This window comes from Pseudonaja textilis, chromosome 3 (genome assembly GCF_049901715.1).
Source record: "Pseudonaja textilis isolate UNSWEBS1 chromosome 3, rPseTex1.2, whole genome shotgun sequence".
NCBI classification, from domain to species: domain Eukaryota; kingdom Metazoa; phylum Chordata; class Lepidosauria; order Squamata; family Elapidae; genus Pseudonaja; species Pseudonaja textilis.
In genome coordinates this window covers 113,475,322-113,547,410 of record NC_141992.1, presented here as the reverse complement: position 1 = coordinate 113,547,410, position 72,089 = coordinate 113,475,322, and the positions used below count along the sequence as shown (strand labels likewise).

The 72,089-nt window shown below is 37.2% G+C and overlaps 3 protein-coding genes and 1 long non-coding RNA gene across 4 annotated transcripts in view; 3 read left to right on the top strand and 1 right to left on the bottom strand.

Moving 5' to 3' along the window:
* The window catches only part of UBE2QL1 (ubiquitin conjugating enzyme E2 QL1), a 17,493-nt gene extending 11,211 nt beyond the window's left edge, over positions 1 to 6,282 (top strand). The window contains exon 2 of the mRNA XM_026701004.2: positions 4,957 to 6,282. Within this exon, the coding sequence (XP_026556789.1) occupies positions 4,957 to 5,088 (132 nt within the window). The 3' untranslated portion in view covers positions 5,089 to 6,282. The remainder of the gene's footprint in view (positions 1 to 4,956) is intronic.
* Positions 6,283 to 21,973: 15,691 nt separating this feature from the next.
* On the bottom strand, positions 21,974 to 63,688 carry NSUN2 (NOP2/Sun RNA methyltransferase 2). The gene is made up of 19 exons (XM_087930660.1): positions 63,519 to 63,688; positions 62,991 to 63,151; positions 61,817 to 61,921; positions 58,574 to 58,679; positions 57,098 to 57,169; positions 56,076 to 56,160; positions 54,641 to 54,833; positions 53,070 to 53,144; positions 50,870 to 51,000; positions 49,351 to 49,424; positions 48,450 to 48,580; positions 47,377 to 47,473; positions 41,543 to 41,697; positions 29,074 to 29,166; positions 27,783 to 27,918; positions 25,110 to 25,184; positions 23,296 to 23,434; positions 22,692 to 22,731; positions 21,974 to 22,462 (listed from the first exon to the last, which is right to left on the bottom strand). The coding sequence occupies exons 1-19, from the start codon at positions 63,681 to 63,683 to the stop codon at positions 22,069 to 22,071; spliced, it is 2,427 nt and encodes an 808-aa protein (XP_087786786.1). The 5' UTR covers positions 63,684 to 63,688; the 3' UTR covers positions 21,974 to 22,068.
* A 61-nt stretch (positions 63,689 to 63,749) lies between these two features.
* LOC148126293 (uncharacterized) lies at positions 63,750 to 64,937 on the top strand. The gene is made up of 2 exons (XR_015743069.1): positions 63,750 to 63,860; positions 64,617 to 64,937. It is a non-coding gene; the product is annotated as an uncharacterized LOC148126293 (long non-coding RNA).
* A 5,146-nt stretch (positions 64,938 to 70,083) lies between these two features.
* SRD5A1 (steroid 5 alpha-reductase 1) overlaps positions 70,084 to 72,089 on the top strand; it is a 26,027-nt gene continuing 24,021 nt past the window's right edge. The window contains exon 1 of the mRNA XM_087930672.1: positions 70,084 to 71,109. Within this exon, the coding sequence (XP_087786798.1) occupies positions 70,763 to 71,109 (347 nt within the window). The 5' untranslated portion in view covers positions 70,084 to 70,762. The remainder of the gene's footprint in view (positions 71,110 to 72,089) is intronic.

Genomic DNA, 72,089 nt, shown 5'->3' with positions numbered 1-72,089 from the left:
CTTGCATAGAGTAATCCCCTCCCCCCCCCCCATGCGCTGGGCCACCAGGTCAGAAAGGTTGGAGACTGCTGCTTTAGATTTACCCTTTGCTTTTCATGTTTTTGTTAAATACCTACTTTTCTAACCCTGGTTTCTGAATTGATAGCTCAGATTGTTGCAAACAATGGTTTCAATCTCATTTTATCTGTTATCATTTTTTTAATGATAATCTGTCGGCCCTCGTTTATATATGCCTTACCCTATTTTGAACATGTTCGGGTAATGGGGGGTGGGGAAATCAAGTCAATGCTGAAATCAAGTCAGAAATCACCATAGAATTTAAGATTCCCAATTTACTTTAAATATCAGAGGACTCAAAGTCTGACAGGACCAAATAAGCAATTCTGGTTTTATGGAATTCTCCTTTTCAGGTAACTTTTAAATAATTAACATACTGGAAATTTTAATGTTTATTCTTTTTTAATTTAATTATGCATTCAACAGTACTTAAATGTGAATATTTAGCTGTTGTCAGCTATCCCGGAAAATTGCAGGTGGTTTGCTTAATGCATGGGCCTTGATGCAATAACACTGGGAGTTTTAGAGTAGTACAACTCACAACATCCTAGGAATAACCTGCTGAGGGAAGGGAAGTTGGGGGAGAGCAAAGACAAAAACACTTCCACCTTATTATTGCAAATTGGATGCAGTGGGACCATTTCTGCAGGAACTGCCTTGCCATGTGAGTTCTAGGAATAGATTCATAAGGGGGAAGCAGTGAGAGTAAACCAGAGAAATTGCTCCCAGTGAATGCTATAGAAGATATCCTATGGCCTGGAATTTGAGCTCATGAGCAGAATTGCCAAGAGAGTTTCATATTCAAACTAATGAGATTAGAGAAATTGAAAACCAAGATAATAAATGAAGCCAGCTTTCTGGTTCCAGTATATATCTAAGTGTATATGTGTGAGCTGCTCAAGAAGTATCAAGAAGGGACTTTTTCTGAGCTATATGGTCCTTTATTTTCAAGGATTAAATACTGAAGCCCAGGTCTTTTCTTATCCGCATAGTGTTTTGTTATCAAAATCTTACTGCTTCATTATGCCTAAACAGAAATCTAAAAAAATAATAATTTCTTCAGCAGAGAGCAGGGAATTTATAAGACCATAGGTAAAGTTTTCCCCTGTCCAGTTGTGCCCAACTCTAGGGGGCAGTGTTCATCTCTGTTTCTTAGCCAAGGGAGCCAACATTGTCCGGAAGATCCTTTCCGTAGTCATGTGGCCAGCATGATAAGGAACAGTGCACAAAATGCTGTTACTTTCCCATCATAGTGGTACCTATTTATCTATTTGCAGTTGCATGCTTTTGAACTGCTTGATGGGCAGGATATAAAACCATACAGAAAAGCCAACACTTGTCTTTTGTGAAACAAACACTTTTCATGAAGAACTTTATGATACTAAGACCATATAAGCAGTAAAGTCAGTATATTTAAAATTCTCCTGAGCACTGGTGAGCTTTTCCTCCAATCAGCATGCTTTTCATTGCAGATTAATTCGCAGTTTGGTGAGAAAGATACTTTCACAAAGCCAGAATATTTCCAGCCAATCAAATAGGTCATAAGAACAGAGATCAGTTACTCCAGCCACTGCTTTGAAAAACAAAGCCAACTGCAGGTGCCATGAACAAGCAATTATAATAAAGTGATTATTTCCCCCCCACTGAGTATAAATGGCAATTTCAAGGAGGATGACAAGTTCTTTGAAGCATTTGTCACTTTTGATGGGGTTTGTTTGATTTTGTCCTAGTATGAAGTTGGAATTGGATCATTCAGTATTGCTGGTAAACACAGTGTTTTTAGTCTAGGATTATGTATGGCCTGGCATGGTTAAAGCAAGTCATTTCTGTATGGTAAACAATTTTAGGAAGTTCATAGCATTTGTTTATGGGGCAGCCAATTTCTCTCTGAAGGTCCCCAAAGATAGAGAATGTGAAAGCAGTTTTCCATAGTACCATTCCTTTTCTCTCAGATCCCTTCTATATCTAATCAGTTCAGTCCAATTCTACACCCAAGCCATTGTTTGCTTCCTTATTGAGTCTCTCTCTTTTCACCTAGGAGAGGAGATAGGTAGAAGAGGTGTTAATATTCAAACACCAGTCCTCATTCATTTCATTGCACATTCTGAGTCACTTTTCGGCCGTGTCCCCACTTCCATCTACCCACAACACAGACGCTCCTTGACAACAGGAATTTTCACCCACATTTCCATGATGTCATCTCCAGCCCTTTAGGAAACAGCCTTAGTTTATCATAAAATGAACTGTGACTAAACTAGTATTTTCCCCCTTATTCCCAACCTGTCCAACCCCTTAAGCACAACCTTAAGGAGGGTATATCTATGAGGCTTCATTTCCCGATGGAGGTGCTGGGGGAATGTGACTGGGAAGAAACGGTACAGATTCACAATGAGGAACAGCAGTTTCATGCCTTCTGCCAATTGAAGTATGTGTGGATAATAATTTAATAGTTGGAAAAGATCCATAGAGATCCTAGGATACAGAGAAGCAAACAGAAACCAAGTGGTTTCATAAGTTCAGAGTTTCTACAGGCTTCTGTTAAACTAAAACTACAGTGCTGGGGAAGGTCAATTTTGAGTTTGATGGGATTGAGCAGAGGTGAACTGGGTTTGACCCTGGTCATAGCCCAAAAGATGGAGCTGAGAGGAGCAGTCTCCCATTTCGTTTGTTCGATGTATTTTCTCCACTATACTTCCTGTGGGATCTTGCCTCATACAGATAGTACTTTCGTGTGCATGTGTATGTGACATTTCCAATTTGCTGGTTGAATAAACTGGCTGTCAACTTTGTCTTACACTCTTTATTTCTTTGTTTGTTTACTTGTCCCTTCTCTTTGCCTCCTAATTCTGTCCTTTCTGAAATTCATGTCCCTGAACATCTCTCCTTTGTAATAGATTTACTAGCCATGACTGCACCTTAGACCTAAGGATAATATTTTCTAGGGGAATTCTGGATACTGTAGTCCTCTGATGCCCGAGGTCATTATAAAATCCTTGCATTCTAGCAAACAGCAGTTTGAGGTTTCTTTTGAAGTGGCATATAAGACCAAAGTAGCATACATATATTAAATAAAGTTTGCTTTATATAAAGCTTGACTCCTTGACTTCATGGACATGCCCAAGAAGCACTTTTCCATTGCCTTTGTCCAGGATGATTGTTTAACTTCTCAGTCTACAATTTTTATATTCTCTGGAAATCTTCCACCCAAATATTAAAAAGGCCCTACTGCTGTTTCAGAATCCAAACAAGGTTAGCCAGGTGCTGTTTCCTGCTATGACCTATTTAAAATTGTATAGAAAAACAAAATAAGACTTTAGAATGGTATAGTTATCATACTATAATCAATGTTGTTGGGATTTGCTGAGTTCAGTCTAGTGTTTTTAAGATACTCCTCTCTACAGAAAAAAAAAGTTGTGTATTCTGCATCTCATATTTGGGTGTTCTTAATCTTTATATTCAATGTTTCGGTTGATGAACCGAAACATTGAATATAAAGATTAAGAATTATATTCTTAATGTTTCGGTTGATGAACCAAATGGTGGCATCTGTCTGACTTTAGCTGATCAAGAATGCTAAGCAGGTTGGCTTTCATTAGTAGTAGAATAAACCCCATCTGGAAGGTCCAAGAACATTTTTAAAATCCTGAAAAAAGGAGGTTGCAAGCCATTGCCATATCATATGAAGAAAACATGAAGAAAGTTGACCAAGCTTCAGTAAAATAGATTTCGTCCTTCACACTGCAAAAATGATTTTTGCACTGCCCACTTTATTTATTTAAAGGAAGACATTCCAAACTCACAGAAGAGCTCTGCTTCTACTTCCTAATTTACCCCCCCCCCCCAAAAAAAAAAGTTATTTAGCCTAGCTTAGAAATTCAGCTATGGCTTACAAAGCTATCGAGGGATGAAGAAAGTGCAAAGAATAAAGATTGTCTTTTTGATGGTGTTATCATTTCAATTGTGGGTCTTTTGCATAGAATCTTCCATTTCCAAGATAAAACTGTCTGACACTGACCTTTAAAAATGGCCAACATTTTAAGAAGCCAACATTACAGTTTAAGAAATCTTCACACACACTGCCAGCATTTGCACACAGAATTAGAAGATAGTGTATTTTAAAGACTTGTTCCTTTTCCAAATACAATTTTGAAGGAGAAAGAAGGGGATAATGCTTTTATTACCCCTTATTCTTGCTTTTCAAGGGAGGAATAATGTTGAGTGGGTTACTAGCAGATGTAACATGGGTGTTAGGTGGGCAGAAAATAGTGACATTGAAGCAAAGGCCTGGAGATGACTGTTGGGGGTGTGACATCTTTTCTCTAAAGTCTTTCAGGACAGATGGTAGAGCTATGAATTAATGCCTCTTTAGAAATATGGGTGAAATGCTTTTTAAAGTTCCAAATTACTGTGTTGTTTGCTTCGGATTCTTTCCACATAGTATTTGACAATTGTGCAGTAACAACACAAAGCAGTCTACAAAAGGATAGGCAACAGGGTGCATTTCCACTCAATTTCATGTATTTGGATTTCAAAATATGCAAATAAGAAACTGGCATAATACAAAGTAAAATAACAGCCTCTAGCATTCTTTTCTATTTATAATAATAGCTTTCTGGAACACTTAGAAAGTAAACGTGTTAAATAGTTGTACTCCCATGCATTTTCTGACAGTTTCTCCAGGAACGAAAAAAAGAGCAGAAGTGAGCCAGAATCATAGAAAATAAGGGGTGGAACTGCTAGAGGAATTTGTGGCAAAAATAATACACAAATGCAATTTCTGGTAAAGAAAAGTTTTGTAAATGAAAAGCCCCAATAACTAATACATTGTGAAATTATTGCCAATATCTCTGGAATACCAGATTCCTAATTTTCTTCTCTTGTTTATTTTCTTTCATTCAGGGACGCATCTGCAGAAAAGCTGGAAAATCTAAAAAGTCCTTTAGTCGTAAGGAAGCTGAAGCAACTTTTAAGAGCTTGGTGAAGACCCATGAAAAATATGGATGGGTCACTCCTCCCGTGTCTGACGGCTGATACAACTTGCAACCCACTCATCAGACGCTAAACAACACAACTCAACCACAAAAACGAAGTACTTTTTGACATTTTCTCGATGCTGTATACCACATCCATCCTTTTCTACTTCAGCTTCTGTTAAGTATCATGAATGTCATGGAGACATCCAAATTATTTATGAGCAGATCTGTTTACAAAGGAAAGGAAGGGAAATGCTGTAGAAGATTATATTTTGAAACTGGTGAATGATCGATGGATCATCTTACGTCACTTTAGTGCAGATGCTGAGATCACTTGCCCCTGTCAACCATGTTCCCCTTCTTCCATCTGAGCCACATTGTCACCTGCTTTTTCCCATGGCACAGCAGCAGCAACTGGTGGTAGTGGAAATTCCATCCATTGATGCTTAATTCATTTAAATGTGAAATGAAGCCGTTAATATTTAATTAGGGAAACAGTGCATTGAAGATCCATGTTTGCTGTGCTGTTTTTAATCTCTTTTTTCAAGCAGGTCAACTTACCTTGAAGATGTGTTTTCTGTGGAGCTGTGGTCTGCTGTGGCTGAATTTTAGACCTCATTTGTGCTCTGTAACATGACCTTATGTTCATTTTTAAGAAAAGTCAGGATCCAAGCAAAGACACACAGACTAGTAGTTAAAACAAAAAGCACTCCGTTGGTCAAAGTGTGCTAGCTATGTGATATGTGGAGTGCAATTGTTCACCAGTTAAAATCGGTCTGATCTCATGAAGGTCAGGTAGAAATTAGAGGAGCCCATAAGTGGGAGATTGCAAGGAACTGGTGGCCAAACAATTCTCATCTTCCCAGTAGGGTGAGCATATTTTCCTGTTCACTTCTGCAATGGCCAAAAGTAGATTGCGGAAGGCTTAACCTTAAATGCATGGTATTCAGCTTGAAATGATAGACCTGTTACAAAAGCTAAGTCAGATTTTTTTTTTTAATGAGGCATCTTTAGGATTATTTGCATGCCTGAATTTCCTTTTGGCAACATAAAAATCAAGTACATTTGAGTCCCGTGTCAGAAACGTATATAAATGTCCAGCAGGTACTAAGGATTCACATTCCTTCTTATATTAAACTGATTTTTAAAACTTCCTATAGTGTTCTGAGGAATACAAAGGGTGAATCTGAAATGTGGAACCCAAATGGAAAATTGCATTGGACCCATTCTAAATAAAATCAGTTGAACCATTTGATTGTCTTGATATTTAAATCATTCTACTTTAAATCATTACACTACGGTATAACATTGGAAATGTTACAGCTATAATATTCCCTAATGAATAAATTTCAGGCTGAGGCTTTGGTCTGGAAAAAAAACTGTTCATGTTACGCAGATTTTAGTAATAGTATGTAAAAAAAGAAAACTTATGGCTTAACAAGTATGGTGTGGCTTATGGTATGGCTTAATACCATGCTGCTGTTGATGATGCTAATATGAATATTATTTTTTTCTGCTTGAACACCTGATTTTTTTTTTACTGGGAAGAGGCCTATAGCAAAGAAATTTAATTTTTTTTCACTGCTCTAAAAGATACGGAAAGTAATTTGCTGCCTGAAGGGAATTGTATCCTCTTGGCTGGTAGCCAGAAACCAAGACTTAACAAATAAAGGGGGGCAGGGAAACATCTGAAGAAATACTACCTCTCATCGAGCATGGAAATAAACAGCATTGTGTGGTTGTGGAAGCTGGGTGGCATACATACAAAAACCACTGCACATTACGGCATTTAAATTATACACTTTGATGTGAGCAACTTCAAAAGAAAAGAACAGAGTCTGTACATTATTGCACTACTTTATATATCAGGATGGGCAACCTATAGCCTTCTCACAATGGTCCTCTCCAAATCCCTTAAGATTACTCTACCAACATTTGACTTTAATTTGAAGGGGGGAGTATGTTTTTTTATCTGTTTGTGGGATGGCATTATGTTTTGGGATAGGAATCAGAACATGAAACATCTGTGAAATATAACACTCTTAATCTCTACTCTTAAATTCTCGCCGTATCTCCAGATAAAGCAAACTATTACTCTGGAAATGTTCAGCCTCACTTCTTCAAATGATATTCCTGTATTGCATCACCAGAAAATTGTTTCCAGTGATACAATGCATCCCTTGAAAATCCTTAGGTTGCCACCAGACGAAAATCTATTTTGTGGTCTCCAACCCAGAATAATCTTCTACCTCCAAACGTGAATATCTAAAATAGGTCAAATCTTTTCTATTTATTATATATAGAAAATTAGGTATACAAAAACACACAGTATCAACTGCATTCCTCCACTGCACATTAGCTTTTTCATCACCACCACATTGAAGACTGGGTTTGGATTAAATTCTATGGTTTTGGCTTGGTTCCAGCCTTGGATTTTGAGCTGTGAGGAAGCATTTCAAGTTCTTCTGAATACATTCCTGACTTAGGAAGAGAAAAGAAGAGGAAAGTGTATTGCTTCCTCCCCAGCTGATCTTCTTCAGCTGCCCACAACCTCCTCTTGGTGCAGAAGATGAGGAAGGAAGGGAACAGCCTGGTAAGCAGCAGAGTTGCACTGCTAGGATGTGCTTGTTTAACAGGCAGCGCCGCCATCAGTAAGAAGAGCTATGCCAGAGATTTATCCATTAACTCATCTATCTCAGGCCAGCTGCTGCCAAGCAGAGTTACAAAGCAGAAGCCGAATGTCGAAAAACCATCATTTGCCTAACTATATATGAAAAGACCGGGGTGGGGGGTATCAGCATAACCAGTCTACAGGTGGAAGGTGGAAGAGCCACAGTGGGTTGAACCATGTATGGGACAAGAGAACTATGTGCATAGATAGAGGTCAATATAGATTGCATAAAGTTGGACTGGGGTAAGGTTTACGGATATTGATTGACTGATTAAAGCAGTACCATCCCATCTAGTGTCTCTGGACAGGTTTGTAAAGATGCATTTGCATACAGTGAATAAATAATAAACACTGGAATAAACTTAAGCGCACATGGACAAGATCAGGACAGCAAGCTTCTGTATAAAATTTACAGAAAATTTATGAACAGAAAGTTTATGAACACAGCCTCTGGCTATATATGATTGAACTTTTTAATTGTAAGCTTCCTGGAGTCAGGCAGCCTTGAAATGTGATAAATAAATTTGCATTTCATTCAGTTATATTAGAAATCCCACCATGTATAGATATAGAATAAATGCAAAACATAAATATAGGCAAGGTATGTAACTAAGAACTAATATGTGAAGCTTTGTGTCCTACAAAAAAAAAATCATGTACAGAAAGCAGGTTTTTTTTCCCATCCATCCATCCATTCTTCAGTTATGTGCTTGTCTTTCATTAGGCAACTTGTACAGCAAGACATAAGAACAACACCCCTCCTGAAGATGTCTACATCAATTCAGTGGGCAGAGATGTGGCAAGCTAGTAGGTCCTTGCACGTTTCACTTCACTATGTGACCGGACAGATTCACAGAACTAGTGTTACTCATTTGCCATATGCTCCAGTTGGCTCTCTATTCCACTGCATTAGCAATAGCTTGAATTGTTAAAGACACTGGCACTCACCATGATTTTACTTCTTTATCCTAAGTTCCTTGAAGTCAAATCTTACTATAAAAAGCAGTGACTAATCTTGCTTCTGACCCCCATAGAAGTAAGTTTGTAAACAACAAACTTAAAGATTCGAGAGCCATCCCACCCCTAAAAGGACGTAATGATGAAACCATAAAAGCCAACCTCTTTAACACATTCTTTGGCTCAATCTTTAAACAGCAATGGTTCATGCCCAATATTTCATAGTCGAACCGCAGGCAATTAGAACGATCTAATACCTATCAATTTTACAGAAGATAATGTCAAAAAAGCACTACACAATCTAAAACCATCTCTATCTATTGGACCCCATGGACTACGTGCCTACTTCTTAAAAAAGCTTTCCACTGCCATAGTAGAACCTCTAAGCATAATCTTCAAAAAATATTTCAGGACAAGCTCCTTGCCCAACCTATGGTCGCAAGCCACGGTCATCCCCCATCTTCAAAAAGAGAGACCCCAGCCTAGGTTGAAAATTACAGACCAATCTCTTTATGTTGTGTTACCTGCAAAGTCATGGAATTAATTATTAACCAATCCATTATTCTCCACTTAGAAACAAATAGCCTACTCTCTAACAAACAATTTGGTTTCAGAAAAAAGTTATCCTGTAATCAATCTGCAACTCCTACATTAAAAAAACATGGACCACACAACTCGATGAGGGCAAAGCAATAGGCGCAATTTACATAAACTTCTGTAAAGCCTTTGATTCAGTTGTACATGACAAACTACTTCTAAAACTAAAATCTTATGGCATTTCTGGACCCCTGCATCATTGGATCCTGTCAAACAGGCAACAAGTGGTCATATCCTTACCTGTTAACTGCGAAGTCCCCCAAGGCAGCGTTTTAGGACCAACATTCTTTATACTTTACATAAATGACCTTTGTGATCATATTAAAAGCAACTGCATTCACTGATGATGTAAAACTATTCAACACCAACAACAACACTGCTACCCTTCAAAAAGACCTTGACTATGTGTCAGAATGGTCAAACAATTGGCAACTTCAAATCTCAACAAACAAATGCTCTGTCTTACGTATTGGCAAAAAAACCCAGAAAATAAAATACAAACTAAATGGACATGACCTTATAGAAGACCCCCACTCTGTCAAGGACCCTGGAGTACTCATCTCTAATGATCTAAGTGCTAGAGCCCATTGTAACAACACAGCTAAAAAGGCATTAAGAGTTGTAAACCTAGTTCTGCGTAACATTTTCTCTGGTAATATTGTACTATTAACTAGAGCATCCAAACATTTGCTAGACCAATTCTCGAATACAGCTCATCTGTCTGAAATCTGCATTGCATATCGGACATTAATACAATCAAGAGAGTCCAGAGATATTGCACAAGAAGAGTTCTCCACTCCGCTATTCACAACAGAATACCTTATGCCACCAGAGTTGAAATTTTAGGCTTAGACAACTTAGAACTATGCCGCCTTTGGTCTGACCTAAGTGTAGTACATAAAATTATCCATTGCAATGTCCTACCCATCAATAACTACTTCAGCTTCAACCACAACAATACAAGAGTACACAATAGATACAAACTCAAGGAAAAACCGCACCAAACTTGACTGCAGGAAATTCGACTTCAGCAGCAGAGTGGTCAATGCCTGGAATACTCTACTCAGTCTGTGGTTTCTTCCCCAAACCCCAAAAACTTTAACCTCAGACTGTCTACTGTTGACCTCACCCCATTCCTAAGAGGTCTGTAAGGGGCATGCATAAGCGCACCAACATGCCTACCGTCCCTGTCCTAATGATCCCTTTTATTTGTATCCATTTCATGTATTAATAATCATGTTGAGCCATACATGAAGCAAACCGACACCCACTATGAAGATGCAGCAGGACCACGAACTCAAAGCCAAACAGCAAGATCACAACTCACCAGCTCAAATCCCCCAGCAAGTAAGACTAACCTGAGCACAACCAAGCCCCCACCTGAACAGAACACGCCTCCAACCAATCAGAACACGGCTAACCCCCCAACCAATCAGAACACAGCCAAACCCCCTACCAATGAGAACACACCCCCACCCAATCAGAACACAGCCAAGCCCCCACCCAATCAAGTCCCACCCCCACTGGCAGTTAAAAGGAGGAAGCAGCTGCAATCTCACATTACTCTGAGAAGCACAGAGCCGGAGACAGAAGCCTGAAGATGATGAATGAGACTTCATCGAAACGTTGCCTAGATACTTCGAATCTTATGCGGGAGAAAACCCGAACAACCAAAGATCCATAATCATGTTTATATATATAATTATTATCTAATACATGCTTGACAAAATAAATAAATAAAATAAAATAAATAAACAAGTGACCAATTCAGCGTTGGGCCAGGAACAAGAAACTGGCCTTCCTCTCCCCTCTCCCCTGCGGTACTTAGATTTGGGGGAAACCTTTACCTTGGAGCCAATGAGGATTTTTTTTTTTCATTTCTAATTATTGTTGAAGCTGATGGGGAGTCACAGCTGGAGAAGGAGGTGCTCAGCCTGCCAGTTTGCATACTGGCAAAGCTAATTTTGAACTGTTGATTATAAGTGTTGAGCTAAACGTTTTCAGCAAATCTCAGTGGGCTGGAACAGAGAATAAAGGCCACAATCTCTTTAATAATCAGGAGTAAAATGTAACCATTTGAGCCCAGATGATGGAATTAGTTTTTAAATGGTTTGTTAAAAGCTTTTCTCTATATTAGGTACAAGATAGATGACTTTGGAGACAAGCCTTTTTTGCGTCTCTTTTTTATTCCTCGTGGAGCTGCATCTACACTATTTGTCCTTTTAAGTATTTTATTTCAAATCAACCCACTGTACCAGCCATCCTAGCTGGCAAAGCAATTGAGATGTTCTTTGATTTCTATATATTGGCTCTGCCCAATTTCTAATCCCCTTGTTTCTCTCTTCAGTAAGCATTGTGTGCAGGTATTTCTACAGTTCTCTGCTCATCCACTATCTCATGCCCATTATAATATCGTTGTTCTGTATCTTACAACAGTAAAAAAAGGAATTTGACATGATATTTTAACACCAAGAATCCATAAGGACATGTGGGTCAGGTCCAAAGTTAATATGCTTGAAATTAGAGAATAGTGCCTCTCCTTTCTTTCTTCACCATCACCATACCAGCATAGAATAATATATTTTTTTCTGAAATAGATAAACGTAGATGCATTTTTCTAATGCCTCAAGGAATGCATCTATACCTTTGCACTAAAGAGTTCTATTTCAGTGGATTAGTCCCATTTAGAACAAAAATAGAAACAGAAATTAAACAAGGGATGATGACATTTGGATCTATCCCCTCCAGTCAAAATTAGTGGCATTGTAGAAACAAAAAGGCAAAAAATACTCCAGTATTTCTCAATGTAGGTGGCTTCCAGATGTGTGGGCTCTCAGAATTCTTCGCAGTGGCTGTGCTTGCTGAAGAATTCTGGGAGTTGAACTCCGCAGATCTGGGAATTGTCAAGGTTGAAGAATCCTGTTATAATTCTACTGTACTACAATGAAGAACACTCCTTGGAATCATGGCATTTGCCTATTTCTTGACCCTGCCTAGCTTGAAGGGCTGTCATCCATGTTGATAGCCTCTTTATGCATTTCTCTGCCTCATACTAAAGAAAATCAGGAATTATTTTGAGTTTCTTTTCCATACCCTACTCTTTCTCAGAACTGAGTAATTTTTTCTTAAAATTCCCTCTGAACAGTTCATTTGTTCCTTCTCTAGTCTCAAGGTTAATGCACATTTTTTCACACCAGGACAAAACACACGAAGTTTAAGCAATAGCAGGCAGGTGCTACAGTTGCCTTTTGAACCAAGGCCCTTGGTCCCCTTGAAATCTGAAGCATTATCAGCCACAAACTTTATTATCATTAAATATCAAAGAGTTTGCAATTATCTCAACTGTAATACATAAGATCTGAAGGTTGTAAAAAGATTAAGTTACATATTTATTGATTTTTAATCATTTTCCACTTTGGAGAACAAGTTCTAAGTCAGCTCTTAAATAAAAATACAAACAAATAATATCAGCTAAATCAATTATTCATCAGATTTAATTGCCTTTTTATATTTGTCTTTTCCACAACAATTTAAATGGAACTGGTACCATTCAGCAGCAACTAATTCACATTTAAAGCCAAATAATGGTTTCTTACATAAAATGCTTTGCTTGCTTCACTGGAAATCATTTCTTGTAACAATAGCAGAGAAAGCATGTTGGATAGAAAAGATATTTTAAGTCCCTGTTTTCTGTTTTGTTTAAGATCCACAGGGTTGTTGTAGCTAAATCAAAGTTAGTCATTAATCCACCTACATTTTAGGATTTTAAGAGAAGAAAGCTGGGGGGAGAAAAAACAATGGAAGCAAAAGAAAGGCACAAATGAGTATTAATCCTAGGTTTAACACCGTTTCTCCAATCTGCTGTGATTATTTCAGCTTGATCTGCTCCCTCACCTCTACTTCCAAGTGATGGATTCTGATGCTGTGTTCAGATAAAGGGCAAATGGAATAAATGGATTAGCCATTTATAACTGCAATTCCTCACATCAGTTCTGCAGATCTGAAGCTTTTAAATTAATAAACTCCAATCCAGCCATTTTCTGTAGGGCAATTTTAAGATATATACATAGGAACCTCTGAATACAATCTCTTGTCTTCATTCACTGTATGGCTCCACATGTGTATTTGTTCTGCTGCTTTTATCCATGCGCAGGGAGGCTGTAGGTGAGAGAAAGAATGCACATGTACACAAAATGTAGAATGATTAGTCAAGAAAGCAAGTAGCACTGCCAAATAAATACCTTTGCGGTAAACAACAGGGAAAGCTCTTTGAATCTCAGTTGATTTTGTCATCTGCCCTAGTACAACTCTCTATTAACATTACAATACATTTTATAATATGATATTCCCTCTCTCCCAAGTCTAAAAAGGTGTCATTGTTGGAGGTTTTAAATTGTTCTTCGTTTATTGCCACTACAGTTATTTATTTCTTGTACGATTTAACCCGTGATGAGTCTTAAATTCAGAATGAGTGTGATAATTTCATTCTTGTTGCCTACATGACAGTGTATAGCTGATTAATTCATTTTTAAAATGTAAATAGATATGTATGCATTGCAAATACAAAATATTCTAAATGTCTTTGTAAAAATTATGAAAGAAATTGTACAAGTCCATTCAAAATGATAAGGTTCAATGCTTCATTTAGCTACTACAATGGTACAGCAGTACAAAAGGCAGAGCGTATGGCCTTAATTCCTTATGCCCTTGAATTAAAACCACCTATCCTCGTACTGAAAATTGGATGCCTACTGGTTAATTGATGACAACTTTGGCTGATTAATGTGTTAATTTAATCAGGCAGCTAAGCTCAATTAACTGTTGTATCTTAGCAGCATTAGAATCTGAAAGAATAGAATGCTGAGAGATGCTTTCATATTTAGCTCTGGATGTCTTGGGATGAGTTTGTCTCCCTGTGTGTGCATCCAGGCGTATGCACAACTCTTATTCAATAATACCTTTTACTGCTTGAAAGGAAGGGCAGGTTTACTTCCTTTTCCACAGTGGCACAAGATTTGATAAGTGAAATCTTATCTCAAAGACAGAGGAAAACATAATTTCCTCCAAAACTCCCGAGATCACCAAGTCCAGGCTACACGGTAGGAAACAGATACATGGAAAATACAACTGAAATAAAGCCATCACAAAGCTTTACGTTTAGAAAGCTGTCCTTTAATTTAAAGGAGTTCAATTAGTATAGAAAACAGTTGATTAGTCTTTATTAGTCAGTCCTAAGGGTTATCATATCAGAGTTGCAAAAACCCAGGATGCAATTTCCATCTTCCTTTGCTGTTCCTTAGGGTTTGCAGGATTACTGCAGCCCCGATATGCAGCGTAGACAATCCTCTCAGTAATTTTCTATTAGCAGTTTTAAAATCCATCTTTATCCCATCTCCAATTTTTCGTTTGCTGCATTTTTTTCCCTCCACAATAACCTCTCTTGCACTAAGATCACATAGGGGTGGATGAATGGGTACTGCTTTTTAATTTACAGAATAATTAGAAAACACCATTGCTCATAACAATTGCTCATCAGCAGCACCAGAATTTGATTAGTATGAATTTCAGGTTCTTTTGAAATAAGGTTCATGAACAAAACCCAAGTCTGCACCCAAATGGATGGAATCAGTGAAAGCACAGCCATTTTATTTACCTATTCTTTTTATTTATTTTTATATATATATATATATATATATATATATATATATATATATATATATATATATATATATATATATTCAATATTATATATTTTTATTTTTTCATTCATAAACATTTTTGAATAACAGTGCATCGACAGAGCATTATTTACAAATAGAACATTCTGACTCTTTCTAAGCGCTATTTTTTCTTGATTTCTTTTACTTCAAAGGAAAAGATTAAGTAGTGCACTTTCAGAGATAAATGAAACTAGGGCTTATGAAAGGTGTAATAAGTACATTGCTGGCTATATTTTAAGAGTACTTGTAATTCTAGAAATGATATGGGTGCAGGTCAGATATGTACCCTTAAAAATAACAATAAAGACATCTAAGTCTATGTATATCCTACCAGAACCAGCTACATTCCCTTAACCTAAACTTATATTCTTTCAGGACATTTAAGAAATCTTCCAAATACTATGTGAAGGTATGGGAGATGGAAAGAGAACACAATTTGAAGGAAAGGTCCTCCTCTGAAGTAGTCCTTCTGCAGCCTAAGAACTGGTGATTTTTTTGGTCTGACTGAATAGTAGCCAAAGAAGAGAATGAAATAAAAGCCCATCAAGGATTAATTTATTTTCACTAGCAATAGTAATTCATCAGAGGAACCAATAATAACTTAGTGAGATGGAGAGCTTCCCTGTGCGGCATCTGTGCAAACTAAGTTTAAACAGTCAATTCTTGGAGATACACTTATTTAAATTATGTATATTGAAGGTAAGGGCTGGATTTGATGGTCCAATTCCATGACATTATAAACAAATGTTTAAAAATATGCCATACATTTTATGTTGAAGGCAATCTCTAAAACAAACAGTGGATACTAATAGGATCTCAGCCCCCTGTGCATACTTAAGCCTTTTGTTCTTTTTTTTACTTATATAGAGCCATGTTCAGAGATTGCCCTTGTGCTATTTCATTATACGGTACAAAAATATTAATCCGCTGCCAAGGGAGTGAATTTTTGAGAGGAAGAACTTTCACAACAGCCAAGTGATGATTTATTTAGCAATGTATATTTTGCTTTGCTTCTCCAAGGGCTTCTGCTATTTTTCCTTTGCTCTGCCATGATTAGCAATTTAATTTCAGTTTAGCCCCATGGAACGTTTATGTGATCTTTGCAATAAAACATGTCACTAACATAAATTGCTGAAGCCCTACAAAAAAAGATTAGAATGAGGTGATTATTAGTTGAGGGACTCAAGAAGCTTTTAATGAATTTTTCCTGACCATTCACTCTTACTCATTTACTTACATATTATACAGACTTATATGGATTCTAGGTGGCTAACAATGCGTAAAACAGAAACCCACCGTATGTATCAAAATTATAGAAATAAGACTTCTTGGAATGTCACGTTTACATCCATAACCTCACCAATATTCCCTGGGTATGCTTCTGAAGCATATGAGGTTGACCTTGAGGTCATTTGTTAGCAGGTTCTGGACAACCTGTGATGAAACACCAAAGCAATTATTTTCCTGGTCCAAAGCCTAAAAATAGGGATTGTGGTTGCTGGAACTGGGGGTGAAATGGTTAGATTCTTGCAGGACACCAGACCAGAGCATTTTTCCATGCATAGCCATTAGATAAGAGCGTTAGAGAGAAAGCATGGATGTGGTTACACTTTGCTCAACTACAAAGCCTTAAGTCACGAAGAATAAAATACAAGTTAGCCTCTTTAATTTGAAAGTGAATCTATCATAGCGGGATATATAAAATGTTGTCACTGTGTTGGGGCACATGAATTCATAGGATTAGGTGGATTGGGGCCTGCAGACTCCCATTACAAGTCTCTAGTCCTCTTACTTATTTTGACCTCTCTTTTATCATGTACATTGTTTCCTCTATGTTCCTTAAGAAAACTGCATCAAGACCCCTAGTTTCCAAATATGATCTAGGAATTATCTCCAACTTCTTAGGGATGTGGCAAAGGATATTTTGTCTGTTAATGGTTTGTATCTGACAACAGATAAATTCAAATGGTTACATGAATATTAATCAACAACTCAGTTACATAAATATTGCCCGGATACACTGTACAGAGCGTATTTGAAGATATCCTTTTTGATTACATAATTAACTGGCGGGCAAAAAGGAACAAGAATTCAAACCAGATCCCACTCAAATTCCTGCATCCTGTAGTGTTCATTGTATGCTGTTGAAGTGAAAGAGACAAAGGAAAGAAACATAAAAGCAAACACATTCCTTGTAACCAGCACACTATCAACATTTTTTGTCCTTCAAATTACTCCCTAGGCTAAAACTTTTTATCTGCAGTGATTTTGGAACATCATTCCTCGGCACAGATAGTAGGGAAATAGAAGCACCAGCAGTTTATTAATTGTTCAAGCTAGTTGGGGTCTAATTTGTACAGAGGAGGCAGAATCGGATAAAATTATTGAAGAATTATGTTAGATATTCAGTAAGCATGAATTGGCTTGAAAGTCTCAAAATTAGAGATGGCTATGGGCTAAAAACACCATAATAAACCTTCAATTTTACACCAAATGACCTCTGGTTCCCTAAGATGCCATCACAAGTTCAGGCCAAGTTTTCCTTATGTCCCACAATTGCATTCATTTAATTACCATTTATAAATAGAATTTTTGTCAATGCAAGAGGAAAAATAGTTAAAGACTGTGCTATAATATTTCATGCCAAGATAGATTAGATAGACAGACAGACAATAGACTCTCCCCCAAAGAAGACTAAGAAGGATGATCTGTTGGGATGGTTTCTTTCCATGTTTGTAAAAAAAAATCTTGCATAATATTACATTGGAATACAGGTATTTCATTAATCATACACTGGCCATATCTGGACAATGAAAATTCCAATTACTGCTAGATGTCAGGAAATAGAACCTTCACTGGTGCCATCTTATGAGGCCTAGATTTTTGTACCCCTGATATTAGGATCATATTACATATTATTAAACATAGATATGATCTTGCCAAAAGACATTAACAGGAACCATCTTTGCATAAACAGCCACCAACTAACATATATTTTACTTTGCATTAATTTCATTTGTAGAATGTATTGCAGTTATGCATAACCAACTATCCAATAAAGCCAGAGAGGCTTTATATCAGTACAGTACAGTATATGCTTCAAATGCAACAGTTCCCAGTTTAAGCCTACCCTGGTATTTTCAGGTAAAAATCTTTCACAGGTTTCTCAGAGATTTAGAAAATCTCAGTGGATTCACTAGCTAGATGTCTAAAGTGTGATTTGTCATTTCTATGCTTCCATCACACTTAGTTTACTAATCAACATCTTGTATGTCATGGATTAATGATCTTAAGTTATAAGAAGGCTCATTCTAGTTGAATTTGGTTCGTTTCTGATTCATTTCCAAACAGTATAATAACAATGTAGGAAGATGATGAGCTTCAGGAAAAGATTGTAGTTTGGACAATCATTGTTACAGATACTTTCATGTGGATTTCAATCCTGTATGAAGCAACAAGAGGGCAGAGTACCCTGCAAAATCCCCTCCCTCTGGGATTCTACAAAGAACACAATTCTTTAAACTGAATACCATTTTCTCAGCCAAAATATTTAATGGCAAGATCAAAACGTATTAGGCAAACTTTATGTTCTTGTTAATTACAACTTTCATCCCCAGGTTATGATCTGAGTGTTTCTCTCAATTCAGAGTAGCAGCTATATACTGTACTTCACAATTTTATATATGTGTGTGTGTGTGTGTGTGTGTGTGTATGTATGCATGTGTATGTATATGTGTCTGTGTGTGTGTGTGTGTGTATGTTTTCTTAAGTTTTCGCGGGTACTTACATGTATGGTATTCACCTTTGTTCGGGTATTTTCCCACGTCATTATAGTTGTGCTTTTAAAGTTGTAGCAATGCTGTGTTCATCGAACACAATACAGAAGCCTGATGATGGCAGATGAGATTCTACCGAAACGTTGCTACAACTTTAAAAGCATAACTACAATGACATGGGAAAATACCCAAACAAAGCTGAATGCCATACATGTAAGTGCCCACGAAAACTTATGTATATATGTATGTATATATGTATGTATATGTATGTGTATATATATATATATATATATATATATATATATATATATATATATATATATATATTCTTAAGTTTGTTTTCTGAGGTTCTTAAGTTTATATATATATATATTCTTAAGTGTACACACACACACACACACACACACACACATATATATATATATATATATATATATATATATATATATTTGTGTTGTGCTGCCCTCTGCTGTTCTAATATATAATACTTGAAATCAAGAATGGTTTAAAAAAATAAAAATCCCTAAAGTTGTTTGTATAGATGAAACATCTTTCTGAAAAATCCCACATTTTATTTCCAAGAGAAGACTAGCTAGAAATAGAATTTGTAATCATGCTAAGGCTTTCCAATTATTAGTTTTTAGAGTAGCCCTAGATTACAAAAACTCTTTTAATTTGTAAACTGAATTTACAAGAACACTGGCTTGTCATTTTTAAATTATATCCAGATCTCTGATTCATCTATTCACTGTTGGGCAGATAGACGATATAAATTACGTTTTCATTATTTTACCCTACCTTCTTTTTATGCAAAACATGAAATCGTATGCTACAAGTGGGCTGTAGGCCAAAAAAAATCTGTCATAATAAAAATTCCAGCCTTAGATTTTATTTTATATTTACTTTTGTTTGCTTTGCTATAGCAAATTAGTTTGGTTCCCTTTTTGTAAATAAAAATCAACAGAAAGAAAGCAGTTTTATGAAAAATATTACATATCTTTTTGTTGATGCAAAAGTGTTAAATTACTCTACCAATTTAAACAAGTTAGTATAAATATTGATGGGTTTTATCAGGATACTGGATTTTACCCACTAGAGTAAGGTTGTCAAACTCGTGGCCTGCGGGCTGGATGCGTCATGCACTGGCCATGCCCATACCATTTAGCGAAGGGGAAATCACAATACGTCATGTCATGCCACTGTGACACTGCGAGTTTGACATCCCTGCACTCCAGAATCATAACCACTTCTCTGATGTCTCCATTTTTCTCATGGCTAATTTCTGCCCGAGCCTCCCCGCTCATCCTCATGAAAGAATAAACAATGAATTAATTAAGGCGTTGACAGTCTCTTGATGTTTGGGGCATTCTGGGATGGATAGCCGCAAAAACCTTGGGGCAGTGTTATACATGGTCACAGGCAGTGGTGGGATTCAAATTTGTCAACTACCAGTTCTGTGGGCGTGGCCTGGTGGGCATGGCAAGGGAAGGATACTATAAAATCTCCAGTCAGAGGTGGAATTTGCTGGTTCTCCAAACTATTCAACATTCCCACTACTGGTTCTCCAGAACTGGTCAGAACCTGGTGAATACCAGCCCTGGTCCCAGGTTTGGCTTATGGTCTCTCATTCACAGCCCTGGTCAATAGTCACACTGAAATCACTTTCCACCAAACATTGAGGCACAACCGGTTCTTTGGAATACATGGAGACCCAGTAAATTTAAAATAATAGCAAAACTTTACCAGTTCATTTGCTCTTTCTCTCTCACACACAAAGGCATACACACCACACACACCCATCCACATTCATTCAACTGTGAAGTCCTCATGATGAGCTACAGAATACCTCAAAAATAACATGGCCTGACCCCAAATAATCACCAACATTTCATTTGTATTTTTTTTTTACCAAACCCACTTTTGTGTTTGATTTATCTACATTCCCACAAAAGCTTAGCACCAGTTATAGAAACAATTTGATGCAGTGTAAATAGCACTTATTTATAATAATTTACTTACTGGCAATTTTGTTGTGGTTGAGGATAAATGTGTAAATAGTTCTCCATTCAAATGAAGACACACAAAGAATTGATGACAGTCATCAATTAAAACCTAAATGTCTAGAACATCAATGTTAAGTGACATAATTATTTGGAATGTACTTTAAACAGCTACTTCCATTAGCAATATTCGAGAAGTCCAATCTGGAAGGAATGGATTTAGAAAATGTGTCTGGTAATGTTGTTTCATTTAATGACCAAAATTGTTCAAGAAATGATATAATTCAAGTTCTGGAGGGGTTGAGGGGGAAGGAACCCTTAAATCTCAGAAATCACAAGAACATGAAAAATAAGATAGTACAGCCGTACTAATATAAAAAGGGATAAAAATACTGACTATCAGACTGATCATTATTGTGGCTAAAACAGAAGTATTTTCCTGTATGAGCTAAAACTCATACTGTATTGGATGGGGCAATGCAATACTAAACTCTGGCTCAGGTTTTGGGTGAATACAGCAAGATTGATAGTTTTAAGTATATCCTCTGAACTGAGACGTTTAATTGTGGTGGTACAAAATCCAGGCAATCATAGCATGAAGTGATACAAAACTAGTACAAAAACCTTAACATGAATTTGAGTAAACAGAAACATGTAATTTTAATATAAGCTGTATAACCTATCCTGGCAACCCAAAGTTAGTGGAACAAATCATAAAAAAAATTGGCACAAAATTTGAACGAATATAGTGACATCAATTTTTCAGACGTTTCTCCAAATCCCAATCTAAAACCAATTGTCAGGTGTAAAATCCAGATTTGGGGAAAAGAAAATGGTATAAAACTAACATACATTTTGAATGGAAACTGAATTTTAGGAGTTATAATTACACAGCTTGAATCTAGGCTACTGTATACTTACATTAGTTCATTTTTATTGCATGAATTCAGAGGAACAATAATAATTACTAAGAGTGTATGAAAGATAAAATTCTCTCCCAAAGAAATATATTACAAATTACAGAAGAAAATCATAATCATATTTATAAATTATATTAATGTATCAATAAATCTAAAATGACAAATATCATTTTAGTGATTCAAAATCCACTGATAGAAACAAATTAACTGAAATGATTGCAATATGTTGTTCATTTGGTTAAAACTATTTATACTAAAAAGATTGGGAAAAAACTTATAAAATAATTGTGTACCGTATTTCTCAACTGAAATATTTTCTTTATTAAAATTATTTTTAGATGCTTTGCAGTACATAATTATAAAAAATGCACATTAGTCAATGCAAACTGACGGACTTTTAGTCTTTTTTTTCCATAATGTCAACATTACTTTTGCTTTGCATATTTTTGGTATTTTCATCTTTGTCAGTAGAAGAAAGGTTTTCTACTGTGCCAGCTTCCAATATTTTTTCATGCTGTCCATTCAATTCATCTTCTCTTATTGTTGGTAATTGATTGATGTTTTTCGTTTTACATTCAAATTCAATTTCTTCTAGCACTTGCCCTGAAGTATCTAAAGATGCTGCTTCCAACTGACCTTCTAAATTTTCTTCTTTCCTTTTTGCTTTGAATACCTCAAGTCCCATCATTCTCAGGTAATGCAATCGCTCATTCTTGGGCACGAAGGCACGAAGGGATGTCTTGCCAAGCCAACCACACAGCAAAACAGAGCACTGATGGGTATCTTGTTTGCTACAAATAGACAAATGCATACTCTGTTGACACTTCAGTTTTACTTTCTTCAAATGATTCATTAGTAATTTTAAACAATACTAATGACTTGTTTGTTCTAGGATCCTATAAATTAGGGTTTCTTGAAAGTATTCAATTAATCCTTTTATGATTTCTGTTCAGTTTCTATTCAAAAGGATCTGTACATCCACACACAAATTTGCATAAACGGAACACAGAGGTCACTTACCTTTGGTCTGGTTCATATTTCAAGACAATGCTCCCCATAGCTGAAACAAAGAGAGTGTAATGTTTTAAAGCAACAGATTATTGTAAATACAAATGACATTAACCCATAGCGATCCAACCTATGATCCACAGTTATTCTCCATACAGTTTGCTGAACACTACCATCAAAGCAGATGTTAGGAAATTATGAATATTCCTGAGCTGGTATTAAAAATGTTGGGATAGTGATCTTCATCAGATAGAGGAATCTCTAAATTTCACAAGCTCTCATTTACGCAATGAACTTGATTACCGGGTTATCTTTAGTCCCCAAAGTTAGTTGGGGCCCGACATCAGTCTCTGAGGCATTCTTAGAAAATAAAAATAATGGATGGCTACAATCTACAAGTCATTTAGGCCAAGTGAAAACACGAAAAGTAAAGTTAGCAAAAAGGATACCAGAGAGGTTTAAGAGTTACCGTCTGATGAATGGGCATCAGCATTCACAATTAATATAAAAAGATAACCAGCTACAAATCAACTTCTCTAAAACTAAATAAACAATGTAAACCAAATTTTGAATCTCAAATAACTTCTGGTACTAGTTAGCAAGAATGCTCACTTACCCATTCCATTCAGTTGACTGCGTGATTCATTACTGAACCTACTTAAGAATGGATTTTCTTCAGTTAACAAAATTTTAATATCTTCTATGCCAGCCTTAATAGTTCTGGCACTGATGAAAGGGTGCAATGTATATATGCCCTGGAAATGAAAGACTTAGTTTTTAAAATGCAGCCATTTCTTTCAAAATTCAAAACAGAAATCTATTTTTAAGGAAAGATTTTCAGCAACTGAATGGAATATAATAATAAGAGACTGGGACTTTCAACACTTTCTGGCTGTGTAATACAATAGTACGAAACAAAATATACAGTCAGTTAATAGACTACATCAACAGTACAGTCTTCTAACCATACTGGTAGGATTTGAACTGCCAAATTGTAGGCAGCTGGCTGCAGAAGTAGCTTGCAGTACTGCACTCTAACCACTGCGCCACAGCGGCTCCTAATGCCATAAACACTGAGGATACTTTAAAAAAAATCTAACATAGAAACTTCAAGAGATTGCCATTCTATTCCAACAATCCTACTACCCCAATAAAAATATAGGCATGGTATTCCCAATTAAAATTAATTGAAAATTAAACAGCTTAGCAACTGAATTATATTTATGACTGTTGCAGCATCCCAGGGTCATGTGACCACCTTTTGCAATCTTTCACAAGTAACGTCAATAGGGAAGCCAAATTCAGTTAACAACCATGTTACTAACTTAACAACTGCAGTGATTCACTTAACAACTATGGCAAGAAAGGTCACAAAATGATGCAAATTCATTTAACCCAAAGTCTTGCTGAGCAACAGAAATTTCGGACTCAATTGTGATTGTAAACCAATTACAATTTCTTTGTGATGAAAGAAGCAATATTCTCCAGTGCCACTTAAACTTCAGTCCGTCTAAACAGAGCACTTCCAAACAATATTTCCATATGCATGGATGGACATAAGCACTGTTAACAGAGATATTCAACTCTACTACAAATCTACGCAAATTTTACACCATTGTATAGCACAAAACTGTTAATGCTGAAATAAATTCCCTAAATGAAATAAAAGAACAGGAAATCTTATTATGAAGTTCTCTTCTATTTATTTCAAGGTACTGTTCCAGGGAAGTGAAATATTCTTTTGATGGTTTCTAACGTACTATGGTGTAGTGGTTAAGGAAATGAACTAGCATTGTAGTGATAATAGTTTAGGTCCATCCATATGAGCTCACTGAGGAACTTTCAGCCAGTCATTTTTTCCTCTACCTAACTTACCCCACAGGATTGTTGTTTGACACAAAAGATATAATAATAAATTGAATGAATGAATGAATGAATGAACACTGCCATTTTTAAATCTTTAGATCTTAAGCCTATTCCATTTTTGTTTATAGATAAGTACTTTTGTCTCAACTATTAATTTATTACAATGTAACTTCAAAAAAAAACCTAGCAGTTTGAAGCTGCTAAATAAAACTTCATCAGTAAGCATGATAATAGGTCTCCTATTTGTGACACTGTGAATGATTATTATACCTACCTTGAATACTTTTAAGTTTTACTTTAAATTGTTAAACTCCAAGGCTCTTTCATGTGTGAGAAAAAGAAAGGTATCTGCCAACTATCATGTGTTATGTTGCCCTAGGTTTCTTCGAAAGGGTGAAGTACCAATAAAGTGAGTAATAGTAAAAACAAACATAATGTAATGAAGTGAATATAAAAGCATATGCAGTAATAACACAGGACAAATCTAAATATTGCAAGTTGTTGTTGGTGTTTCCAGGAGTATTATAGAAAAATAAAATGTAATAATAATGCATTCATTCTTACCTCTTGTGCTAATCTGAAGGCACAACCATCTCCATCATTATTGCGGCACCACACTTTAATTCCTGTGTTAATAACCTACATGAGGTTTTAAAAAGTAGGTTATTTCAACATACTTAAGCATTCTAATACCAATTAGTAATTTGAAGCAGTTTGGCAGAACTCAGCACCAACAACGGTGGAACAATATACCAATATATATTGATAGTGAGATATGAGATAGAACAGGCATTTAATAGAGTTCCATTAATCACATAAGGATTATTTTCAATATGTATTCAATATTATATTCAATATATATTGAACATAATAAATATTGAAATAAACAGAGAAAGGTATAATGCCTCAAAATAAAACCTCAAGGTAGACAAAGTTTTGGGATAAAAAGAAGATTGAGTGATCTTCTGTGCATTTATATAAGGAATCACAATTACAGATAAATTACACAGTCTTTTTTGGGGGCGGTAATCTCTATAAATCACACATAGAGATGATTTGTAAACTGTACTCATCAGAGGTGGAGCGAATATGTCACTGTAGTACACAAGAAGGGACCTCGTCTTCAAAAACAGCATCCAAATAGTACTAGTCTTACTGAATAATTTTGAATATTGTGGCCTTTGGGATCAAACGGTCTATCAACAAATATCAAGGAGTGATATACTGCTGCTGGTATTACATCTGCCCTTAAGAAATCATCCCACAATATGCTGCATGGAAAACTTGGGCTTTGTTAGTTGACTGGTATCTATAATCCAACTTGTTATTCTTTGTGGACAGGCAATTAAATCTCCCTTAAACATAAGTTTTTCTTTGTCAATTCATATAAAATGGCAGTTGCAACATCTGCCTGAAAGACTGCCCAAAAATAAAAAAAAGCTAAGATTTGCCAAACAGTTCACAAATTCAAGGATGGTTCCACTAGAATGGTTTGAAAAGAAAAATAATTGAGCAAATGAATTAAAGTACTGTATGCCAGATTCAATGCTGCAGTAGTTGCATGAATTCAAGGTCAAAAATGATTGCAACAGTTACTGTCAAGAATTAAAGACTATGAGATGCAGATTTAAATACTGTAATAATGGGGAATCTCCCCTGAGCCAAATACTCTTATTGATCTAAGATTTTGCAGAAATTTTAATCCTGTAAGAGCTCTATCCCAGACATAGAGATAATTGTCTCCTGTACCTTCAAATATTTTTGATTTATTTTAGGAGGGGCAAGCAGTGCCTTGCAGAGTTATCTTCATGAGAAGAATGGTGGACTGAAGATGGCTCTGGGAAAAGCAGAACCAATGTCTGCAGCTAAGAACAGGGAGCCAACAATCAGATTGACTCCTTCTATCCTCCCTGGAGAAAGAGAGGATGAAAGATCCCCCAAACTATGTGCCATGAATTTGTTTCTCACTAGGAGGCTGAAAAGTAGTGGTCTCTAGAGAGTAAAAGAACTAGGAGCGAAGGAAAATTCCTGTATTTGCCCCAGCTCCAATACAAAACCTTCCAAAAGACATCAAGTTTGCACTTCCCTTCCTAAGCACTTTGGAAAATGTTCTATTATGCTTTAAAGAAGTTCACCACCTTCAAAATGCCAAGACTGAAAGCAATGGGTGAGTATCTTAAATCATTAACATGAGAAAAAGAAGTATCTTTATAACTTTTAAAAATTGAAAATAAACAGCAGAAAGCAAGACAAACTTTTAGCTTTAAAATTTTAAATGAATTAAGAGCTCTGAAAACATTGGAATATTGTATTTGGAATAAAGTCTTTGAAATTAATTTTAAAAAATAAATGCATTTTGGGGAATGTAAGAAAACTGTTTTTGATATTGGAGACATAACAAGACAAGCAACTTATAATGGCATTCAGAAACATTTCTGAGGAACTGCATCAGGACTTTGAATCAATAATATCATCAGTGCCGTGTTTTCCTGGGAACAGTCTATTCCCAGAAGATGGTAAAAAAAAAAAATGCAACAAAGTCTTTCTGACAAGAATTTAAAGAAGAATTTGTCATTAGACATAAAAAACTTGAATCAGTCTTTAAAAAATTAGCAAATAGAAATGATAGTCCCAAAGAACAACTGGAATAATTATACACTAAGCAATCAAAATCCAGACAAATGGCATATTGCTAGGAACAAAAAGATGACTTGTGGTAATCCTGATGAGAACAGTTTCTTTACCAGATGCTAATTATTTCTTCCTTGATAACTTTGCTCATTGGCAAGTCCTGTCTGGAAGTGAATTGCTGGGAGCAAGCAGCATCTTCTTAAAGGGCCAATTACAACTTGAAATGAGTAAAGAGAAGACTGATTTAGCAAGGTGGCAAAAAGCTGTAATGGCAGCCCTGTTGGTTTCTTTCATTCGTACACAGGATAACATTTTCTTCCTTTATATAATGTGATACTATACCTCTTTATGTAGAATCTATCTGGGACTATCAGCAGTAGAGTAGACGAAAAATCAAAATTGTTGGTAACAGTGCAACCAATGGCACTGATTAATCCAAATTTTGAGACAAACCTTTCTACACAACTGCACTAAAATTAATAGCAAAAGTGCACCATTTGAATCAAGTTGTAACAAAAGACATCAATTTTCAAAAGAAGATTCTCAACTTCTCTTAATAGCATTTTGAATAATGATTTTTACTGAAAACATAAATACAAATCAAACCTTTAGCTTTTCACTGTTGTTTAACAGTACATCTCGTATCTCCTTGGAAACCATATACACCTGTCTTTTCTTTCCTTCTTGAGTACGAGTTAACAAATTCATTTTAGGGAATGAAGGATCCAGTGCATAAAAGTTCCTGAAAATAATTTACAAGTATTAAATACAATCATCCTATTGCAATTTTACCCAACACAGACAATTCTGTAGGGTGTTTTATTTCCTCAGAAAATATTTTACTGGAACTTACTCAACTGTACTTGAATGAGTAAATGCAGTATATTTAGAATAAGCTCTAAAATACATTCTATTTTATTGGAACTCATTTTCTTTCTTCTCAAAATCATATTATCTGGATTCAGTGAACATGAAGTATAGCATCCTATTATATGAAAACGGTACCACAAAAACTGGAGGTGAGGTGAGGTTACAATACAGTGTAAAAATATGGGGACCAAATCATAATGAAAGCTACGTAACAGATGTTGCAGTCTTACATACATGGAATGCACTAGAGAAAGGGTACTTTTGCTGGCTAGAGAAATCTAACAACAGATTTGTCCAAGTAGAAGCTCTTATCTGATACATATTCTCCATGCCTTTTCTTAGAACAAATGATGCTTTTTTATTAGCAGAAAGGCATCTCTGGATACAGAGCTATGATTTAAAAAAAAAATCCTTTCAGAAATATTGACTTAAATGTTTTAAATTTTGTATCATCACTTAGGATTTTGAAAGCACAAATTATATATTTTAAAAATATGGGTTTATGGCATTTCATTTGTATATTTGTCCTTTATTATGGTTTTTTTAAAACTTTCAATGTTTTATTGATGTTCTGTTTATTTTTTTAAAAAATCCTCCTAGGAATCCTAGGAGTCAAAAGGCTGGATCTTATATGAAATAATTAAAAACAGTAGGACTATTGAGAGATTTTGATTTAATATATATTAAGACAATCAAGCCAACTTTAGATGTCAACCATATCCCCTCACCATGTATCTTTAGAATTTACTTTCAGTTTCCAACAGACTATCTATCTACTTATTTATTAGATTTCTATCTGGCTTTCATTCAAGGAGTTCAAGAAGTCATATACAGTACTCCTTCCTATTTTTTTCCAACAACCATCTTGTGAGGTAGGTTTGACTGGCCCAACATCACCCAATTAAGACACTTCATATACAAATATTTTATGTTCCATTCCACTTTATTTTCTTCAATATGTTAAAAGCTATTCATAAGCTCTAGAATTTAGTAAGCAAACTATTATACAAAAAAAAATACATCTTACTGAATAGGAGGAAACAGAGGATCATCTTCGGGAAGAAAAACAAATGGATCTTCTTTGTATCCAAAAAGCTTCATTTTTTTAGATGGTGGAGGTCTGCAAGAAAAACAGAAATGTCCATAGCTTACCATTGTTCTGGCATTGTTAAATAACTTTTGTTGGGTATATGGATACACCAACCAGGTTTGGGTTGAATAAATATGTAAACCTAGGATTAAGTGTTTTGTTGCTTTAAGCACAAGAAACTGCAATGTCATTGTGGGTGCGGTTGCAGGCAGTAATATAGGTAGGAAGGGAAACGTAATAGACCCGGCTTCTGGATGCACCTGGTTCTGTTCCTGGTCTGCTGCCTGCTGGAACGTCTATCTGCTTGCTTTTGGAGGCTACTGTGCCAGATACCATTTCAACTGAACACAAAGACTGTTTGCTTGGTGAGCTGTGGATTCAGCGTTGTCTTTGAGAGAAAGGTATCGGGAGGAGAAGATTTACAAGCAGATAAGGACATTGTATTTACTGTTAATGAACTTGATAACTGGATGGATATACTGGATAATGATATATGGACTGAATGACACTTCTTAATCTCTGTGTGAATTAAATAACTATTTTAAAACCACAAACAGTGTTTTTGTCTTCAGTGTGTGTATACTCTTGGGCCCACTCTCTCTCTCATTTGCCTGCCTGGCTGGACTGCTGCTGCATACTCTGCTAGGGGGTTTATCCCCAAACACTAACATTGGTTATGGGCCCAGCAGAGTGAGCACAGTCTAACTAACCAGGATATAGCAGTGAGAGCTGGTGGGAGTTGCACATTACTGAACAAACTGTTTGTTAAATAGTTATTTTTCACAAGAGCAATGGCACAAGTAAATTTGCCAAGTCTGTCCATGATATCCAGACTAGATGGAACAAACTATGTTTCATGGTCACTGAAGTGTAGTTTACTTCTACGAAGAGAAGGTTTGTGGAACATAATAACAAACCCACCAGATGTATCTAATTTAAATCCCAATGATGAAGAGGATTATAAACTGATACAAGATTATGAACGAAAGAATGAACAGGCTTTGTGCATCATAGGTCTCACCCTGTCTGACCAGCAACTCATTCATATCCGTGGAGAGGAAAGTGCTGCAGACTGCTGGGAGAGTCTTAGGAAGATTTATGTTCGAGACAGTGTAGGAGCTCATATCAATCTTACACGGAAGCTGTTTAGAACACATCTTGAGATAAATGGAGACATGTTAACTCATTTAAACTGTATGAAAAGCATTTTTCAAGAACTGCAAGAAAAAGAGCTTATATTTAATGAGTTGCAACAAGTATACATTATATTGTCTTCATTGGATCGAAGCTATGATGATTTTGTGACTGCATTAGAGGTGTTGCCAAAAGACAGTTTATCAGTAACTGAGATAACCGGCAGGCTATTAGAGGAAGCCAGGAGAAGGTTTGAACGTGACCAGCTGAGGGAAGATAAGAATAAGGAAGAGAAATTATCTTCAAAGTCTGAGAGAAACCAGCTGTGTAAAGTAAAGCACCCGGAAGAAGAGAAGTTATCTTCAACGGCATACACAATTAAAAAGTGTTTTAATTGTGGAGGCAGAGGACATTTGGCAAGATTCTGCAGAAAAGTAAAAAGCCAGAATGTAAAGAAGCCAAAGAAATCCTTTGAACTAGCCACGTTTAACAACTGTGATATGAAGAATGATTTATGGGTGGTGGACAGTGGAGCATCCCACTGCATCACGAGAGATAAGACAAAGTTTATAAAAATGTCTACAAGCTCACAACGTATATCACTCGCCAATGGCTGGCACCTCAAGGCCAAGGGTGAAGGTATTGCTTATTGTCCATGTTTAAACCAGAATATAAAAATGTTATATGTACCACAGTTAAAAATGAACTTACTTTCTGTGAGTGTATTAGATAAACTAGGATATGTAGTTACATTTGAGAATAATAAGTGCATACTGGAAAGAGATGGCAAAAGGGTAACTGCAGCTTTAAATGGAGCATTATATGTCTTACATGATAGTAAGAAAGGGGAGGCACAGACTGTATTTAATAATACCAAGCCTCATGATGAATGTATCCATTTATTGCATAGACGTTTGGGGCATGTAAATTTTAAAATGCTAAAACGTACAGTTGAGTTATCTGAAGGAATAAGGTTAAAGCCCTGTGATAAGTATTTGCGTTGTAATGTCTGTTGTGAAGATAAGAGTAAAATAATGCCTGCAAATAGGCTAAATGGTTTCAAAACTAAAGAACCTTTAGAAGTTGTATTTGCAGACATTATAGGTCCAAAGAAACCCAGTATGGGGGGTGCTCGATATATACTGAGCATTATGGACCATTACTCTAGATATGGGTTTTGCTACCTAATGAAAAGCAAAACTGAAACATATCAACATTTCTTCAACTGGTTAAAGTTTGCTGAAAGAAAAACCAAACGGCAACTTATAACCCTGGTGACAGATAATCGCATGGAATTTGTTAATAGCAAATTCCAGAATAGGTTAAAGGCAGCTGGAATAGCTCATAAGACATCTGCACCATACAGACCACAACACAATGCATTTGTTGAAAGGCGAGGCCAAACATTGCAGGCGATGACCCGTACTATGTTAACTGATTCTGGGTTACCTGATTCTTTGTGCGGGGAGGCCACAATGTGTGCTAATCATTTATTAAATAATGTGGTTAACTCAACTACTGGTGAAATACCATTCACCATGTGGCATGGCAGGAAGCCTGATTTGAGTTACCTGCACACATTTGGTGCACCAGCATGGGTGCATATCCCTACACAACTCAGGCGTAAAGGGCAACATAGAGCTAAACAATTTTTCTTCGTTGGTTATCAAGCTAACCATAGGGCATATAGATTTTGGGAGAAAGGCACATCTAAGGTGTTATGTAGTGCTAATGCCCAATTTCTAGAGCACGTAGGATGGGATAAGTTAGAGCAGGATAATAATAATGAGGTGATTATTGAATCATACAGAAATCCCATTAAGTATCCCTGTAACTTTAAAAATAATGTAAAGGAAGAAGTACAGGAAGAATTAGAGCCCCTAGAGGAAGAAATAGCTGAAGATGAGGAACAGGTAGTAACTCAACCAAGCCCTGTAATTCCCAGAAGGACTACACGTATATCTAGACCGCCTGAAAGATACCAGGCTAACACAGTGTGCCAGGAAAATAGAATCCCAAGTACTGTGGATGAGATAAGAAGATATCCTTCTAAAGAGAAAGAAAATTGGTATGCAGCAATGAACAAGGAATTGAAATCCTTGAAGGATATGCAAGTGTATGAGAACGTGAGATTACCTAGTAATGAAAAACCCATTGGCTGTAAATGGATTTTTAAAATAAAAACAGATAAGGATGGAAACACAATCCATAAGGCAAGGTTAGTAGCCCAAGGCTTTAGACAAAGTGCAAAAGACTATGATGAAGTATTTGCACCTAGTCTGAAAGCAGCAACTTTAAGGGCAGCTTTAGTGTGGGCAGCAAGCAAGAAATATATAGTTAACCACCTAGATGTGGAAACTGCTTACTTGCATGCTCCACTAAGACATACTGTTTATATGAAAAGGCCTAATGGATTTAAAGGAGACAATAATAATAATAATGATTGTTGGTTATTAAAGAAGAGCCTTTATGGTCTTAAACAATCGGGCTATGAATGGAACCAGTATATTGTGAAGGAACTGACCAATATAGGGTTTAAAGCTGGTTTAGCCGACCCATGTCTATTTAAGAGAGAAAAGAATGGGAAGATATCATTATTATTGTTGTTTACTGATGATATTGCTCTGATAACTAAGACTAATGATGAAGCAAATGAAATAATTGCATCATTAGCCAAGAAAATAAAAATCAAGCAATTAGGGGAGATAAAGAGATATCTAGGATTAAATATACTGAGAACACAGAAAGGTTTTAAGATATCTCAGGAAGATAAGATATCGAAATTGCTAATAGATTATAAGATGGAACTTTGTAAGCCTGCAAAGACTCCAATGAGTCAGGATATTTGCAAAATGGATACACAAAGTCCCAAATGTGATAAGGAACTGTATCAATCTTTGATTGGTAGCTTATCATATATTAGCAATTGGTCAAGGCCAGATATTGTTTTTAGTATTAACCAGCTGGCACGACACAATAATGATCCGCTTCAATGTCACTGGATAGCATTGAAAAGAATCCTAAGATATCTTAAAGGAACATTACACCATGCACTGTATTTAGAACCAAAAGGTGATCTCATATTGAGTGCTTATGCAGATGCTAGTTTTGCAGCAGAAAGAGATACTAGAAAGTCGACTTCAGGAACAGCCATAATGCTGGGTAAGACATTAATAGGCTGGAAGTCAATAAGGCAACAGCATATAAGTTTGTCTACTATGGAGGCAGAATTCTCCTGTTTATCTTTATTGTGTACTGAGTTAATTATGTACAAACAAATGTTGAAGGATATGGGTATAACTGTAAATTACCCTATAGTTGTACATGAAGATAATCAGGCAGCAATTCAAATGGCCACTAATTTTGCAGTTAAAACGAGAAGTAAACATACAGATTTGAGGTATCTTAATGTACGACAATCTGTACAGAGTAAATTGATACAGCTGGAGTACTGCATGTCGGAGGACAATGTAGCTGATCATTTTACTAAAGCCCAAGGTGCTATTAAGCATCTAGAGAGTTGTGAAAAATATGGGTTTAGAATGTAAAGGCATTACATATTTATATCACCCAAAAGGGGAGAATGTTGGGTATATGGATACACCAACCAGGTTTGGGTTGAATAAATATGTAAACCTAGGATTAAGTGTTTTGTTGCTTTAAGCACAAGAAACTGCAATGTCATTGTGGGTGCGGTTGCAGGCAGTAATATAGGTAGGAAGGGAAACATAATAGACCCGGCTTCTGGATGCACCTGGTTCTGTTCCTGGTCTGCTGCCTGCTGGAACGTCTATCTGCTTGCTTTTGGAGGCTACTGTGCCAGATACCATTTCAACTGAACACAAAGACTGTTTGCTTGGTGAGCTGTGGATTCAGCATTGTCTTTGAGAGAAAGGTATCGGGAGGAGAAGATTTACAAGCAGATAAGGACATTGTATTTACTGTTAATGAACTTGATAACTGGATGGATATACTGGATAATGATATATGGACTGAATGACACTTCTTAATCTCTGTGTGAATTAAATAACTATTTTAAAACCACAAACAGTGTTTTTGTCTCCAGTGTGTGTATACTCTTGGGCCCACTCTCTCTCTCATTTGCCTGCCTGGCTGGACTGCTGCTGCATACTCTGCTAGGGGGTTTATCCCCAAACACTAACAACTTTCTTCCCTCTTCTCTGCAATTTCCAAACATTATCAGTTATTTCAATCAAGAGGATGGCCTGTATACTCCATAATAAACATATATGGAAAAGCCTTAGTATATTGAAGTTGCTTGATTCAGCAGGTTTAGTTGTAACATTTTTATTATTGTTGTTATTCAGAGTGGTAATAGCCAATAATATATAGTTTCAACAAGGTAACTATATCTTTTTTCATGGTCAGCAGTCTATTACCATGGAATTTCCTAGGAAATGCAGAACAAAACAGCTTTTTAACATTGAGATTAGTTAGTGTTGCTACAGATTTTTCTATTATAACATGGCTTTCACATAACACTTGAGTATTTAAATACATTACACAAGATCGGTTTATTCAATTTTTGTGAGTCACTTCATCCAAAGTCCTTTGAACTATATGTCAACTATGTCTTTTCCAAGAATACAATGCAACAGATTACTTGCAGAAATCGAAGGATATGTATTTTAGTCTCATAAACATCCTTTTAGTAGAAGGCAGTAAAGGTAGTCCTTGCCTAACAATTACTTGTTCAGTTACCCCTCAAAGTTACAATGGCACCAAACAGAGACTTATGGATGGTTCTTTTAGTTGCAGCATTCCTACAGTCACATGATCACAGTTTGGAAGCTTGACAACCTACCTGCAATTTCAACAAATGTATCCTGCAGTCACATGACAGCCATTTATTTGCTTCTGACATGCAAAGTAAATAGGGAAGCCAGTAGGTTGTTGAAAATGGCAACCACATAACATCATACCTACCAACTGTGTGAGATTTGCTTAACAACAGTAACTGGAACTGCTGTTGTAAGTTACTGCAGTCACATGCCATCACATTTTACAACTGATTCTACCAGCAATGGAGTTGCCAATCCTAACTAGCAATAGCAACAGCACTTAGACTTATATACAGATTTACAATGCTTTTCAGTTTTGCAATGCTTTAAGCGTTTTGCAGAGTCAGCCTCTTTCCCCCAACAATCTGGGTCCTCATTTTACCCACCTCAGAAGGATGGAAGGCTGAGTCAACCTTGAACCTGGTGAGACCAGAACTGCCGAACTGCTGGCAGCTGGTAGAAGTAGCCTGCAGTACTACATTCTAACTGCTGTGCCACCACAGCTCTTTAACAATTACCATTGTTAAGCACGGACTACCTGTACTGAAATGTTCTGAGGGTTCTATTTTAGACAGTGGCCATATTCATATGTAAGTAATCCTCATTTAATGACTATCTTGGAAATTTCTAGTTATAACAGTGATAAAAGAGTAACTCTGTAACCAACATACATATTTACAACCATCACAGCTTAACTGAAACTCCAGAAACTTTCTTTCAATGACATGTTCACTACTACAATCTGTTATATTTATTGTTCTGTGCCTGACCCATTTTTACACAGGGTGTATGTTTACTAGGGTAGCATGTATATTACTGATACTATAAATTTATATAATACTATAATTATTGATTATAAATTATAAATATAAGCAAACTGTTGACTTGTTTGGTATATGGTTTAATGTTTGGAGATTCAGAAAGCTTCACCTTTACCTTATGCTATGGAGTAGTTGGTGATGGAAAGAAAATAATTGCCAATGTTAGGTATAACATAGGTCACCTAACGTAGTTTGGGTAAAATAATATATATAAACTATGAATGTTGGTTTAAGTGTGTGTCACTTTAAATGCAAAGCATGTATTTTGGGTGTGGTGTGAAACCACCATAAGACGCTTTGCTGGCAATTACTGGAGTTGCAGAAAGGAAGAGAGGAGTTTCTGAGTTTGTTGCATATCTCTCTCTACTGCGAGGAGATAAATTACCGGACTGTTATTTTGTAAGTGTACTGACCATTTTCGACACTGGAATTTGCAAATGAATAATCCCTGGACGGACTGAACTAAGTGTATGATATATGGACTGTTTTGACTATGCTTTAACTCTTGCTGGAATAAAACTACTTTAATTGGCACTGTGTATGGTTTACTGAGTGTAAGCTACACAACACTTATCTCACATATTTTGCCTGCCTGCCTGACTGCCCTGCAGATCCTTGCTAGGGTGTATCCCTAACACTGGTTATGGGCCCAGCTGCACAGTCAGACTAACCAGGATATAACAGGCTTATATAAAGTGAGAGCTAGTGTAGTTACACAATACTGTAAACAGACAGCTGTGTTTAATTATAGTGTAATATCCAGAGAAAGATGGCACAAGTCAATTTACCAAGTTTGTCTCTAATATCCAAACTGGAGGGAACAAACTATGTTTCATGGTCTATGAAATGCAGCCTACTTCTACGCAGAGAAGGTTTGTGGAATATAATTCAAAACCCACCAGAGGTAGATGCTTGGGATCCAGAGGATGAAAATGATGCCCAGAAGTTACAAGAATGGAAACTGAAAAATGAACAAGCTCTCTGTATAATAGGACTGACACTCAGTGACCAGCAGCTTGTCCATATTTGTGGAGAAGAAACAGCTGCTAAGTGCTGGGAGAATTTAAAGAAGATTTATGTTCGAGACAGTGTAGGAGCTCATATAAATCTTACACGGAAGCTGTTCAGAACACATCTTCAAAAGAATGGAGACATGTTGACTCATATAAACACTATGAAGAGAATTTTTCAAGAGCTGCATGAAAAAGAGCTTATCTTCACTGAACTGCATCAGGTTTATATAATTTTGTCTTCATTGGATCAGAGTTATGACGATTATGTAACTTCATTGGAAGTGCTGCCAAAGGATAACCTCACATTAACTGACATTACTGGCAGATTAATTGAAGAAGCCAGGAGAAGGCTTGAAAGGGATCAACTCAGAAGGGAACAGCCACAAGAAGAGGAATTATCTTCGTCAGCCTACACAATTAGAAAATGTTTTAATTGTGGAAGAAAAGGACATTTGGCCAGATTCTGCAAGAAAGAAAAATGCCAAAATGCCAGCCAGAATGCAAAAAGGCATCAAAAGGATAAAAAATGCTTAGAGTTAGCCATGTATAGCAACCAAACTGTGAACAATAATAATTTTTGGATTGTAGATAGTGGAGCATCGCACTGCATAACAAAAGATAAGAAAAGATTTATTAAGATGTCCACGAGTTCACAGCAGATATCGTTAGCTAATGGCTGGAAACTGAAAGCAAGAGGTCAAGGTACTGCATATTGTCCTTGCATAAAAGAAAATGTAAAAATGTTATATGTACCACAACTTAAGTTTAATTTGCTTTCAGTTAGAGTTTTGATTAAACTAGGTTATGTAGTTACCTTTAGGGGAGAAAACTGCATAATAGAAAAAGAAGGTAAAAAAGTGACTGCAACTTTAAAAGGTGAATTGTATGTGTTAAATGATAATCAATTAGAGGTGGCTAACACAGTGTATAATGTTAAACCTCATGATGAATGCATACATTTGTTACACAGACGTTTAGGGCATATAAATTTTAAAATGCTCAAGCAAACTGTTGAACTGTCTAAAGGTATAAAACTGAAGCCTTGCAGTAAGTATTTGCACTGCAATGCTTGCAATCAAGAAAAAAGCAAGGTAATACCAGCAAATAGAGTTAATGGATTTAAAACAAAGGAGCCTCTAGAGGTCGTATTTGCTGATATTATAGGTCCTAAAAAACCAAGTGTGGGAGGTGCTCGTTATATATTAAGTATAATGGATCATTATTCTAGATATGGTTTCTGTTATTTAATGAAGAGTAAAACGGAAACATATCAAAATTTCTTTAATTGGTTGAAGTTTGCAGAGAGAAAAACTAAAAGGAAACTAGTAACTCTTGTAACTGATAATGGTACGGAATTTATAAATAATAAATTCCAAAATAGACTGAAGATGGCAGGTGTAGAACATAAAAAGTCTGCACCATATAGGCCACAACATAATTCCTTTATAGAAAGGCGAGGCCAAACACTGCAGGCAATGGCTCGTACTATGTTGTCAGATTCAGGATTACCTGATAATTTGTGGGGAGAAGCAACAATGTGTGGTAATCATATACTGAATAATGTTGTTAACTCAACAACAGGTGAATTACCATTCACATGGTGGCATGGTAGAAAACCTGACCTAAGTTATATGCACACATTTGGAGCACCAGCATGGGTGCATATTCCCACACAACTGAGACATAAGGGACAGCATAGGGCTAAAAGATTATATTTTGTAGGTTACGAATCAAACCATAGATCTTACAGGTTCTGGGAAGAGGGCACAACTAAAATTTATTGTAGTGCTAGTGCTCAATTCCTGGAGCATGTAGGATGGCACAAATTGGAACAAGATTCGAATAAAAGTGTAGTCATAGAAACCTACAAGGGCCCGAGCCACCATACTAGTAAAAATCCAATTAAAGAAAAAGTAAAGGAAGAGAAAATAGAACCAATTAAAGAAGACATAAGTGAAGAGGAAATAGATGACCAGGAACAGGTTATAGATAAAAGTCCACCTGTGAGTCCTGTTCTACCTAGACGGTCAACACGAGTGAGTAGACCACCTGATAGGTATCAGGCAAGTATGGTGTGCCAGATTAGTAAAATTCCAACCACTGTGGAAGAACTAAAATTGTATCCTGCAAAGGATCAGGAGAACTGGCATACAGCAATGAAAAAGGAACTGAATTCATTAAAACAGATGGGAGTCTATGAGAATGCTACATTACCTCCAGGTGAAAAGTCCATTGGTTGTAAATGGATATTTAAATTAAAAACAGGTACAAATGGGACTGTTACCCATAAGGCTAGGTTGGTAGCTCAAGAATTTAATCAAACTGCATGTGATTATGAAGAAGTGTTTGCACCAAGTCTAAAAGCAACAACCTTGAGAGCAGCTTTAGTGTGGGCAGCTAAGAAAAACTATATCATAAATCATTTAGATGTAGAAACTGCCTATCTGCATGCACCATTGCAGCACACTATATACCTAAAGAAACCTGTAGGGATTAAGGATGATAAAACTAATAATGACTGTTGGAAGCTTAAAAAGAGTCTCTATGGATTAAAACAATCTGGTTACGAATGGAACCAATATATTGTTAAGGAGTTAAACAATATAGGGTTTAAAGCAGGTTTAGCTGATCCATGTTTATTCAAAAGAGAGAAAAATGGTGGAATAGTGTCATTATTATTGTTGTTTACAGATGATATTGCCTTAATTACAAAAACTAATAATGAAGCTACTGAAATAATATCATTATTAGGTAAGAGGATAAAATTAAAGCAATTAGGAGAGATAAAACAGTATCTCGGATTGACAATAAATAAAACCAATAGTGGCTATAAGATATCTCAAGAGGATAAGATTTATCAATTACTAAAAACATATAAGATGGAACTTTGCAAGCCAGCAAAAACTCCAATGAGTCAGGAATTTTGCCGGACTGATGCTCAGAGTTCAAAATTCGATAAGACTATCTATCAGTCGCTAATTGGTAGTCTATCATACATTAGTAATTGGTCAAGGCCAGATATTGCCTATGGGGTTAATCAATTGGCTAGATTCAACGCTGAACCCAATGAACGACACTGGCAAGCGGCAAAACGTATCTTAAGATATCTTAAAAGGACGATGCACTATGCATTGTATTTGGAGCCAAAAGATGATTTGATTTTAAGTGCATATGCTGATGCAAGTTTTGCAACAGATATAAACACTAGGAAATCAACTTCTGGAATGGCTATACTATTAGGAAAAGCATTAATTGGTTGGAGGTCAATTAGACAGCAACACATGAGTATGTCCACAATGGAAGCAGAATTTTCATGTCTATCTTTATTATGTACTGATTTAATTCTGTATAAACAGTTGTTGTTGGATATGGGATTAACTGTTAATGATTCCATTGTTGTGTATGAGGACAATCAAGCAGCCATACAGTTGGCTACAAATATTGCTGTAAAAACGAGATCTAAGCATACAGATCTTAGATATCTGAATGTAAGACAATCTGTAAAAGATGGTTTAATAAGATTGAAGTATTGTATGACTGAGCAAAATATTGCTGATCAATTCACGAAAGCCCAAGGTGCAGTGAAACACAAAGAGAGTTGTGATGACTATGGGTTAAGGTTGTAAATAGATATATATATATTATTATATTACCCAAAAGGGGAGAATGTTAGGTATAACATAGGTCACCTAACGTAGTTTGGGTAAAATAATATATATAAACTATGAATGTTAGTTTAAGTGTGTGTCACTTTAAATGCAAAGCATGTATTTTGGGTGTGGTGTGAAACCACCATAAGAGGGAGCAAGAGACACTGACGAGAAGCTGACGATTCCCTGACGCTTTGCTGGCAATTACTGGAGTTGCAGAAAGGAAGAGAGGAGTTTCTGAGTTTGTTGCATATCTCTCTCTACTGCGAGGAGATGAATTACCGGACTGTTATTTTGTAAGTGTACTGACCATTTTCGACACTGGAATTTGCAAATGAATAATCCCTGGACGGACTGAACTAAGTGTATGATATATGGACTGTTTTGACTATGCTTTAACTCTTGCTGGAATAAAACTACTTTAATTGGCACTGTGTATGGTTTACTGAGTGTAAGCTACACAACACTTATCTCACATATTTTGCCTGCCTGCCTGACTGCCCTGCAGATCCTTGCTAGGGTGTATCCCTAACAGCCAGGGTAACTGAAGAGGAGGGTTTTAGATTGAAGAATGGCAATTTTTTAAATTCCTCTTGTTCTGCATTCTTTTGGAATGGGCAAGAGACTAACAAATAAGAAATCAGCCGGAATATGGTTCAGACATCCAGGTAAACAAATAATTCCAATTATTATGGAATGTGTTTTGTGCACAGTTCTTGCTATTTTAATGCCATTATTCTCAGGCATATAGCATATATTGCACCATCAAGTGAATTTAAAATATGCTTCATTTTCTTAGCAGAAAACCACATTCTTTTCAAAAGGCTAGACATTAAGAACAGATCAATAATTCTATGAAATCTATTGTGATTTCAGAGTTTTCCTTAGATGTCTCAGATATCCAACAATTTTCCTACCCCGAAGGGTTAGAGTGTAGATCAGCACACTTCTGTTAATAACAACAGCTTTAGTTTTCATTTTCTTACCCACAAACTCCATCCTTTTTGTTCTCCACACTCTCGGTTACCGATGTCTCTCCATCTTTTGCATCTTGCATTATAGGACCTTCACTTTCTAAAGGATGCTGTTCTGCATCTACAGGCATTAAATCTCCAGTCTTCTGAGGCAACTTATTCTGAACCTGTTCCAAAACAGAACAATATTTCAATTCCAGAAAAATCATCTCTGTTTGCTATCTCCAAAATACATTGGAAAATTGATACAACCTTAGAGGGGGTTAAAAAAATGGACTTCTTTATTTTTTTATTTTGCTTTATTTCTTTTTCACGTTATTACTTTTCCCTATTCTTACTTTCAGTTTAAAATCTATATTGTTTTTCAGTCTATTGAAAACTTTTTAAATAAACAAGACAAAAACCATTTGAAAATTGACAGCAACTGTGACATTTGTAAATTTTAAAAACATTTCAACATTGATAAATATTTACCCGCCCATTTAAGCATGAAATAATTTTAATAAAATGCTAAGAACATCATTCAAGTAGGAATAATAACAACTTGAAAATTATCACACCAGTGCTATATTCTGGGGTTTTGTTTGCTAATCTATTCAATCATCTATTCTTAGTGAAAATTAGTGAAAATACACTTATTCTCCAATGTAAATACTAGAATACAGTTTGTTAAAAATCTCAGTGGCTTAAAGAATTACTATAGGAATAGTTTTCATAGATTACATTCCACTTCACTGAATGCATTGTGCTTTTTATTTGCAACATGGCATAAAAGGTACATCTGAAAATGCCGCAAGTTTCTTGTAGTTACTTGGTGCCGCCCGTTTTATTGGATCTTTCATTATCAGGCAACTTTTGCTAGATGATAACCAATCTCCAATTTCATCTCCTTGAACTATACTGCTAAAGTGCTTGGCAAATGAGTAAATATAGACCAGTCAGACATTTCAACCAAAAACCATGCAGCTCATTTTTTCACCTGATGCTGACCAGTTCTTGATCTTTCTTGCCCTTTTTTTAGCCAGGCTGCATTCTACTTGTATTTCTTTGGATTGCCCCATTAGTGTTCCCAAAGATGCACTGTTTCTTCTTTGTCATGGGTTTGACTGGTTCACTGCAGTCTCTCCACTGATGGGTTGCTTGGAACAGTTCTGATTAGACTGAAATTGAAGATTCTGCCAATAATATGCAATTTGACCTTTTTATCTGTTGATCTTCTTGGATATAGCTGTTATTTGCCATTCTACTGTTATTTGTAATTTAACAATAATGCAAAATACTATAGCTGCCTACACCCATTGATTCTGGCGTGACTTCTGCTGCTTGATTTGGTTTCTTTTCTGTGTATTTATCAAATTTAGAAACTTCCAATCTCACTCTTCCTAAGGAAAGGTGAATAAACATTCTTATTCATTGATTAATTAATGAAATGTATATATCAATTTATATTTATATATCCTCCCATTTCACTGAAAATAACTCTGAGCCGCATGCTCAAAGGGTAAAACTGCATATAAAAAACACAAATATAAAAGATATAAAAATCACATTAACAGTAAAGAGGGGATAAATCTAGCCAGCTCATCAATGGAGCTATATCTAAGCATGTCTCCAGTTCCCTGGAAGCCCAAGACCAGATAACATAACTACGTTTCGAGGCCCCTCTGAAATATCGAGAGATGGAGCTAATCTAATTTTGAGGCGGAAGAATGCTTCGTGCAGCAGATGTCATAGCAGAGAAGGCATATCTCGTGGGAGTCAGCAAATGTATGTCCATAGCTGATGGCACCTGCAGCTTTTTTTTCTTTTTCTTTTGCCAGATCTAATTGGGTGGGCTGATGCAACCAGGGAGAGGCAGTCCCTCAGACAGCTCAATCCTATGCCATGTAAGACTTAATAGATCAAACCAGCATCTTCAATTGGACTTGGAAGCAAACCAATGGTAACCAATGCAGCTTACAGATAGGGAACGTGTGCTGTTCTAGGCGTGCACATTACTGTCCATGCTGCTGTACTCTGTACCAGCCAAAGCTTCCAGATACTTTTCAAGGGCTGCTTCACATAGAGCGCACTGCAATAGTCCAATCTGAAGAAAACTAAGGCATGAGTGATTGTAATCAGGACCTGCCGATCCAGGAACGGGGCCACATTCTTGCATTGTTGTTTCTTATGCCCAAAGCAATTTGAGTGGAGCAAAGATTTAGCGAACACATCAAAGACAGTGGTAAAGATTGACTTTTTCTACGTGTGAGCTAAAGACAAATTATTCATACGTCTATTCTCAATATACAATAGGCCACAAATATTTGGAACAGGTCTTTACATATGCTTCCTTTTTCTATTGTACACATATCAAGGGCACCTCTCCCAGCTGCTGTCAGGAAGAGTGCTAATTTCTGTTTGGTACCCTCTTTATGGCATCCAGTTGCTCTGAAGCACAGAAGAAATGCTTTGTTGAAAGGGCTGCCTTTGGCCTTCCACAGTGCCAGAATGCTTCTGTTCTGAGGGAAGCTTCAAAGCAGCCTTTCTTTCTCTGCAGCTGTCACCAGTCAGCTACCACCAAAGGGGGCATATTCTCCAAGGGTAGCTCAGTACTACAATTGACTTGTGGTTTGACTGTGCAGTAACACTCAGATGTACTTCTTTTAATAAGCTAACAGGAGAGTTTTGTTTTGTTGGGCCAAAACTGGGTCTCCAGCATGTCACGATTACTGCAGAGAAATTCAGATTCACTTCTAAAACTATGTGTTATTCATTTATGGAGAGCCAGTATCAGAAGAGAAGTCCTGATTGTAGTTATTAAGATCAGTTTAAACTCAACTCTGACCTGGAGCAAAAAAGTATTTTGCATAGAGCTTTTGCAGTATTTTCAAAGACCAGACCATTTCTCCCCATAACATAGGTGAGGTTCCACTTTTGATATACAGGTGAAACTCGAAAAATTAGAATATTGTGCAAAAGTTCATATATTTCAGTAATGCAACTTAAAAGGTGAAACTAATATATGAGATAGACTCATTACATGCAAAGCAAGATACCGTATATACTCGAGTATAAGTCGACCCGAATATAAGCCGAGGCACCTAATTTTGCCACAAAAAACTGGGAAAACTTATTGACTCGAGTATAAGGAAGCAGAGGCAGCCTCTAGGCTCAGAAAACAACACGAGCCGAGGTGGCTTCGTTTCCTCAGCCCCAGCTGCTTTCAGTCCGCTCGGGAGGAGGGGGAGGAGGAGGTGGTGGTGGCGGCTCGTGTTATTTTCTGAGCTCTAGGCTCGCGATCTCAGAAAACAACGTGAGCCGCCGCCACCACCTCCTCCTCCCCCTCCTCCTGAGCGGACTGAAAGCAGCTGGGGCTGAGGAAACGAAGCCACCTCGGCTCGCGTTGTTTTTTCTGCTTCCTTTCGCGTTGTTGGATCTTCCGTCGCTTTTGCCTTCTCCCTATGTCTTCCCTCTGTTAAAATCCCCCCACACACACACTTATTTTCAGGCAGATAGATTTCGTGTCTGAGCATTCTCACATGATGGTGGGTCTTCCCCCCCCCCCCTAAAAACAGTTAAATAAAGAAAAAACAATATATCCTCATGCAAGAACTTTTCTGCTTCCGATTACCCCCATGCTTACAAGTTGCAAAGGAAACACGGAAGCAGGGAAGCGGCTGCCCAGCTCCAGAGCTCCACACCAATTTTCTTTCAGAGGGAATCTCACTCGAGTATAAGCCAAGGGTTTGTTTTTTTTCAGCACAAAAAATGTGCTGAAAAACTCGGCTTATACTCGAGTATATACGGTAGTTCAAGCCACGATTTGTCATAATTGTGATGATTATGGCTTACAGCTCATGAAAATCCCAAATCCACAATCTCAGAAAATTAGAGTATTACATGCAATCAATAAAACAAGGATTGTACATAGAACAATATCAGACCTCTGAAAAGTATAAGCATGCAGATGTACTCAGTACTTGGTTTGGGCCCCTTTTGCAGCAATTACTGCCTCAATGCTGTGTGGCATGGAACCTATCAGCCTTTGGCACTGCTGAAGTGTTATGGAAGACCAGGATGCTTCAATAGCGGCCTTCAGCTCTTCTGTATTGTTCTGTCTCATGTCTCTCATCTTTCTCTTGGTAATGCCTCATTCTTCCTCCAGACTCTGGGTCCTTGGTTTCCAAATGAGATACAAAAGTTGCTCTCATCAGAAAAGAGGACTTTGGACCACGGAGCAACAGATCAAATCTGTTTTTCTTTAGCCCAGATAAGACGCTTCTGACGTTGTTTGCTGTTCGGGAGCAGCTTGACAAGAGGAATACGACATTTGAAGCCCATGTCCAGGATCCGTCTGTGTGGTGGCTCTTGATGCACTGACTCCAGCCTCAGTCCACTCCTTGTGGAAGTCCCCAACACTTTTGAATGGCCTTTTCCTGACAATCCTCTCCAGGCTGCAGTCATCCCTGCTGCTTGTGCACTTTTTTCTTCCACACTTTTCCCTTCCACATAACTTTCTATTAATGTGCTTTAATACAGCACTTTGGGAACATCCAACTTCTTTTGCAATTACCTTTTGAAGCTTTCCCTCCTTATGGAGGGTGTTAATGATGGTTTTCTGCACATCTGTCAGGTCAGCAGTCTTTCCCATGTGTGTGATTCCTACTGAACCAGACTGAGAGACCATTTAAAGGCTCAGGAACCCTTTGCAGGTCTTATGGCTTAATTAGCTGATTAGAGTGGGACACCTTGAGCCTAGAATATTGAACCTTTTCACAATATTCTAATTTTCTGAGATTGTGGATTTGGGGTTCTCATGAGCTGTAAGCCATAATCATCTCAATTATGACACATCACGGCTTGAACTATCTTGCTTTGCATGTAATGAGTCTATCTCATATATCTGGTTCATCTTTTAAGTTGCATTACTGAAATAAATGAACTTTTGCACGATATTCTAATTTTTTGAGTTTTATCTGTATAGTAATATCTTCATAGTAAACAATGAATTATGGTGAAATGTGTGCAAAACTAGTACAAGAAATCCTTCCAAACAATACAGTAATGATTGTTGATAAGACTATAATCAGCACTGCTAATGTGAAGATATATTCTGCACACATTTACACTCTCAATTGTCTGGGTATTGTTTTTTCAAACTTAAGACCATTTCCATTTCCTTGTTACTTTACTGCTTACATTGCAACTTCAACTTTCCCCTGAAGCCCATTTTTTTTCTTAAATTGACAACTATGTGATGAAATGAACTCAGACCTGCAAAAGTCTAGGTCATAATTAACCTCTTAGCCTATAAGATGCCATGGATTCCTTTGCTCTTTTGCTGCAAGCAAAAAAACCAATCCAACAACTCTTTAACAAATTATTGTTTAGAAATAGCACTTCCAGATAAAACATCACATGTATATTACAATAAAGGGAAAGAGAAAGTATGAATCAAGGATGCCCTCCAAACATAGTGCAATGTTTTTTTTCCTGCATGAAGAAGAAAAATAATATGAAGTACTAGTTTCTTTTATGGAAACATAATCCCTGTTTTTTAAGCTCTATTCCTTGTATAAGGCTTAAAAATCTAACCTCACTAGACAAGGGTTCTGGATTAAATTTGTTTATTTTTGCTTAATTATATATCCAAGGGCTCAGAATGCCTAATTTGAGGTGAATTTTCCGTGGATAATTTCTCACCTCTCTCCATCACAAACTTCAATATTCAGCTGTGATCCAGTTTCCAAAGTAGTTTCCTATGAAGCATGCTATTTGTAATTCACAATTATTTCATGGTATTTCTAAAACTCTTATCCTTTTAAAACATACAAGAAAATGTTTTTAATAATACCAAACATTACCTTGGGCTGACGCTTGTTCCATGGCATAGGTGATTTTTTAATTAATACAGCAATGAAGAAACCTCCAGTATTCTGGTGATGTGGTAAAATTCTAAAACTAGATAAGCAACATGGATGTTGTATCAATAGGCATATTATTGGGCTTACTTAACTCTGCCATCAGAAAATGATTTTAAAAACTTTAAATTAAACATGATCATTTTTTGCATGATTTTGTACAGCCAATTTGCTTGCTTTAGTTATATATCTTATTAAAGAGGACTCAGGATCTAAAATTTAGTAATTACAGCTGATCTATGGCCTCTTCCATCCCAGAACAGCTTTGTTCAGTAAGCATGGGACCTGTATTTCCTTGGAACAGCACAACCGAGATTTCAAGGGTACTGTGAGTGCTGATCAAAAATTAAACATCTCTATCTACCCCAAACTCAGGAAAGACCTTTGGGTATGGCATAATGAATTACCATCAATTCTAGTGAGGAGATACCTCAACATTCCCTGATCTGAATGAGTTTGCCCTTATGGTTCAGAGGAGACAAAAACTGATGATGTACAACTGTACAGTATTCTCATACTCTTGGTTCCATCAAGAGTATCCAAGATACCAAATTACTATTATATCAGCCTATTAACCAATTTTAACATTATTACTACTACTGCTAAATTCTGTATTGCCAAGGCTATAATATGCTATCAAGTATTGTACTTTTGATTATCGGTTTTTAAGCAGTTTAATGTGGGAAATTGTTTGCCGTACTAATAAAAGAATTTGGAAATTGCTGGAGAAAAATAGCATATAAAATATTGCACCCTACTGCACCCAACTTGTAAAAAATGTTTTCTGGTGTTTTTCATTATTTATTTTTTTTGCTGAAATATCTCAGTGTGTGTCTTTGAAGGAGGATGGGAAGTAGGGGTTCCTGATACCGCTGGAACTTTATTAAACCCTTAAAATGTATCTCTACATCTTAATTTTTTTTAACTGTGTATGTCTCCCAGTTGGACAAATACTTGGCAACATTAAAGTGAACTTGAATTCAACACCACCTTACAGATATGACAACTTTACATACCAGCGCTCCAAATGTAATGCTTTAAGTTTTTGTTCATCTTTTAAAGGGAACATTGTGGGTCGAATCTGTGTATGCCTGCTAGGAGGTACTTCTTTCCAGTCTTCAAACCAATTACCATCTTTGGTCATTACCTAGGTGGGAAAATACAATGTCTTCCAAATCTTACTATTAATCTGCTCATCAAAGCAGCACAGCTCCCCTTTCTCTCATGAAATTTAATGCTGAAATATAACAAGGGCCAAGTGACTACCCGATCATCAATAAATTATATGGAAATTGGTTGCCTTGTAATATGGTTAAACTGGTCTGGGAAAAGATACCTTGAGAAAATATACCCTCTTGATGGTATTATTGCTAAAAGATCTCCAGCCAAGAGGTGCTTCCCACTCCCTTCTCCCACCACAGTGTTTATATAAATGATCAGAGGTGTTCCCTGCCCCCATTCCATTTTTGGGGCAGTTCACATTTTTAAAAAAATTTGGTTCCCACCTGTATAATTTTTACAAATATCTCAAGGCAGCGAGCAGAGCCAACACTTCTTCCTTCTCTTATTTTCCTTACATCAATCCTGTGAGGTAAATTGGGCTGAGAAGGAGTGATTGGCTCAAAGTCACCCAGTTGGCTTTCATGACTAGGCAGGACTTGAACTCATGGTCTCCTTCTTTTTAGCCTGTTGCCTTAACCACTAGACCAAACTGGCTCTCCTAAGCAGAAGCATAAAATGCATCACTGTTTATATAGCATGCTTCAGCAATGAAGAAACCTCAGTGAGACTTGAAAAGGGCAATTCAGGTGAATGATTTCATTCTGAATAAATAATGAACCCATTTACTTTTGGAAATTTAGTTTGTTCACGTCTGATATAAATCCCTAAATGCAATACATATTTTTATAAAATTACCTTCCATTTTGTAATGCCTGGCAACCTTTTCAAACCTGGCAACTCAGAAGAGACATCAGCAAGTTCTAAGGCACCTTCAAAAAACCAAATCAAGATTATAAGCATTTGACTGGAAAAATCATTGCAAGTTATTTTTTCAATATCAAGAATAACTTCGTACCTTAAAAGTAAATCTGATACGAATTTAATTTGTATTGTAAATAGTTTCTAGTTTAATACATGGATTGAGGTTAGGATTAGCCATAATCCTACCAGCTTGTCAGCTCAAGAGAGAGCTGCTTATAAGAGCACCCAAAGGCATATTTTGTCAGTTAAATTTGCAAGTAAGTTTGAAAATAACTATGCCCCAGCGGCCATTATATTACTTAAAGTTCTGATCATGGTTATGATATTCCATAATGATGTACTATTAAGAGCTTAGAAGTCATTCAGTCAAAAATTTAAAAAATAATAACACTTGTCCATCATTCAAATTTTTATGCTTTAATCTAGTTAGAATCAGGATGCATCCTTTTGGGAGCTCAATTAAGATTCTATTGACCCAATTCTGCCAGAACCGAATCTTTTGGGAAACGTCCCTTCTCCACCTCACCTTGCTAAACTGGCATGGTGCTTTCCTAAAAAGATAAATTAACAATGACTTAACATACTGAGGCCTTTCCTCAATGCCATTTTCTCCCTTGTTTAGATAAACTGGCTGAACTGAAACAGAGAATTGGGATTTAAATATTTAAGCTGAGAGAATCAGGACTTCTAATGATTTCTATAGAGTAATTGCCCCCCCCGCAAAAAACCAATCCACTGGTAGCTATTCATTTCATATCTACATGCTCCTTGTAAGAGGCTCTTTATTCTGACACAAATGGGAACTACCTAATAGGAGAACAATTAGCAGAAGCACTAACATTCCTTAAAAGCCAAACTTTCCTGTGCAAAGATGAAGGATGACTGTACCAATGTGCTGTTAAAATGCCCATTAAATACTGAATGATCAACATTCATAGCTAATTGTACATAATTGTTATTTTAATTGCTCCTGTGAGTATGGGATTACTGCTCTTCTTTTATGTGATCAATGCTCAGGTGAGGCTGCAAAATTTCCATCAATAGCTATGGGTTTTAGAAGCCACTGGTGCTGCCTTTATTGTATCAGACTTTTCTGCTTTTTTCTATTTTATTCACCATATTTGCTGATCACCCATGGATTGTACTATGTACAATATTTGTAATGCTTAGGCTTAGACTCAAGTACCAGTAAATCATTTCCTGCAGAGGCAGCATGGTTCATTTGTGACTAGAATCAGAAAAGAAACATCATGCCACCTGTATTTACTCAGCTATAATTTCTAGAAAGATGACCTAGCAGCAGCTAGATTAAAATTAGAATTCCAACATAACAAATATTAAACTAACCCAGATTTTCAATCAAGACCCTGCCCTGCAAGTTCAGGCAAAAGAGTAAGCTTTATCTTCTTTTTGACCTAACTAAAATACCATTTTCCCTTTAAACTATACACACCTTCACTTTTTTCCAGCAGAGAACTAATGACAGCTTCATTTTCAATAGGATTCAATGAACAGGTAGAGTACACCATTCTACCTCCTTCTGCTAGCTGTTCGGCTCCACGAGTTGCAATCCTTAGCTGCAGTCTGCATAGAAAATATTGTTCAAAACTTAATTAGCAGGGCATGAAATCTGAAATTAGAAATTAATTATATTGTTTGTATCCTTGGAGCTACAGATATCCTGTTAATTTTCAGGTAAGAACTGAACCAACTTGTTCACTCTAAAATCAATGCATGGAAAGATTTTAGAGCCGATCAAAAAAAACCAATCAGGCTGTAAGTACATTGAACACACTGTCTTAACTACAAAAAAAAAAAAGAATTATCAGGAAACTAAAATGATCTCATTTTTAACATGTAGGTAGCTTCTCTAGTAAATATAAATATAATTGCATGTGTTGATTCCAATAAACCATTTCACAAAATAAAATTATGAAATTGTGAAATAACTGCTGTTGAATACCATGAACATTTGAATACACAATAGTTATATTCAAAGAATGCTCATAAAACAGTTCCTTAACAAAGAGAGAGCAGATGCTACAAGGTTTAGTTCTAGCCCTGTTCTTTCCAGTGTGGAATGTTAATGATCTTAACAGAATATCTACCAAATCTGAAAGTGACATGCAATTGTGTAGGAGAGCTAATACCACCACAGAAGACAGAAATAATCTTACTAGATTACAGCATAGCTAACAAATGATTGAGTGGTTAGAGCCCACAACTTTGTCCTCCTGACCTTTTGGGGTTTCAGGAATCTTTTTATGTGGATTGAAAGGGTGGGAATAAAAAAAAGGAGGTTTCCTGGACAGAAGCCACATTCATTCCACTCATGACTCCAAATCACACCACTATAATTAAATCAATTTGTTAAACTGTTGCTGAAATTAAATCACTGTTCTGCAATGTAATATAAGGGTCACATACAACCATTCAGAATATCAATCCCTCACTTAGACAAAGGGGTTAGAATATCAAAATTAAAAATATGAAATATAATGGACGCATAAAATTATGCACTTAGGAAACAGAAATCAAAGTGGATAATATCTGTAAAGCATATTAAAAAATCTTGGAACGACATATTGCAAACTGAATCTAAGTGTAATATGGCTACAGAATAAGACAAAAGTAGTTTTAGACTGTATCAATAGAGGCAGTTACAAATAATCAGAAGTAAAATGTTCCACTTTGTGTTGGTCAGTAATCTTTCCAGTTGCTGGCACCATGCTAAGAAGAGTTCAGCCAAAGTGGAAGAAACAAAAGAATGAGGCCAAGAAACAGCTCTCTAAACGAAGACTGAAGGAGGCTGGCATTTTTAGTCTTGAGCAAAAAAACTAAGGAATGATAGTACTCTTTAAATACCTAAAAGTATGTATGTCATGCAGAAAATGGTCATGAGTATGGGACATTGTACACTGGATATAAATGTTAAAAAACCAAAACATTTAGCAATAAGGGAAGTTAGTTAGGGGTACAACTAATTAACTAGAGGTTAATTAACTGAGCAGTTTACAGAGTCAGCATATTTCCCCCAATAATCTGGGTCCTCATTTTACCCACCTCAGAAGGATGGAAGGCTGAGTCAACCTTGAGCCGGTGAGACTCAAACTGCCAAACTGCAGCCAGCGGTCAGCAGAAGTAGCCTGCAGTAGTACATTCTAACCACTGCGCAACCATAGCTCAATAGAAGTGGCAGCCTTCCTTTAGCTGGATTGCCAAAAATGCAAATAGGCTCTAATTTGGATTGCTGCACTGAGCAGCAAATTGGATTCAATAGCTTAAATGGCCACTTCCCACTTTAGAAATATTAGAATAAACTTGTCTGGCTTTTGTGGTGGAATGGGGAATCAGAAAAATAAAAATAAATTGAAATCTATCCAAAATATATACCTTGGAATATATTTTTTTAAAGGGGGGGCGGGTGTCTGGCAAATGATGCAAATGAGGCATATTTTTATGTCAATTTACCTCACATTAAAATTTTCTATACATGGAGAGAACTGGGCACAATGCAGTCCATAGGCTGCAAACAGAATAGAGTGGTAATATCAGAAATCCAAGTTTTTATTTTTGCATATAAAAAAAAGTCAAGACATTAATCAAATTCTTAATTTCATTTCAAAAGTTGAAAGAAATATATATTTTCCTACCCGTGTAGTTGCAAGCTATTATGTGTACTCCACTTTTTCCATATATCAATATTTTTTCTCAAGGTTCCATCTCCACTAAAAGAGATATTTCTACATTAATTCCAAGACTGTGAAAGTTATGTGTTCTGAGCAAGTTGCAATATAACATTTTTATACAAATAGGTTGAAATTACAGTAGTGCGTTTTTAAACAGTTGGCATTTTTCAAAGTTAATATTTTATTAGTGTAAAACACAAGTGATATTGTGTACAATAGTATTTATACAGCAATGATTAGAAGCTATGAAAACTCTGATGATAACTTAAACCTTTAAAGATAAAGAGAGAAAAATTCATGTAAATATTAACTATAATTTCTAAAATGTTTAGAATACCATTCTCCATGATGTAAAAGTTAAACAACCTTATGCTTATCAAGATTTCTAACTTTCCCCTTCTTTATTCCTCAGTTTGTGGTGTTTATAAATATTTAGGCTTTCTTAGAAAGATTAGTGCATTTTAATTGACACAAAATAAATGGAACAGAACTAGCTCCAGTGTTGATTAACCAACTTGTTTATAACTTGGATTTCAATGGCCAGCGCTCTAGGCAATTCTGGGTGGCTTACAAGAGTTAAAAACAGTGATATAAGAAAGCTGTCTTGAAGGCAAGCAGGCTCAGGGAAAAATATTACTGAGAAAACAAATCTTCTAATCCAACAAGATGACATTGTTAACAGAGGAGATGCAAAGCATTCCAACCCTGTCACAATCTTACCATATGAGCAAAGGAGAAAGGCATTCCTACAAATATTTGTGAATGACAACTAGCATGTTGAATTTATCGATTAAAAAACTCAAAAGACTCAGTCATTATTTGGTGCAGCTGTAGTTTGGACTAATTATAGCTTCCAAAAACTCTTCAAGGAACCTTGTCCTCCAGCTCCACCATAGATGCAGGACAAGCCTTCTACCACACAATGGTCCCGGCAAGTTGTGTGTTGCAATAGACATACTAAATGTACCTGTCTGGATGATGATCTTAACTGGGGCTTATTTTTCAGGTAGGGCTTATATTACGAGTATCCTGAAAAATCATGCTAGGGCTTATTTTCTGGTTGAGTCTTATTTTGGGGAAAGCTCTATAGCAACAGAAATTTCAGTTCTAATTACCTCATTAAGCTGTGACTACCTGTAGTAACCAAACTGCTGGTACCAATAAGGGTTGTTAAATGAGGGTTGCCTGTACAGTTTGTAGAACAGGGATGTCAAACTCAAATCATCACGACATATCACAACTGTTTTCCCCTTTGCTAAACTGGGTGTGGGCACGGCCAGCGCATACCACATCCGGCCCGCAGGCCGTGAGTTTGATAGCCCTGCTGTAGAACATTTTGTACCAATTTTCTTTTAAGTTATAACTTGATGTAAATTTTATATATTTATTCTATAATTCTTCCTATTGTTGTGTTGCAACAGCTTCTTTATAATTTTACATCCATATTTGTTTATATTTGATGTCTTAACAATTAGTATTAGAAAAGTATGCCACAAACAATATACTGGCTTAAAATTTAACATAGTTTAACTTACCTGCAAGGAACATCACATAATATTCTGTCATAGAAGAGGATCTCTTTTTTACCATTTTTATTGAGCTGTATATTAGGGATACTTGAGGCATCATGATTTATAACCATAATACAAGGACTGTTCAACCGCTTTGCCTGATGAACTAGCAGATAACAACGTTTGTTATCTACATCATTTGCAATTACAAATCCCTCTAGGAAAAAAAAATAGAAAACCTTCTGGTTAAAAGAGAATCATCACTTGGGAGGTGGGAGAATTACTTTTTTCAATTACTATTAGTCCAAATAAGATCAAAATATTAACTACATGGAATCAAGAAAATGTAATTTTTTCATACAGTTACCTTTAATTTATAACATTTTATATTATCTTTTCAGAGGACCTAGGATACAAAATAATTAGCACAGAACAAAATTTGGCAACCTCAGTTATAAAACAAATTTAAAGCACAACTAATACTCATCCAATATTCAAAATTAAATGTGAAACACCGGTTTAAAAAGTATAGCTTCTAATGTTTTTCTGAAAGCCAGCCTAGTTAAGGCCAAACATAAGGTATCTCGCAGAATAAAGACTTCTGGCTATATCCAAACATTTAGGACCATTTTATTCCATAGGATATATGAGTGGTAGCAGTGATATAGCTGCCATTTTACCGTTGTTTTGTAAATTGGCTTCAGTCCAATTAGTCAGTATACAAGTGGTAAAATGTGAGAGCATCAATATAGTAATATGGATAGAAAAAATGGACAGGAGCAGAAAATCATAAAAGGAATTCCCACAATTTACAGAAAAAAAAATGTATGCACAGAAAATGGTGACAAGTTGGAGAAAACCAAAAATTTATGAACAAGAATTCTAATTCTTGTCCTTTCATGTGGACAATCCATACAAAAAGATACTCTCTCAAATGACAAATTAAATCTAGCACAAACAAGTACTGAAAACAATAAACACATTCACACATGCTCTTATATTATTAAAATGTATAGGTCAGGATGCCCGATAGGTATGAATAGCAGGTAAATTCCATGGATAAATAGCAACTGGATGGTGGTCTCGTAAGTCTTTTATTACAGAAAAAGACAGCCACAACATTTATCATATAACATTATGTGGTTTTAAAGTCTCCCTTTATGTCACCCTAACACAAAGCTGGCTTTAATAATGTGAATAAACATTATTGAAATGTTGTTTACTCACATTTGTAGTGAGTAAATCACCTACTCACATAGTGATAAGTTAACTGGGGGGACCAAAAGCTATAGTGCAAGATCAATGCTGAAATACGAAGGGATTTTAAGATGAAGTCAATAATCAATTTAGTAAACCTAACTGCATTTATCAAAATACCATAATTAAAATGTATTTATTACAGCTACTTTTATAGGCTGCTTCAATCTGGATTACTGAATTAAAAATTTCCTTCATTTACCTGGAAAAGGAATACTCATGTCTGCATGAAGCATCTCAATAAGTTGGGCAGTCTTGGACCCAGGTGCAGCACACATATCTAGAATCTGTCAAGATTGAGATGTTTAACAGAGAAAGAGATTGATATTATTTAACAAACTTAAAGCATATATGTTTATATATAGCAGTATTTGTACAGAGATTTGGGAAGAAAACTTATAGAATTAAGGGCCTTGCATTCAGCAAGTCAGTATTAAATTCTTCAAGACATTATTATTTTTCAGTTACAGTTCAGGCATTCTAATTCTGATGTAGTCATTATAGCTGAAAATAACTATCTTGCAAGAAAAAAAATCACAGAAATTCAAGTATGTTTTAAAAGGCACCTACTGTACTTACATGTTTGCAGAATCCACAATTATATATTTTCAAGTTTAAAATGAATAAAATACTGTGCAACCACCCAATAATTTGACCAAATAGAAGAGCCTGAACCTCCTGATTTAAAAACTGTATGGAACACTGCTTTTTTTCCTTCTATGATCTCATCTTAACCCTAACCCAGAAAAAGGCAACAATAAAAAAGAAGGTGAGATGGGGGGGGGGGGCTAAGTCTGGGGCAAACTTTCCCCCCATCTTTTGGAACATAAAGCAAAATAGGAAGGTACCAACAGGTGGACTGGAAAACTCCAGCCGTGTAAGGCATTATATTTTTTAAAAAAAATGAATGTGAAATCATACTTTACATTAAATGTTGAAGAAAATACAGGTGGAAATTGTTTGAACGCATGGATAATACAAACATAAAAATGAAATATATCAATGAACTGATAAATCAGGGAAAAGATAAGGCAAGTGTAAAATTTTATTTTTAGATATTTAAAGACAGAGAAGGCTACACTGCATTCTATTCTTTTACAATGAATTTTGATTAACCAAATTAGAAAAGATATTCAACACTAATGTGTAGTATTAAGCATCAATGTGCATGTTTCTTTATGCTTTTTCTGCAAAACAATTTCAGAAATTATAATACAAGAATACCTTATGATGAGGCTGAATATTAAGAAGCAATGGAGGGATCATACTGACAGCTTCCTGACGACTAATATTTCCCTAAAATAAAATAAATACAGTGTACAATTTCACTTTCATCTTATATTTATATACATGGAAGAAAACACAAACCATATCTACACAAAATACATCTTTATTTACTTAATTATCTTAAATTTAGATAATCCCCTGAATGAGGAACTTCCAGAAAATTCCAAAGCTATAAACTAGATTTGTCAACTTAAAAAAAATCTCTAAGAAGTTAAAACTTCCATATACTTCTAAGAAAATTATATAAATTGTCCACAAAATGAGAAAGAGATGAGCTCAACTTGTAGAGATGATAAAATAAAAATGAGCAGAAATGAAGTTTTATGCAATATTTTAGATACAATATGATCTTTTTTCATTGTGATATCCATACATGTCAACCTTTATAAACAATTAATTTATAAGTCACAACTATCAGGTCTTCAATTCACTGTGTAAATGGTGCCATTAATTTTCAATGTTGAAGGGCTAGTTTTTGAATAATAGGAAAGGTGTGGAAAATTCATTTCCAATGCCTCAATTTGCATGTAGTATATGTTTGTTCATTTATTTATTTATATTCCACTTTTATTATTTTTACAAACAATTCATGAACATTTCCAACACACCTTCCTCCTATTTTTCTCACAACATCCTGTGAGTGAATTGGGCTGAGACAGTGACCAGCCCAAGGTCAGCCAGCTGGCTTTCATGGTTAAGGTAGGACTTGAAGTCATGCTCTCCAACTTTCTAGTCTGGTGCCTTTACCACTAGACTAAACTGGCTCTATTCCAGTGGTGGAATTTAAAATTTTTTACTACCAGTTCTGTGGGCGTGGCTTGGTGGGCATGGCAGGGGAAGGATACTGTAAAATCTCCAGTCAGATGTGGTATTTGCCAGTTCTCCGAACTACTCAAAATTTCTGCTACCGGTTCTCCAGAAGTGGTCAGAACCTGCTGAATACCTCTGCTCTACACAGTATACAGAGACAGTAGTTCAAAAGACTATGCATGTTCCCAATATTAAACCCTATCTCAAAATCAAATTATAATTACTTCTCAAAACAAAATTTTGACATCTCAAAAATGAAATTTAATACAGCATTATTTACAACAAGGCTATCTCCTACTATGAACTAGCTATATTACTATATATTCTGGCAGTCAGAAATGTAAGATATTGAAGTACTAATATGAACAAAATCTTTTTTTCTCAAATTTGAATCACAATTCACAGGGTTAGGATTTAAAAATAATATGCAGGCTTTTTTACTATTTCAAAAGAAATGATATTTCGATAGTGTTCCTATTCCAAACATATTAGAAATATGAAAGGCAGCTTGCCCACAAACTCTGAATAAAAAGTTTATTGAATGCAAGAAATCATATGAAGCCCATAATGAAAAGTAAAAACAGCAAGTTAGGTAATACTTACACATTCAGTTTCACTAACAAGAAAATGATGAAATTTTTCTAACTGTGGAGATTTCCTCAAGATTTTCCGATTTAGGTTTGTATGCCATGCCAATTCCTCAGGATACCTAATAAAACAAAACATCTTAAAGTATCCACAGAAACTCTGTACTGGCATAAGAGATTGCAACTGCATTTTAAATTGAATGCACATAAACTCCCTTCTATGTACTTATGAATATTTATGTTAATATGTTAAAAGAAAAAAACTTATGGGGGGGAATTGTTTAATTTTCCCTACAGATGGGAAAATGAAAAAAAGTAAGGCAAGCAAATGCTTGCAGCAAAGTAGAAGGTAAAGTAGAAGATTGCTGCAAGGAATCAATGTTTTTTAAAAATGATAATTTTACCCACTCATGAGAAGAATAAAAGTAAGTTGAATAAAGTCAGAACAAGTTACCTAAAAGTGTCCATGGTACATCACCCATGTTCTTCCCCATCCCAAGTCCTGCTGTGCAGCCTAAGACAGCAGAAGGACGAGTGCAGGTGTGTTTACATCCTCAGCAGGGTCACTCAAGGAGTTAAGGTCATACTAGTTGCACCCAGACAGAGAAGTATCTGCCGCTAAGGTTGAACTCTCAACCTCCCAAGTGGGAGGTGAGCATCTTCACCACTAGACCACCATGCCATTCTATGTATAATATACAATGATTAACAATATTGTTACCAGATGATGGACTCAATTGGATGGCACTTAATATAAAACTGAGGAAAATGTGAGGATTTTTCAGAATATTTTCGGGGAAAGCTCGCAGGAAAGATTGCAGATTATGACCACACAATCATAGAGTGTTTGGCAACTGGTCATAAGTGCAAATGGTTTGTCAAGCACCAGATTGTGATCACGTGACTGTGGGGGCACTGTAACAATAACTTCAGTGACCAGTCATAAGTTGCTTCACTCAGCCCCATCGAACTTTGAACAGCTATTGAACAAATGGTGGTAAGTACCTGTATTGCCAAAGACATGGTTATTAATTACAGCATTAAAGACATGGCTAAGTGCTAACTGGAGTATGAACAGATTCTAAGTTAAGCTAAATAAGAAAAAGAAAGCCAATCAGTTTCCATGATCTGATCTTGAACATACACTATTATCAAGGAGAACATGAGGTTTTTCACTTTAAAGTCCTGAACCTCATTGATAGAGACCCACAGGAACTTTGCAATGAACTTAAGAAGATACTAAGTATGATTGTGAAAAGAAACTGCCAAAGATGAAGAAAGAGAAAAACACAAACTAGATATCAGAACTGTGAAAATTGTCAAGCAGACTAAGAGATGCTAAAATTAAGAAAGATAAAAATTTCAAGTACGAACTTAGCAAAGCTTTTCAGAGAGCTTTTAGAAGACACAAGAAAAGCAGTATTGCATTTTTGCAAACACTATGATGGAAACAGCACAGAAAATCAATGAAAGTTTTTCAAAATATTTCTAAATTCAGGAAAAGGTCACCAATGGACAAATAACTGAATCAAAAGAGATCAAATAACGATAAATGGAGTACATTGAACTACAGTACATCTAAGAGTCCAATATCTTAGAAGATATCCCTTAGTTACCAGAGCTTCTAGAACTAGAAAATAAAGTTAGATCACTATTCCAGTCATTATCAAATTAGAAGGCTACAGGACCCACAGAAATACGGCAACAGAAGCAAAATCAGCAAAAGTTCTAATCAAGAATGCCAGCAAATTTGAAGAACATAGTGGCCATCATCTGAATATCAACAAAGGAGATTTAACAAAATGTGCAAGCAATTGCACAATATCCTTAATTGTATATACTACTGAAATAAGGTATAGGCTTATCCAATACAGATTAGAGCCCTACAGATGTTCAAGCTGGCTTTAGAAAAGGCCAAGGGACATGAGACAATATTGATGATACTTGCTGTGAATCGAAAAATCAAAGAATACCAAAAAGAAGCCACTATGTGCTTGTAAGGAGATGAGAGCAAGGATGGTTTGCAAGGTTACAAAGTACAGTAAACAATATCAACTAGATCTAGTTCGATTTCCTGTCTTTTTTTCTTAATTGTCTTTAATGCATTTTGTTTATTCCTTAATTCTTTTCCTGATCTTTATGTTGTGGCTCCGGGCTTGGATTCAGCTCCTGTGATTGATATGAGTTCAAGTGAAGAGTTTATGGCAGAACAATATGAACCAGCCTGGCTTACTGATTGGACTGATAACCAGGATGAGGAGATGGACGTGACAAAGGACGACAGACCTGGTGTATTAGAATTGTCAGGACCTTTGACGTCCTCTGGTTCCTTATCTGATCAACAGCCGAGAATGGCTGACAGGGAAGTTTTGAGAGAGTCTTCTAGTGGAGATGAGAACTTGGAAAATTTGTGGTTAAATGTAAAAAATAGAAGACGGTTGAAAAGGCAAAATCAGCTGGAGCAAATGAGAAGGGCAAGTCAGTAAATTAGCACGTTGCCTTAATGAGTATAAAAGGACACAGCTGGGCTGGTACATTTCGCCAGGAACAAAATAACTATTTGAGTGAAGATGTTACAGCAAAGAGCTCTGAGGCTGAAAGATTTATTGCCAGGACTGGTTTGCCGGACAGAGTAAAGATTTATGCTGTGGTTTCTGCCAGCCGTTATCTTGTAAGACTTCTTTCCGTTTGATTTAATTGTGAAACAGCTGCTTTCTGTTTTGTTCGTTTGAATTTCGAAGGGGAGTCATAACATCTTTATATGATCTTTTCTAATGTGATGTGAATAATTACAAGTAGTATGCCTACAAGTATATTAAAGCCAATTTTTTTTTCTAGCATAGAATGGGAATTGGCATTGTACTTGTCATTAGTTAATGATTGATTTTTCATGTAATTTGGTTTTGATTGTAACAATAACTGACTAAATTTGGGACACTGTTCATCTTGTGAATAATTGTAGATACGTTCTTTCTTTTCTTTGTTAATATTCCTATAAAACTTACATCTATCCACAAAATTTAAAAAATGTTATGAAAATGATAGAAATATGGACATTTTAGAAATATTTCATTACTCATTAGTTAAGCAGATAAACCAGTAAGCATAAACCAGCATTTTGTCCATGAGCAATTGGCCAGAAATGTCTTTATTTTTAACATATTGCTACTTCCAAATATGTACAATCTATACAAAGCTAATACTCAGACCATATTACTAATAATTATTATGCCAGTCATAATTATATATACAAACTTACCAGCTTAATGGCTGTGGCATTTCAATCTTCTGACCATCTACCACCAAATTCTCTAATTCCTTGAAATACTTCTCTTTTAAACAACGGAGAATTTCGTTGGCATGGCTGCACAATGAAAAGAAACCCAATCAGAGCAAGATGAATCACAATCTAACCAAATTACTTTTCAACTTTACCAAATTCTTAATCTTATCTAGTTTCAGCTAAAATATTATGAAAAGCACATCATGCATTTCAGTGGCTGTCCAAAATCCAACTTGAATTCTAAATTACCACAACATGAAATAATCAAATTTCTCCAACATTGGCCGCTTTTGTTACAATTCTCTGCTACTGATCTCTGAATTTGAGATCCTTTCCCTGCGTATACAATAGGTTGCATCCTGTTTCCTGCGATGATCACAATCTCGTAAAATTGTCAAGTGCAGTTTGCTTCAGCTAAATTTAAACCCTTAAATAATAAGTTCCCTTTTATATTTTTCAAAACAACTGTGTTTTGACATACACACACCCAAAAAACCAAACAGATCTGACTTTGTAAAGTCATGTTTTTATTTACTTTTCAATTTCAAAACACACAAATGTAATTTTTAAAAATACCTGTACATACAACAGTCTGGCTGAAAAAGTTTCTTCTGCCTTTGAATCTACATACTGCATAAAGAGATATAAACTAACAAACTACACTTTTTAGTCTGGAAAAAAAAAATCATACCCTTTAGTATTCCCTTTAAGTGTCCTAACTTAAAAGTATACACAGGCACACAAAAACATACATGGCATCCCTCCATGTATGTTTTTGTGTGCCTGTGTATGCTTTTTAGTTAGGACACTTAAAGTGTCCTAATCTGCAAGGGGAGAGGCAGATTTGGACACTCCAAATCTGCAAGGGGAGAGGTAATCTCATTCCAGTTGAACCGAAATATGTATTTCATTTTTAGCGCCAGCCATCTCACATGAACGCCCCCCTTCCCTCTCCTCCCAAAAATGTTAGGAAAGCCATTTGCCATTGGTTTCTTCAGAGGAGTTTCTACTTTCTATTCTGGAAACTCGTACAGCCTGAATATGTCCCAGTGGTGCCCCAGCTAGATGCCCACCCGATCTCGCCCATCAACCGAGATGAACTTAGTACCGACTCTTTACTGGTAAGAGACGGCAAGTAAAGGCTGCTCACCTCTTATAGCCTGTGATCCGCAGGGTGGCTGGCAGAGGCTCCCGCAGCGTGGCCAGGAAGCTCTCCCATTCCTCCTGAGGCACGATGCCCAGCTGCCCATAGTAGTGTTCAAACGACGCGTTCTCCTTCACGATGTCCGGATAGCCAGCGTCGGACCAACCCTAGGTGGGGAGGAAAGCAAGCGAGGAGGGAAGCCTCAACCCGAGTCCCATTCTCACGATCGGGATTCCTCATCGGCTCAGATCGATGATCTCACACCGGCGTCGGCCCCGCAGAAGCGGAGGAAATAAGGGAAGCCGGATGCTCAGTTAGCTTCTCTCGGCCAAGACCATCAGAGCAGGGGTCTCCAACCTTGGCCGCTTTAAGCCTGGTGGACTTCAACTCCCAGAATTCCCCAGCTGGCTGGGGAATTCTGGGAGTTGAAGTCCACCAGGCTTAAAGCGGCCAAGGTTGGAGACCCCTGCATCAGAACTCTGCGAAAAAACTGCACTTTTACCCGCCGGGAACGGCCAAAGGGGCCCAACTCACCTGGGAGCCTCCCTCGCGGCTCTGCTGCTGTCTTCGGCGTTGCCTGCGGCCCATCACGAGCCCCAGACGCTGCTGCCACAAGGCTTGAAACAGACCCAAGCCCGAAGTCAGAATTCCCACCGCACCTCCAATGGGCCGAAACAGTCGCTTCAGCAAACTCCCCATCCACTGATAGGTCTCGCGCGGTACATCCCGCGCAGGCGCTTCGCAAGCTTCCTCTTCCTCAAACTACTTGTAGACATATGCACAATCTCCAACGACCTCCAGATTCCGAGTTTCCTTTCAGAAATTGACCTTGCCACCCTAAATCGAACCAATCCAAATGCGGTTTTGCGTGTATCGGTAAGTTAATGTCTCTGTCAAGCCTTCAGGTCATCGTTGTCCCCAAAAGGTGCTTTTCCAAAAGGTTCATTTCTTTCTTCCTTTAAAAAAGAAAACGTTTCTCATCCAAGAACTTTCTTCAGTTCTGACTGACTGGTAGGCAAAGGGAGGCATCGGTAGGTTACTTTTCCTTACTCGACATTTTGCATTTTCTATATAAGTTTGCAGTGTGAAGATCGTGGTCGCGGAATTGAAGTGCTGATTTTTGAGGTGGAAGTGATAAATGTTGTTTAACAATCCTGATATTTGTTTTAGGGTTCGGGTTTTTATGTTAATGTCGGTGTATTTTATGTATTGTAGGTCCATAGGATATAGGATATTCATATCGTTTGTCCTGCATGCCGAGATTGAATTAATAATGTGCTATTATAGACCAAGCGAACCGCGGGCTTTGTGAAGGAATACAAATTAAAACATCGTCAATGTAATGAATATATTCCTTCGGAGTAGTATATTCCATTGCCACATTTTTGTTAGAAAGGTTTTTGCTATACTTTTAGGGGTATTTTTAGGTGTCTTGTAACTTAAAAACATGGTTTCGTTTCCTGAACTTTGGGATGATACAAAACTTTCTTTAGCATGACATCCTTCAATTTATCTGAAGCAGTGGTGGGATTCAAAAATTTTTCCTATTTACTAATTTACTCCGTGGGTGTGGCAGGGGAAGGATACTGTAAAATCTTCATTACTAACCTGCTTTCCCTCCGTTCTGTGCAGGGCAACAAAAGAAGACCCAGCCCATCAGCTGGGACTCAGGAGGCTTGCCACTTCTCTGAACTACTCAAAATTTCTGCTACCAGTTCTCTAGAACTGGTCACAACCTGCTGAATACCACCTCTGATCTGAAGGATGTAGAAGATACAAAGAATAAATATGTGAATGAGATTATAATAATTATTAAACATTTTTCATCATTATTTGCCAAAATATGGCATGGATTTAATGTATTGAAATTATATTACATAATAGAGGCACTATTATTAATCAGTATGCTTGATACATGTCAGCATACAAAAATTAAATATACAATTACAACTAGTTCTATTGCTTATGCATTATATTTCTTTTAGGAACATTGCTACTGGAATGACTAGGAAATGGAATGTACCATCATATGAAAAGGTTGTAGTTTGTAGTTTATACCAACAACAGAACTTCAATTAAAGAGCCTGCAATAAAGTATTTGTTGCGTTCAACAGACTGACCCACAGTCTTCACTCCGGTCCGTGCTTCTGGCGGGAGCGTGGACCGCTCCCATTGGTCAATGCTGTTTGACAGCCGGCTATAAAAGGAGCTGTCAAACAGCATCAGCTGTTGCTGCCAGCTGACTGCCTGTTAGCCCGGCAGCCGCGGCAACCCTTTATTCTGTGTAATAAAGTTACTTGACATTCGCTCCGTGTCTGCCTCAACTCATTACCTGACGCTCCACAACACTGGCGACGAGGATGAGATACAAATAAGAGGCAGCCAGACAAGAACCGCTGAGCTCAGTCACTTTCAAAAAGAGCCGAAGTCTCTGCGAGCTGATTGTCACAGCCACTGACGCTATTCGCGAGCGTGAAATTCAACTTCTCCACTGAGGAGACAGGCACCGCCGATACAAGATGACTTCGAATCCTGCATTCCCGCCTTTTAGACTGACGGCTGAGACTTGGGAGTCCTATAGGAACCGTTTTGACTGCTTTCTGGACGCTATAGACCTCGCTGACGCTACAGCCCATAGGAAAAAGTCCTACTTCTTAAGTTTTTGCGGAGCTGCAGTATTTGACACTGCCATGGCGTTGGTAGCTCCACGTTCTGTCAGGGCTATCCCATTGGAGGAATTACAGGAGATCCTCTCCAGTCACTATTCCCCTAATCCATCCCAAATTGCCAGAAGGCATGCCTTCAGGAGACGGATTCAGGCTGAGGGAGAAACCATTAGTGAATACATGGCTGGCTTTCGGTCAGCTGCCTTGCATTGTGGATTTAGAGACTATCTGGAGGACATGCTTTTAGACCAAATAGTCTGTGGAGTCAGGGATTTAAGGCTACAAAGGTGACTATTAGCCAAGCGGGACTTAACCCTGGCAGTAGCCATTGAAGAATCGCAGGCTGCTAAGCTATCTGTGCTTTCAGCAGCAGAAATTCAAGGAACCCAATTAGACAGAATAGCTCAGCAATCCATTATGATGAGGTTTCTCCAGAAGAAGGCTCTGAGGAATCTAATGATGTAAATTGCCTCAGGCAGCAGAAACCCCTTCAAGAGGAAATTAGGCCAAAACCCATCCTACACCGCCACCCCCACCCCGGCAGCAGTCCATCTGCCTAAGCTGTGGGGGAAACCACCTCAGGGCATCCTGCAAGTTCAGGAATGCCATTTGTTTGAATTGCCAAAGGAAGGGCCATTTAGCCAAGGGTCTGCCCAGAGGCCTCAGACAACCCCCATCTTTCAAAGGCAAGTTGAAGACTGTTATACCTGTTACCACTCCAACCAGACAAACAAAGGCTCTAACAAAATCACTATTTTTGTTTCCTTAGAAGGTAAACCCTGCAAGATGGAAGTTAACACAGGCTCTGCACTATCCATCATTTCCTGGGAGACCCTAAAAAGCTACTTCCAAGACTGTCAAAGAAGAAGCTCCCCGACTGCCACCTGACTCTGCGCAGCTACCAAGGCAGATCCATCCCAGTCCTCGGAAAAGGCAAGTTTTTTATTCAATTCAAAAACTTTAAAGGTTACTTGCCTTTAGTTATAGTGGATGGTGCTCTCCCTAGCCTATTAGGATTAGACTGGTTTCCTGCTCTGGGCCTCCACGTAACAGGCATCAACTATATTTCAAATACTGAAGAGGATAGTTTATTCAGGGATTATGCTGATGTGTTCAGCGAGGGACTGGGGTGTTACTCAGGAACCCCAATATCATTCAGTTTAGATGCTCAGGCAGTACCAATCCGCTTGAAGCCTCGTACGGTACCCTTTGCAATCCGCCCCAGGTTGGATATGGAACTGGACAAATTAATCAAACAAAGGTATTGGAGCCTGTGGACTTTGCAAAATGGGAGACCCCCATAGTCACTCCACTAAAGAAAGATGGTAGCGTGAGAATCTGCACTGATTACAAGATGTCCCTGAACAGATATCTGCAAATCAGCGCCTATCCAGTCCCTGTTATCCAGTCCCTGTTATCCAGCACCTTCTGCATTCTTTTGAGCCTGGAACCATTTTTGCTAAACTAGACATGTCACAGGCCTATCAACAGTTCCCTGCAGATGACCAAGCTGCAGAACTGCGGACTATAGTAACATACAGGGGCGCTTTTAAATGCAGGCGCCTCCAGTTTGGCGTAAGCGTAGCCCCTGGGATTTTCCAATCCTTAATGGAAAGGCTACTCCAAGGACTCCCAGGCGTAGTCCCCTATTTTGATGATTTTTTGATTTCAGCCATAGACAAACCCCAATTACTACAAAGAGTCAGAGCAGTCCTTGATCGTTTCAGACAGCATGGCCTCAAGTTAAAAAAAAGACAAGTGCACCATTGCCACTAAACAAGTAGAATTTTGGGGTTATAGAATTGACTCCTCTGGTATACACCCAATTGAGTCCAAAGTCAGGTGTCGATGCCATTTGACAGCCGGTATAAAAGGAGCTGTCAAACGGCATCAGCTATTGCCGCCAGCTGACTGCCTGTTAGTCCGGCAGCCGCGGCAACCCTTTTTCTGTGTAATACTTGACGTTCGCTCCGTGTCTGCCTCAACTCATTACCCACCGTTCCACAACAGTACTAGAGATGATCCAGTTTTGAAGTAAGTTTCTTTAGATGTGGGAAAGAAATGTAATTAATGTAAAACTTCCAGGTATTTATCACTCAAATTTATTACTCAAATATTTGGGTCTGATATACTAGAAGTCTGATGAACAAACAGATCAAACAATTTATAGCACGTTTCCGATAGTTACAGTTGCTTCAGCATAGTAATGCCAAATAACTAAATTTTCATTCTTGAGATTTCCAATACACTTTGCATAAAAAGCTGCAGATATTTAACAGAAACAGATAACAGATAATCAGAGTTGGAAGGGACCTTATAGATCATCTAGGCCAACCCCTGCCCAAGTGGGAGACCCTACACCATTTCTTACAAATGGCAGTCTGCAGCAGCGAATCCACATCTAACAGCCTGGGCATATGCCAAAGCCTCACGTAGGCAAAGGAGTTTTGATATATGCCAAGCCTCACGTAGGCAAAGGAGTTTCGATACCTGCAAGACCTCACGTAGGCTGAAAGCAGGTATCAGGAACAAAAGGATGCTGCCCACCTTGGGCTACTGGCTGGACTGCAGGCGTGGATTGATTACTTTGTATCCCTTAAGCACTGTGATTGGGCGCTACACTGTATCCACTGAGACCCCCCACTCTTTTAACATGTAAAGTAGACTGAACTTTCTCTTTTGTGACGTTTTAACAATGTGTGTTCAATAAAAGAGCTTCCCTGAGCGCGTGTTCGGGGCTGCTCATCCAAGACTGAACCAGCTTGGTCTCTTTCTTGATGCATTGGACTCAATGAGAAGCCCTCCTAGTGCGGAGCAAAGCCGCAGCAGTCCAACCTCTTCTTGAATGTCTCAAGTGATGGTGCTCCCACAACTTCTGAGGGCAAGCTGTTCCATTGATTGATTGTTCTCACTGTCAGAAAGTTTCTCCTTATTTGCAGGTTAAATCTCTCCTTGTTCAGTTTCCATCCATTATTCCTTGTCTGGCCTACAGGAGCTTTAGAAAATAGCTGGACCCCTTCCTCTCTGTGGCAGCCCCTCAAATATTGGAAGACTGCTATCATGTCTCCCCTGGTCCTTCTCTTTACTAGACTAACCAGGCCCAGTTCCTGCAACTGTTCTTCATTTCTAAGATAAATTTAGTAGTCATTTATTCAAAATTTCTAGAAATCCAGTATTTGGAAGATAAATCTTCTGCCATGATTATTGCTAAGGTAAAATATTTAAACAATTAGATTTGATAGTTGGGATGGGGTAATCTGTATCATACTTAGGCATGGCCTTTATGGGAGTCCATGTAACATTAGAAAATGTTTTTCTGTTCTGAAAAGATTTACATTATACTCTATTTTGTGAAGTTTTAATGCTTCTCATATGTAGTTCCTCTTTCTTCTTTACTTTTGGACTAAGGAAGAAGTCCCTTTATCTTATTTGCTCTCCTTAATTCTTCTGAAAGAGAATACAGAATACAACTTCTGAGCAGTGAACTAAGGGCAACTCTAAATAGTCTTCCATTCTCCTTCCATCTCCTGTTCCATCTGTTGTTCCATCGGTCAAGCCAATTTCTAAAATCCCAGGCTGGCTTGTAGTAGGTTGGCAACGAATCGTACTGTTGTTTAGCCTTAACTATTTTAACTATGGTCATGACAAGACCTGGTTGGTCATTCCCTTGCTTCTCAATTTTTCCATTCAGGTAGGGAAAGCAAGCCTTGCTGGTTGTCTACAGTGTTTGCCTTTATCTGTCAGGGATTGTTCCCTGTTTGTTCTTCTTTCTGCCTTTCTTTGCTTTCCCAGATTTTTACACATAGGGATACATTCAAACACCCCTCCTATCTTGTGATGGGAGCAAGTGTGGTTCAAGGTACATCCATTATGAAAGCCTTAGTCCAAGTGTTGTATTCATTGAAAGTGGGCTTTTATAGGTTAATAACACAACGTGCTATGAAGCGTAGACCCAGTTTGGCATCAGGCTAGTAACCATGGGCTCCCTACTTGCCTTAAAGACAAAGCAAGTGGGGTGATTTCAGGCGAGTCTTGCTCAGCCCTATGAAAGAGGCAAGGGCAACCCACTTCCCAAAACATTGCCAGGAATACTGCAGGGATTTCTCCTGGCAGTTACTCAAGAGTCAAACATTTTCCAGCTCAGGTTGGAAAGCAACAGTTTTGAATCAAAGCTGGAAAACATGGTTGTTGAAGGAAGACAAGTCAGGAAGCAGTATGTGGTGATGAGCCAAACAGAAAGTACAATCTGCTGTCTCTTTTGCACAAGAGAAATGGTGAATAAGTAAACCACAGAAAGCTAATCTGTCCACTCCTCTATTATTATTTTGTTCTTCATACAATATTAAGCAAGCGAGAAGTACAAATGCCGCCAGGCTTAAGCATTTTCTTTCTTTCTGCAAGACTATTGGCTCCCTCATCCTCTTCTCTTGGGCAATGCAAGCACAGAAGGAACCAGATGCAAAGATTCCCTAAGATTCTCCCTCGATGGATCCTACCCACACTACTTTCCTACTACAGACAGAAACGAGATAAGAGCGGGCTCAGTGAGCGATCGCTCAACTGAACCGGAATCTTAAGCCAAACGAGAGAACCGTTCCAAGTTTGCTTCTGGTTAGGTCCCAGGAGCTAAATCTTCCCTCCTTCTAGAGCAGGCATCTTCAAACTTGACGGCTTCACGGCTTGTAGACTTCCACTCCCAGAACTTCCCTTGTTATAGAACCTGAGCAGCAACAGCGAGTGGGGAAGGATGCGAGGTGTTGGCGTCTTGCTTTCCCGTGGATCGGGCAGAACTCGAAGCAATTCCTCGACCGTGAAAGGGGAGCGAAGGGGAGCGATGCGAAACCAAAAACTCCCACGGGTTGAGCCGACCCTTCCTCGGGTTGTTACCTTCGTCTCGCTCCGCCCCTTCGCGCCAGACTTTTCCATGACGCTCCCACTCCACACCACCCCAGGCGGCTCGCCCCAGAGCCTTATGTTTTCTGACTGTCTTGTGAGCCCAGCCTGGAAAGAGAGGGGTGCAGGCGGCCGGTCTTGTCTTCCAGAAAGGCCGGGGTGCTGAAGGAAAACTCGGACGGCGCTTTCTCCCCTCCCTTCGCTTCCTTTCAGGGGGTGATGGAGTCGGCGGCGGCGGCCGTGTGTACCTTGCTGTGTCCCGGAGCTTTCTGGCAACGCGTCTCCGGCCCGCAAGAGGAGCAGTTGCTGAAACAGATGAGCTACGCCATGGTGGGCTTTATATCTGTGACGAAAGTGTTCGTCCTCTGCCGGACCGGGGCACCATACGGCCGCTACGCTTCAACCTCTTACGGCTACCCTGTTCCTGCCACCCTGGCCTGGATGGTGCAAGAAGCGCCTGCCTTTCTTTTCCCTGGAATGCTCGGGCTGTGTAGCGGCGGTAGCCGTCTCAGCTTTTGGCCCAACCGGTTTCTGCTGGGACTCTTCCTCATCCACTACTTTTACAGGTTGGCGGGACTTTTATTTTGTCTTAAGTCTTTCTTTTTATTTATTTATTTTTTTAATTTTGTGGCGCGCGGTTTGAAAAATCTATTTTCAAAGGAATGTCTTGCTTTTTTTTTTTTTATGGAGATGGTCTTTGAATGAGGTTTAACCAGAAACGGGACTGCTTAATTAGGTGCTATATAGAGACCAGTTTTATATAAAAAGATCAGCCAATATAACCCTAAACCATGAGGCTCTGGCCAATTATTTATAGGCAGAAACTCAAAAAGCGCCTTTGACAGAGATTATAGATGACAAAATCTATCAGAGATGGATTTGGTTAGGGCTGAAACTATCAAGCCAAACATCTGAAGTTAAATCCTGGTTTTTATTTAAATCTTTTTTGATTGTATATGAATTTTACTGTGATGAATCCTTCTTATATATACATATTCTAAAATATGTAATTGACTATTTAAATGATATTAGAAAAAGAGAGAATATGATAAATTTGGGGAAAGTCAAAATGCGAAGTATAGGCTATGGAAACCAAAAGGGAAATTTAGCTTTCTGGTTTTTTTTCTTTGTTGGGACAGATGAAATAGAAAATGTAATTGATTATATAAAGGATATGAGAAAATAGAAAATATGATAAACTAGAAGGGATCATATGAGAATACAAAGTATTTTTGATGTTTAAAAACAGGGGAATGGAAACTTATTAAAATATATAGATAAACTTTGGCTAAGTGGTATATAGACTGAGGGGAGATACCATGTGGATCCTAAATGTATTAGTTTTATTTTATTTTTACTCTAAAAAGATTGTTCATTATATATCAGCCTAGAGAAAATTAAGGATGATAATGATGTATAAAATAAAATAAAATAGGTGGTAAGCTGAAAATGGAAATAATAGGGGATAAAGAATTGAAAATATATGTATGGATGAAATGATATTGATATTGAATTAATGAATTGAAATATGAAATGAGAATTTATT

Coding starts and splice junctions, on each gene's coding strand:
- NSUN2 (XM_087930660.1), bottom strand. CDS start 63,683: ATGGGGAGTTTGCTGAAGCGACTGTTTCGGCCCATTGGAGGTGCGGTG. Junction 63,152..63,518: donor GCCGCGAGGGAGGCTCCCAG/GTGAGTTGGGCC, acceptor CTCCCCACCTAG/GGTTGGTCCGACGCTGGCTA. Junction 25,185..27,782: donor ACAACAGTGAAAAGCTAAAG/GTTTGATTTGTA, acceptor AACCTCATGTAG/GTTATTAACACAGGAATTAA.